The sequence below is a fragment of the Passer domesticus genome, chromosome 24 (assembly GCF_036417665.1).
Source record: "Passer domesticus isolate bPasDom1 chromosome 24, bPasDom1.hap1, whole genome shotgun sequence".
Taxonomy (NCBI): domain Eukaryota; kingdom Metazoa; phylum Chordata; class Aves; order Passeriformes; family Passeridae; genus Passer; species Passer domesticus.
In genome coordinates, this window is record NC_087497.1 from 3939715 (window position 1) to 4011654 (window position 71940).

General features: G+C 45.8%; 3 long non-coding RNA genes across 10 annotated transcripts; 1 reads left to right on the forward strand and 2 right to left on the reverse strand.

Moving 5' to 3' along the window:
• Window positions 1-240: 240 nt before the first annotated feature.
• On the reverse strand, window positions 241-36729 carry LOC135285778 (uncharacterized). 8 transcript variants are annotated; one of them, XR_010350476.1, is made up of 4 exons: window positions 18585-18686; window positions 16060-16138; window positions 1376-1504; window positions 241-377 (listed from the first exon to the last, which is right to left on the reverse strand). It is a non-coding gene; the product is annotated as an uncharacterized LOC135285778 (long non-coding RNA). The 8 variants fall into 8 exon arrangements; XR_010350477.1 differs by having other exon boundaries at window positions 16060-18028; XR_010350478.1 differs by lacking the exon at window positions 18585-18686 and adding an exon at window positions 9419-10479 and having other exon boundaries at window positions 16060-18566.
• LOC135285746 (uncharacterized) lies at window positions 23192-25662 on the forward strand. Its single transcript, XR_010350462.1, has 3 exons — window positions 23192-23508; window positions 23671-23906; window positions 23987-25662. It is a non-coding gene; the product is annotated as an uncharacterized LOC135285746 (long non-coding RNA).
• LOC135285745 (uncharacterized) lies at window positions 23798-30922 on the reverse strand. The gene is made up of 3 exons (XR_010350461.1): window positions 30890-30922; window positions 24981-25169; window positions 23798-24318 (listed from the first exon to the last, which is right to left on the reverse strand). It is a non-coding gene; the product is annotated as an uncharacterized LOC135285745 (long non-coding RNA).
• Window positions 36730-71940: the final 35211 nt, after the last annotated feature.

Genomic DNA, 71940 nt, shown 5'->3' on the forward strand with positions numbered 1-71940 from the left:
AGCAGTTAACCCATGGGCAGTGATCAAAGGCATTCGAGAACTAACTCAGATGATTGAAACCCCACGATGTAAATTTTAGTCATTGAAAAGTCAAGCTGAGCCATCAAACAAAAAATAGTGTCTCTATCCTAGCATATCAGGGAATAGACATTGTACTTTGCAGGTGATAAACTACTGGAGAGCACAAGCTTCCAAGCAGGAGGAACCTTCAGGCTTTATCCTACAGCCTGCATACATCAATGGGAAAGTTCAGACAAACTTTATTTTAGGGTGATCAGAGTTGAAGGTCACGCTGCATATCACCACGATGAAAAATTCTTATTTCTCCTGGAAAGTTCCCAAATCACATCTTGTGAGTGATGCTGCAATTGTCTACCCTGAAATAAAGACACAACACAGGGTGTGAAATGGCTGATATGAGCACCCATCTCTACCAGCAAGGACTAAGAACCTGTTGGACAGAAACCAATGGAAATGGCTCCATCAGCATCTTTCTTTCAAGCAAAAGATGATTTAAATGGTAGCATTAACAGAAATTCTCTTTGTAGGGATATTTCTTTTTTTTTTTTTTTTTTTCCCAAACTTCAGGCCATTTGCAGTTTCAGCAGCAGAGACAAGAGAGACAGAGCTGGGTGGCTCCTTGCAGGGCTCTCTGTATTATTTTTTTTCTGCTAAGGGAACAAGGGAACAAGATAACACTGCCTCATGGGAGTCTGTTTTCATTCCCTCTTCCTGCAGTAACCCCTTCATTTCCTGGCCTGTTTCTGCCACATCTAGCAGAGTGCAGATGTCAAATTCTTGTTGCAACCAGTTCCTTGAGTAAGAGCCAGGAGAGAAATGAGAGAGAGCAGCAATACTACAGCATGGAAGCATTTAGCTTGTGCTCTGAGCTTCCAGCAAACACCAGAGAACCTGCAGGGGACAGGAGGGATGGGGACAAGGTAAGGAGGGATGTGGGATGGAGAAAGGAGGGATGTGCGTGGCTCCTACTCCTCTGTTGTTGAAACTCTTTATGACCACTCTGAAATTTAAAGAAGCATTAGAGAAACAGAGAATACTGAGAGTTTTGAGTCCTTTCTTGGTTTGGTGCATATCACAAAAAGAAAAAGACAATTTGCAGCTGTTAAATTCCACTGCAATTTGCCACCTTTACTATTCATTATTTAATAAAGCTTTTTGCTTTATTAAGAAGGACCAGCTGATACCCCAGTGGTGGAACATGACCTACTGGACATGGGATTAGGTTCTACTTGAGTTAATTTTGGGTTAAAACTATTAAAACTATTCCATTTAAAACTATGTCTCTTAAGAAGCCCATGTTGCAGTTCTGGCATCAGTGTAAAAAACATTAATTTACATCAAACCCTCCTCATACCTCAGGGAAAGTCCAGATTTTTGGGGGGTCTGCACAGATTAGCAGGATGTGGAGTGCTAGGTTAGATCTTCCAGTTCTGACCAGTGGGAAAGTCTTCAAACTGGGAAGGCACAGCAGGCAATGACTGCTCTAGATAACAAGAAGGACAGACAGACAAATTAAAATCTTGCAGGATCAATAACTTTTCACAGATTAATTAATTAAAACACCCACATTAATTGATCTGGTTTCACACATGCACATGCTGTAACACAAAAAATCACTTCGAGAGCAAATAGTCAAATAAAAACCTTAAAAACCTCTTCCAGTATCTGTATTTTTCTTTGTTATAGTGACCTCCAGAGGTACCAGGTAACAACTGAACTTCCCAAGTCGGAAACGAGAGTTCACTCCCCCGATCTCATCACTGCAGCTCTGGGCTGTAGGAGGTAATGGATTTTATATGCGAAGTTCAAGATGGAAATTCCTTTGGGGAGTGGGCAGAGAGAACCATCTGCCTGCAATTCGTGCAATTCGTGCTGGTTTTAATCAATACCTGAGGGTTTTTCCCTGAGGGCTCACAGAGCATCACTCATCCTGCCCATGGCCAGTGACCCTGCTCCCCTCGCTGCATCAGTGCCCTGTGAGCCATTTCCTCTGCTCCTCACATAAATCTGGGTAATGCCACAATCCCAGTTCTGTCATTCCATTTTGGAAGCCTTCTCCACGGCCTCAGGTCAAATGTAGTGTTCTCTTGAGGGTCTGTGCCTGAAAACACTGAAAGTCTGGAATTCTCTGCATCCAGGGTTCCAACATCTGGGCTGTGTCATCACATTTCTCTCCAGCCTGGTTCTTGACCAGCTTCACAGGCAGGTTCTGAGCAGGCTGCCAGCCCAACCTCTGAGTGTGATGGACAGATTTGTACGAGACAGCAACAACAGAGTGGGCCCTATCTCCATGTCACCCTCCCAGCCAAGACCCTTTTCTGACAGCTCTGCACAAAACACTGCGGTGTTTTAGGACAAACTCCCAGACCCCACAAGGGATGAAGTTATCTGTGAGGCTTTCCTCCTGTCAAGGAGCTGACCCCATCAGTGCCTTCACCACTGTCGCTTCCAGCCAGGGGAGTGATGCTCCAGTGGATGCACAGACAGGATAACAACACGAGGGATCCTCACCCAGCTCCTCCCACAGCTCCTCACAGTTCCATCCATGTTAGCTGAATGGCATTAACAGCCTCCGTGGGCAGGAGAATATGGCACGCTGGATTTGGGTGCACTTACTAACCCAGTTTTATTTCCTAATCTAATTCCCCATCCAGGATGGTGTTTACGCAAAAACTCATTAAATCCTCCATAACTGCATTACTTTATTCCAGTTTAAATTGCAGACATAGCTTGGTTTTATGCAAACAAATACTTTCTGAGTTACTTTGAGCTCCCAAGTACACTAATTAAATCTGTCACATGCACAGTGGAACTTTAAATTATATTTGCTCGATCCTTTAGCAGTAAATGGTGCCTTGAACTGAGTATACAATGAATGAAATCACATTCCTTGGTCTGTTCAGGGGAAAGGAAGTGGGAATTCTGAATCATCTTCGATTCAATTCTCTGCTGGTTTTTTTTCTGAATCAAAGTCAACGTGCTGGATGAGCACTACCCAGGCTGAGTGTTTGCAGAGAATGTTCTACTTCATGTGGGCACTCCAGAGCATGTTGGGAACAGGTTGAGGCTGGGAAGGACAGAAATTGTGCAGGACATGCTTTGTCTTCTCCTGCTCAAGGCGGGCAAAGGGCTCAGCGATGCCACTTCTCCAAAATCCATGCAGTCCTGTTCCACATGCTTCAGCTGACTGAAAAGCTACATCGTGGTGGATTTTGTCTCAGAGACTACAAAATCACGGAATCAAAGAACCATTTAGGTTGGAAAAGACCTCTGAGATCATCTCGTCCAAATTTTGTTGGAATTTTATTGGACATGGACAAAAACAAGAGAAGTGGAACAGAGGCAGAGTGAGGTAATGCAGCCCCTGAGCTCACCCCACCAGGCTGTGACACCTGCCCCTGCAGCATCAGCACCTGGGACACTCACAGATCCTCCTCTGGGATTGATCCCACTCCCTGCCAGCCTGGCTGAGCATGGGAGACTCAGGGGACAGGGAGTTCCTTGGTTGTAGGGTTAATTCACTCTGTGAGTGTACCCTCAGGGGAGGAGCTCACCAGGGAACCCCACCAGGTACCTGCCCTGCCTCCAAACCCTGCAGCCCCAGGAAGAACCATCCCACAGCAGCCTTTCCTCTGCATGTAGAAGCTCTCACTCACTCTAAACACTTTATTAGTGTTTGGGGAATAGCAGTGCATTGGAGTTAAAGTGGTGGCTGAGTGGGAAAACACTGCCCATTTCTTAGCTTTAATAGTAAGAGTGGCTGGGAATGGTCTTTAGCTCTATTACAGTAACATGCATTGTGTTTACCATGGGCAGGCATATTCCTGATTACCCCGTGTTTCTGGGAGGCCAGCATGCATAATTCATGGGGGAGACTGACTCAGGACAGAAATATCCCTTCTGTTTTTCACTGAGCTGCAAAAGACTTTTCCCTCCTGGTGCTTGTTCTGCTCTTTAAACCAAACCCCTCACACGCTTCGCTGTGTGTTCTCTGCAAAGCACTTGGCACGGCTTGCTCAAAATAAATAATAAATACCAGTACTCATGTTGGACAGGACCTCCCTCCCTCCTCTTTTGTCTTCCCCACCGTTATCTCCTCCTGGCAGGGAGCAGCCGAGGCCACACTCAGACTTTCTCCCTTCCTCTGCCTCCTCCTTCCTAGCCTGAGCTCAAGGGCCATCCCCACCCTGGAGGTGGGCAAGCAGGAGAGATGTGAAACAGCAACACTGAGTTTGCTTCAAGGTCCTCAAAGAAGGTGCAAGAGGCACAACCAGGCCTTAACTTCTAATTTTTTGGTATTTCCTCCCTCAAAATCCCATTCCTGCACTCAGTGGAACCACAGCAAGGCAGAGCTGGGTCAGGTGTGAACTGCTTGGCTCTTCCTGCTCCAGCAGGGTCCAAGTGATGCCTTGAGAAGGCTGACTTAGAACAGAGACTAGGCAGAGTTAAAGAATAAAGCAGGGATTTATTAAAAGGATCTCCTTTTAATGGAAATGGATGCGCCTTGGGCAGCACAAGAGCCCAGCCAGGGCTGCACCCAAGATGAACCAAAATGGTCACAAAATGCACAACCGCTCATGGGGTCGCTCACTTTGATAAGTTCTGAGTTAATTGTCCAATTACAGCTTTAACCCATCCAGTCCCATCCTGCTTGTTTTTCTCTCTTCGCCCCACGTTCTTTCTGCTCCTGAGCCTGAGATTTGGATCATTTGTCCTTGGTCCCCAGCTGGAGCAGGAATTGTTTTGTCTCCCTGCTCTGTGCAGAGAGCTCACCATCCCCTGATATAAAGCTCAGACCCACACACTAAAGCAGCACAGAATGTGAAAAATGTAAAAGTTAAAACTTAAGGCATCACCAGGGCACCCACAGCTCCTGATTCTTCTCCAGATGAGCAGGGGGAATATTTATTTCCTTGCTGAGGAGCTGATCAATCTCTGCCAGGACTGGTTTCCTTTAATGCATTATCAAAGGTGCTGAAGGATCACAGAATCCCAGACAGGTTTGGGTTGAAAGGACCTTAAATCCATCCCATTCCACCCCTGCCACGGGCAGGGACACTTTCCACTATCCCAGGCTGCTCCAGCCCCATCCAACCTGGCCTGGAACATGTCCAGGGATCCAGGGGCTTCTCTGGGAACCTGAGCCTCCCCACCCTCCCAGGGAAGGATTTCTCCCCCAGCCCAGCTCTCCACACAGCCCTGGGCTCTCCCAGACCCCATTCCTGCTGGAGAGGGCACAGCCTCATCACACAGCAATCCCAAGGAACTGGTGATGCTCAAACACAGCTTTTCCCTCTGGGCCTTAGAACTCCGCAATCCCATATCCAAATAATCCTTTCAGCTCATAACATATTTTTAGACATCCCATTAATATTTAACGAGACAGCCCACAGCAAGTTAGATAGCACAGCAATTAATTTTTAAATGCTGACATTTATTACAGCATGTAAGCGCTACCTAACTTGCTGTGGGCTATCTGGATAAATGTCAGTTAAATATCTAATAATTCCTTACAATTTAATATGAACATTAAAAAAAAAAAAAAAGCCCTGTAATTATCCATTATTTTTAAAGTTTGATCGAGATTTTAATTTGGGTATTTAGGTTTCTCTCTCACCCATCCCTGCTTTAGCCTCTGAGGCGAAGTCCTTTTTGGTAATTAATTTATACATTGATTAATTTAGTTTCATCTAATGTTTAAATCCATGCTTGGAAGGCCGGAGATACAGCAGGGAAAAAACTGATTAATGTTGCAACAGGCTGGCAGGACACCCAGCAGCCTGAGAGATGGACCTGGCATTCCCAAAGGGAAGAGAAGAGAGGAGCAATTAAGAATATGCAGGAATTAGCTTTGGGAACCACCAGGGCGTGCACAGGCTGAGCCTGCCCCACATCCCACCAGCTGCCATTCCAGGTAAATTCCTCACACCTGGATAACAACAGAGGCACTGAGAATTCCTCAACAGCTTTGGCAAGCAAATGAATTCTGAACAAAAGATTTTTGCTTTGACAGAATAATTTAAAGTTATTTTAAATAGAAGGAAGAAAAATTTCAAATTTGTAACTCTGAAAACTTCCCTTCACAGTAGTTCAGGCAGCCTCTTCCCAACCCTGTACAAAGGGGTTTCCCTGTCACAATACAGGAGCAGAAAAGATCATTTCTGCCCAGAAACTCAGCTCAGAAGCAGCATCTTTTCCTCCCGAATAGTTCCCTGATTCCATGAGCACCATGTGCAGCCACTTGCCCCATCCCACTGCTCCCAGAGCCTGATCCTGCCCAGCACCTTGTCCCACCACAGCCCGGGCTGGAAGGAGCCACTGAGGCTCTGTGGGAAATACACTGCTCTAGAAACAGCTCTGCTTGTACCTCATACATTTTCCTGTCATCTTTATTCCCTGGGTATTTTATTACTGAGGGATATTTGCATGAAAATAGAATCTTTGTTTCATAAGAATTCATCTGCTTCAGTAATGCGGTCCTGGAGGAACTGACAATGAATGAACAAGCTGCATTTCTCATGTTCTCACATACACACAAAAAATTGCCAATTATTTAAATTATTGTATCTTTTGGAGGCTTAATTTTCCTCCATGAATTTCCTGTTCAATCAATGCCACAGTAATCCTGAGCTCTGAATGGGAGGAAAGTGCCAAGAGAGGCTGCATGAACCTGACAGGAGATTTTCTAGGAGGTTCTGGGGTTGGGAAATCTCTGTGTTCACATTCTGCACAGCAGCTGTGACAGGACAGGGGTGACAGGAACAGCAGCAGCTTCAATATGGGACATAAAGAAGAGAAATTCAAGGGGCTGAGTTTTCTCTCTGTATCAAAACCTCTGGAAACATCCTTCCCCCCTCCCAAGAGAGGTCTGTGTCCTCAGGGCAATGGGTGTAAATGAGCACATTCCAGTTTTTCATAAAAATAGATTACTTTGGGGAGGCTGCCCGTAACAACACACTTCTCACATGCTTCAGTTCGCAGGTTTTAATCAAAATTTTCTTTGAGATGCTTCCCAAAACCTTCACAGAAATATTGTGTTTTCCAAAGGCTGCAGGAAGAACACTTGTAATTGGAAAAAAAGCAATACCAGCTTAGGAAATGAACCTGGTAAAATTCCCAATTAAAATTTGTTTTAAAAACCAAACAAAACTTTATAGAGAAGAAACCAACTTTCACAGCAAAGGGGAAGGTTCAGATTCACTAAAAACAACTTATCAGAAGGAGTTTCCCTGTCACCTTGGTTTGCCATCCCTTCTCAAGGACATATGAGGGAGGATTTAACCAGCACCATGGGGCTTTACAGCCACAGGACCATTCCCATTAATTGTTCTTCCAGGAATCAGAATAAATAAGATGAAAAGCTCAGTCTGTGATGCTTCTGAACAGGCACTCTGTTCCCTTACCCTTATTTAACTGGAACAAATGTACCCATTTAGATCTACACATCTTCCAAATTTCCAGTGTCTCCTGCAATTCACACCAATCTTTTATCACCTGATAAACAATCAGGTTCTTTACCTGCCTAATCCTGCCTCACTTGCTCCCAGGCTCTCCAGCTCCTGAGCCATCCAGCTTGTGCACATGTTCATTAGCTCCATCCATTTCAGCTGTACCACCCAATGGAGCTGAAAAAGCTTCAGAGTGTTCCCTCCCAGGGCAGGCTGTGAGGAAGGAACCTGCAGAATTCCCTGCTACAGACACAGCTCACCAGGGACATGGGGTAGTGACATCTCATTTCCCTGGATGAGGCTGCAAATTCTGGGCTTTACTGTTCAGATTTCCCTTTCTTCTTGTGTTGGCTGGGAGGTTTCAGTTCTCCTGATTTGAAAGAAAACCAAGTAGATGGAAACAGGAGCAAAAAGAATTAATCCAAAAACACTGACTAAAACCAGTTTCGCAGTTGTGGTGTAATGCAGGCTTGAAGGCAGCAATAATGAAGATATTAAGTATACAATGCTGGAGTATAAAATTTCAGTAGCTAAATATCAGCTCCTGTTATCATTCCTTCCAGTTGCCCAAAATATGTCTGTGGCCTGTTTCACTTGCAAATGTACAATTATGCATATCCAGGAAGAATTTCTTCATGGAAAGGGTGGTGAGACAGTGGAACGGGCTGCTCAGGGTGGAGTCCCCACTCTTGGAGGTGTCCAAGGAAGGGCTGAATGTGACACTCAGTGCCCTGGGCTGGGGACAAGGTGGGAATCAGCCACAGATTGGACTCAATGACCTCGGAGACCTTTTTCAACCGCAACAATTCTGTTATTTTCTGCATTAAAAAAATAAATAAATAAACCATGCACAGCCACTGGCATGGACAGAGCATTTGGCTGTTGGTTACCAAGAGGGCAGAGCCAAAATCAGCAGCTCCATTGGAGCTGGGGGGGCTGCAGAAGTTCCTGCCACAATGACATTGCATCCCCTCACCAGGACACTGCTGAGGGGCTGAAATGCAGTAAGGACAATGGCAGGGCTCATCTGATCCCACTGGTGCCTTTTCTGGGGATACTTAAAACAGAGGCCAGACAAAATTAAGGGAAAAAAAAGCAGTTATATTTATTGAAGGGCCTGGGCAGACAAAGCCCCCCAGCGGCTGCGCCCAAAATGGACAACGGGTCATGTTTACATATTCTTATAAGTTTGGGCCATTTGCATACTGGGGGTTCATCTTCCAATACAGGTTCAGGTAATAAAGTCATTTACCACAGGTTTTCTCCCCCTAGCTCACTTTTGTTTCCATCTCTCAGGCCTGAGGCAGTGAGGCCAGGCCTAGATTCCCAGGCCTGGAGAGGAATTGTTGTGTCTGCCCAAAATGGGGAAGCAGCAGCTCACACTATGAATGGAGTTTGGAGTCATGCACTAAAGAATTCCGGGATAACACGTTTATGAATATAAAAGCTGAAATCTTGAGGCATCAGTCCGAATTCCACCCTGCAGGGCCCGGGCTGACTCCCGGCTGCCTCCCTGTGATCTCCCTGATTTCCCTCCGGCCCGCCCTGCTCGCAGGGCCGTGATGAACCAGCAGCAGGCTTAACCTTTTCCAAAGGGCATCCCCCTCATCATGCACCATTTCCAGCACTTCACAGAGCACGTCCCAGGGGGCTGGGAGACGAGGCTGTGCGAGCAATAACCTTTGAAAGCCTCTGAGTCTGTCGGGCCCACAAATTACTAAATTAATGGTCTGCCTTACCTTTGGAAAAGGCAAACAGAGGCAGCAAGGAATGTGAGCAGTCAGCTTAAAGGGAATGAGAGCCATTTCATGCATCTCTCCTGTCACTGGACTGTTTAATTTCAGCAAAGGATTCACTGAACTCTGATGAAGAGCAGCAGCTGCCCTGGGATTTGTAAAATGGATCTGACACAGGAAAACATGTTTCCTGCCGTAATCCAGATTAATCACCCTGTCCATGTCTCAGGTCCCCTCTGCCACTTGCTGACAGACTCCACAGCTCTGCAGCTGCTGCTGCCTCCTCCTGGGAGAGCCTCCCTCTTACTCCAGAGGGGACCAGTAACAATGGGGAGATGTTGGTATGCACTGAAAGCCTTAATAATGAAACTCCAGCCTAAGAGAAATTACTGCATGTGCTGCCACATCCTGCACATGCTCACCCACTGCCTTTGGGAAACAAGGAACATGCGGAGTAGGAAGAGGAAACAGTCTGGAGTGTCTGTGTCTTGCTTCAAGGTCCTCAAAGAGGGTGCAACAGGCACAACCAAGCCTTAACTTCTAATTTTTTGATATTTCCTCCCTCAGAATCCCATTCCTGCACTCAGTGGAACCACAGCAAGGCAGAACCGGGTCAGGTGTGAACTGATCCTTGGAGCAGGCAGAGCATGACCAGGAAAATCCTCCTTCCACCTCAGCCACCCAGAGAGGAAAACCCCAGGGGTTTTTCCTTATTTATCAAGGAATCCCAGGGGACAATCACCCCCAGCCAGTAATGCTTCAGCAGAGCATGGGCTGCAGGCACAGGAGGAAATGGCTCCAAGCTGTGCCAGGAGGGGTTTAGATGAGATATTAGACAACATTTTTTTTCACAGAAAGGGTCATAAAACATTGGCACAGGCTGCCCAGGGCATTGGTAGAGTCTCCATCTTGGGAAGTGTTCAAAAAACATGTGGCTATGTCACTTGAGGACATGGTTTCGTGGTAAATATGTGTTGATAGTTGGATTTGATGTCTCAAAGGTCTTTTCCAGGATTCTGTGATTCTACCTCTGCATGTTCACTGACAGACTCGTCTGCTGCCAGCCCAGTTTTGGGAACATGTTAAAAAGCTTCATGGTGGCACAGGGTAAGAGAATAAGCACAGTTCAAGGTATTTCTTCTTGTTTTCAAGTTGTTCTGTTATTTTCAGTGATTCTGAAGGCCGCCCACATCACCTGGTTCAAAGGAAACCTGTCCCTCTCCACTGCCTGTGATGGTAATTCATCAGCACATCCCTCCAAAGGAAACACAGCACTGTGGGAATGGATAAATACACGAACATCTGAAAAATGTATGTTGTAACTCACCAACAGATTCAAATCATCGCCGGGAGCCTCTTGGTTCCGACAGTGCTTCCCTAAGGCTGTTCAATTCTACAACCCTAAAATCCTGAGCTTGAGTCTCTGTGGGGCACAGGAAGGGGCCAGAGCTGCAATTTAAACACTGCACATGCACAGTGTGGCTCCAGGATGAATTCTGAAGGTGAGGACAGGACAGGAGCCGTGGCACTGATGGCAGAGCTACGTGGGAGGGACTGTCACATCACCTGGCACCGCAGTGACGGGTACAACCAGCTCCTCCAGGGCTCTCCAGAGCAGCTGCTGGCAACTGAGCCCCATGAAATATTCACTAGAGTCTTACAGTCAAAGAGCAGGCAGTGGAAAGCCGATATAAACAGCAAAGAGAGGAAAAGTATCTTTAAAGAATATATTTTTAGGAAGTATTTTGGGACTTGTGGAAGTTTTGGAGTTTTCTCAGGGGAAAGTGCAAACACGGGTACTTGTGAGCAGCTCATGTGAGTTGCTTGGCCGTTCCAGATTCCCTGAGTGATGGACCTGGTGCCATATTTGGGGGATTTTTTCCCAGATGCACTTTATCCTACCCTTGTCCCCAGTCTGGGGCACAACTGAGTGCCAAGGCTCTTCTCACACCAGACACAGGAAACTCTTTGGTTTTAAAGGAAACTTTCTCTGCCCAAATCCAATGCCAGTCCTTCCCTGCACCTGATTAATTGTGCTGATCACTTCACCTGGTGCTAATCAGAGCAGTGAAATGTTCCTCATTGTTAAACAGAGTGATTAATTACCAGGATTGCCAGGGAAGTCTGCCACCAGCAGCATAAATTCACAGAGCGTGTTTGGAAGCATTTGCCAGTGGCAGAGCCTGAGGAGTAAAATATTGCCTGGTTATTTGTCTTCCCCCACCACATGGCAAGAGCAGCAGCCACTGGAGAGGGAGCTCAGGCCTTTGTTGATTTAAATTCTTGTGAAACCAGCAGTATAACACAAGGATTTATTTTGATATATTTGATTCAATGAGAAGATGCCAAAAGCTGTCCCCGAGGCTGCTGTGACCTGTGGTGACTCCTCAGGCCCAGCACACTCAGGCTCCAGCACTCCCACTCAGAGCACCCAAATGTGCAATAAATTTGAAATTCAAGTAAGGCTCAAAGTGCAACTCAGAGGGCAACTACAAAACAATCCCCATAGAGGAAAACCACTGCAAAAGCTGATGTTTAAGCCTATTTTTTTCCCTGGTTTGGGAATCAAGTAAAGAAATTACTGAGGAAATTATTTTTCCAAATCTCAACGTAACAGAAACATTCCCTTAAATTTGAATTTTGTTATTTCACTTGAAGTGGCAGATTTGCCTTTGCTCATCCTTGGTTACTTTTTGCATATATATGCACACAACAGGGTAAAATGCTTGTTCCAAGAGCAGACACCCTAAGAGGAGGAGGAGGAGGTGTCTGCTGGCAGCTGTTAGAGCATCTGGTCCTTTTTAACCAACAAGTACCTTCTCATTCCATGAGATGGTGGAGGCAACAACACGTGTCTGGCTGCTGCTTCCGAACTTCTGCATAAAACCATCAAAGCAGTTTTCTCATCAACACCTGGATCAGGTGTGTGAGATCTTCCAGCCATGCTGCCATCCTGACCTGACCCACAGCATCCCCAGAGGTGACTTTGTCCTTCACAATCCCTCAGGCCTGAGCACAGACTGACAGACAGAATCCCTGAATGGTTTGGGTTGGAAGGGACCTTAAAGCCTACCCTGTTCCACCCCCTGCCATGGGCAGGGACACCTCCCACTAACTCAGGTTGCTCCAAGCCCCATCCAACCTGGCCTTGGACACTTCCAGGGATCCAGGGACAGCCACAGGTCTTTTGGGCACCCTGTGCCAGGGTCTCCCCACTCTCACAGTGAAGAATTTCTTCCTAATATTCAATTTGAATATTCAGTTTGAAATTCCTTCCTTTCCCTGGAGCTCAAAAGCCTGCCACCAGCAGTGCCCACCATGGCAGTCCTTGGGCACAGCAGTGCAGCTGAGCCCCCACAGTGACAGTCTCAGAAGCAGCAGGGAATCACTGGATGGTGTTTCCACAAGGACACTAAAAACCAGTGTCAGGAAAGACTAACCCTGCCTGTAAGAGCAGGCTCACAGCTCCCTAAGAAAAGCTCAATTCCAGCATTCTCCCTGGGGGAACAGTGTCCAGCAAACATGTTTCTGAGCCTGAGTGTGCTCTGAGCAAACAGTGCCCAGCTGTCTCTGCCTGCCGAGATGATGCACTGCTGCTTGCACACTTGAGGGAACACTGCTCATCCATCACCTGCCTGTCCCCACCAGAGTTGTGGCTGGCTAAAAAAAAAGCTAGCAGGCTCTGAGAGCCTTCTTGGGGGAATGACAGGCCCCACAGGCTGGGAGAAACCAGCCAAGGTTGTTTTGCTGCCTATGTCAGGAAAATTATGGAAGGCACTGCAGTGTGAGCAGCTGGAGCCCAGCAGAGCTGCCAAGCATCCAGCTAGGCAGCAGTAACGGGTTTATTAAAACCCAGGCAGAAAAGCTGAAGTCCAGAGACCCAGTAAAGATCTCCAGAAACTTCCTGGGACACTGCCAGAAAGGCATCTTCAGGAGCAGCTGGAAACAGAAGATGACATCTGGTGTGAGATGAGCCCTTTGGGAAGCCCTGCATGCCCCAGGATGCTGTGCCTGCTGTGCAGAGCTGGTGTGGCTGCTGGACAACTGCCCCAAGCACTTGGAGCCCTCCGAGGCAGATCAGCCTGGAACAGCTCAGGATCCAGCCCTGCATCTTGGGCAGGAAGGCAGCGGGCTGGGATTCACTGTGAAGCTTTAGGATTTCAAGAATTCACACATTAAACGGTTGTGACTACAAATGAACACAAAATATTGCTTTGTTCTGCAGTTAGATGGGAATTTGCTTGTACACCAGTGCCAGGAGACTGTGGTAATTAAGTGGTTGTTTGGGCTGGAGCTCACCCAAGCCATGAGCAGGGTTTTTGGAGAGAACCTGTACATTTTCCCAAAGCACCATCAGGATGTGAATAGGCCTTGATTACAGCCTGAGCCATAGAGGAAACCCCAGATTCTTCACAGGCTCCAGAGCTGCCCCATTGAGATGGGTCCAAGAGGCAGCAGGAACAGATGACACTGATGGCCTTGGTCACATCCCCACGTCACAGGAGGATCTGGATTATTCAAATGCAGGATGGCAGGACTCCTACTAGTGACAGAGTGAGAGCCATTTGACTGTTGCCATGCTTCAACAGTACAATGCACAGTTCAAGCCATCTAAGCATCTTCCAGAACATTCATTTCAATCTCATCTCAGAAAGCTGAGGAGCAGGGACATGCTACAGGGGCAGGCACAGCAGCAGGGACATCCCCAACCAGAGTTTGAATGGGAAAGCACATCCCTTCCTGCCAGCTCCTCCTGACTGTTCTTCAGAGGCTGAGCTCAACATTTGCACAACACAATTCATCGTTGGACTTTATGATCCTCAAGGTCTTTGGTTCCATGAGAACTTCAGGCTAGGCAGTCACAGTGGGGCTATGCCCTGAACAGTAAAAGAGGAGGGTGGTTTCATAGATTATGCAGCAACAGTTAATTCAGGTTTGTCAGGCTTGCCAAATCTCCTGGAGTCAGAAAAATCAGGATATGTTTTCTACATCTCTCTTCACCAGGAATGCTGCTCTGGTTGAGCCAAATGTGTTTCAGCAGACTGGGACACCCCTCATTCATCCCAGAATCCAGCAAGTCCCATGTAAGAAGGATCAAAGCTTTCAGAGGTGGTCAGTCCCTCCCATGGGACATGGCCTGATCTGACACAGATGGAACAAGTTTTAGACAACATTTGCATCTTTCTTTCTTTTGCTTGTGACAGCAAAAGGACTTCCTGCTGTCAAAAAGAATTTCAAGTCATTTAAATCCACAGAAGAATTGAGGATTAAAAGGTAGAAGTTGTCAGCCTGGTGTTTTAAGCTCATCCTGCCTCCCCCCTCCTGAACCTCCTGTGCAGTGCTGAAATGCCTCCAGTGATTATGTTTGTAAGCACGGAAGACACAGGGAAAAAAAATTGATTACACAGTGATAATAGGAATATGCTAGATGTTTAGGTGTCAAATGAAACATAATTCTGAAGAATATTTTTGCCTTTAGAATAATACATCATCTTCCCAAACCGCCACAAGCTCCCCTGTTATTAATACTCTTCTGAACGACTACAATTGAAATGATAATGCGTTTCTAAATTAATATTGCATCTTCCCATTTCAGTATCTGATGAGCTGTATCAAAACTTCATTAAATCACTCCCTGTTTTGCCAGCTCCAGCTCATACTTGGGCCTGTGAAACACATCTGCCTCCACACCAGCCCGTGCTCCGAGGCACGCGCCGCCAACGCCAACGTGTGATCAACTGCACTAATGGGACAAATAACAGAGCTAATGAGCTGGCTTGCAGGACGTGACAAAAACATTTTAGGCTGCTAAATAAATATCAGATGCAAAATTAGAAGGTGTATCAACAAATGACTTCATGATTAGCTAAGAGTTCTCTTTGGGAAGCTCCGTGGTGTTCCCCCAACAATTTCACGTCAGGAGTAATGGAATTGTTCTTGTAGCTTTGGCATTTGGGGTATAATCTTCCCTTTCTTTTAGGGGTGCAGTACATTTAAAAACATTTCCAATATTCCAATGCATTTATTTTTATGCTGACTCCCACTATCTCAGTCCCTCCACCCTGCCCCATCACAGAGACAGCCATTCCCAGATCCCACCCAGCCAAGGCTGCTCCCATCCCAGGCCTCCTGCCACCTCTCCCTGGGGGAAATGCCAACTCTTACACCCCTAAAACAGCACCAGGACAGGCTCCCCCCACAGCAGCGAGTTCTGCAGCCTCTCAGAATCAGCCAGCTTGGAAAAGACCTCCACGATCATCGAGTCCAACCTGTGCCCAAACCCCACCTCATCAACCAGACCAGAAGAAGCTCCCTCAGCTCTGCCCTGATGGCTCAGCTTTGAGTGGCAAATGAGAATTCAGCTGTGGATCAAGTGAACGTCCTTCACCAGGCAAACCATTAAGGTCAGGGTTAATTCATTACAGAGCAATTTTAATAGTTGTAAAAAAACTTCAAACCCCAGCACTGCCTCAGCCAGACTCCGCTCTCCCCTTGTTTTTGTTTGTTAGAAGTGGCTGCAGTTAAACTCTGTGTGCCAAGCCAGTACTATACCTGGAGTTTAAATTAAACCAGTGCCTGCCAAGAGATGCAGATAATTCATTTAAATTCTCATTTCAAGGAAGACATTTCATTTCAAGTTTGAAACATAATTACTTGGTCAAAGCCCAGGAGACCACATCACTTTCAAGTGAAGTGATTGTAATTTCCAACCTCCAGTTGAGGATTCTTGTCACCAAGATAACCACGAGGCATCAGGGATGTAACCAAACAAGCAACTAATCTGAACATTTTTACTCTAACACTTCAAGGAAAATATTGCAGAGTACTCAAACATGACCACCACAAATCTTTACCTTCTTTTTGCACATCTGGATATTTGGAAACTTTTCTCCATCCAAAGGGCTGCCCAGGGCAGTGGTGGAGTGCCCATCCCTGTGGGGAATTAAAATCCATGTGGATGTGGCACTTGGGAACATGGGTCAATGGTGGCCTTGGCTGTGCTGGGGGAACTCGATAGCCTTAGAGAGCTTTTCCAACCCCGTGATTCTGTAAGATTTTACACACCCTTTCAGAAAGAACTCTCAAGGCTAATTTTTCTTTTAGACACTCTTCCCCCATGTCAGTGTTCCCTTTCTACCCCACAGGGGCACGCAGGGGAACGTGCAGCCTGGTTGATCAGGGCTCGAGGTCCCAGCAGCTCCAAGCAGAAAAAGCCATAAATCAATTTCTAGTAAGGACTAAAAATTGATTTTTCTAAAGTTGCTGTGTAGTGCAAGTTCAAGTGATGGGACTGAGACTCTACAAAAATAGATCATCTAGTAATTTGCATTAATGAGGCTTAACAGTGTTTGTCAGAGAGTGATTAAGAAACTGTGCACCAGTCCCCACCTCCAGCAGCAGCACAGACGTGTTATTGGGGTGCTCAAAGGCAGCAGAGCACCCACACAGCAGCCACTCCCCCTCCAGCCTTTTGGGGAGCAGCACACACTAATTCCAGCCTGGTGTAATTGTGCCTTTCAAAATCCCACCCAAAGAGCCACAGCCATCAGTTTTCCATCCAAAATCCCTGCTGAAGATGCACGGCCTTCGATTTCCCATTCAAAATCTCTGGTCCCAAAGAGCCATGGCCACCACTTCCCCATGCAACAGTGCAAAGCTAAAGCCGTTCCTTTCAATAAACAGGCTGTGGCAACTTTCATAGGTTTGCTGGGGAATGCTGTGCTGAATGTTTTCCTTTTGACAGTTTTCTTATTGCTCAGCTTCTCAGAGCTGGCAACAAACACTGCTTTTTATTTTCTGCGGTGGAATTGCGCTGCTAAAACCCGAAACACCAGAATTTGCCTTCAAAAGAAATGAGACATTTCACTTGCCCCTTATTAAGTTGTTGAACTGTGATTTTCCCTTTTTTAAATTGAAAGTACAAAAAGAAGAATTATTAAAATCCGTGAAACCATCGAGCAAAATGCACAATGAGGAAATCTTCAGCAACGTGTGGCTGCAGCAATGTTACATAAAGAGGTTTAATGGGCTCTGTGGGAACAACATCAGAACGTCAGCAATTCCACTGTAGTGTATTTCAGCTCAGTTCCTCATTAAATGGGTTGCTCTGGGACTTTAACTTATTTTGGAAGTTATTATGAATTGCAGCCCTACATTCTCTGGGTTTTTTTCTCTCCATTTCATACACAGTCCATGACTGCAGGGTCAGGGTTCGTGGTGGGTGATGAGACCTATCAGTGCAGAGTCAGACAGTGTCAGAGCATCATCCCAAGAAGTTCCAGGGTGGTTGGTCTTTAAGCATTTTTAAGTGTTGATCACATTTTGGCTGAAGCACCCCAGAGAGCTCCAGAATTTTTTACACTGAGCAATCTAATCTTCAGCAACTCATACCAGTTCAGAACCACTGAGTTCTCTGGAGAGTGGAGATAAACAACTTGGAAAACAACTGGAAAGATATTAAGCAGAAGTATATTTTTAAAAAACATTAATTTTTAAACGCCACTGAAATTAAAAGGAAAAATGCAGTACTATCAAAATATACACACTTCTGAAATGAGAAATCTTGCTATAAAAATACCAAAATTACTCGTTAAAAATAATTTGTCAAACAACACAAAAGAGTTCAAACTTTAAGGCAGTCCATACTTTTGAGGTCAACTTTTAGCCAAATTCAACTTGGTTTTGCTTTTGCCTGGAAAGTTAGCCTGATATTAACTGAAGACAAAGCGTATTGCTGGCTCTGAACAGAGATTAAAAGATCCATTTTCCTCTTCTCTCCTCCGAGTAACAGCGATTTTAATGCTTTGGAGCACATAACATCTGCTGAGATGACAAAGTTTTCACTTGGATAAAAATCTAAATTTAATCCTCGCCCTGAGCATTTCCTTTCAGCTCTGTGGGTCACGTGTGGGGGAAGCAGAACCAACACAGCTCCTGGCACCAGCAGTGCCAGCCTGTCCTGGAGCACAGCTCCACAGTTCTTTGCTCACACAGACCTGCTGCAAGTGAGCAAAGGAATTCTGAGCACAGATATCACAATAAAACCATTCCAGGGCTGTCAGGAGCACCATCAAGGACAAGGGACAGAGGAACATGAAGACAGAAAATGCATAACTCCCCTGAGGTCCAGCAGCCCCACTGAGGCTGGGATTTGAGGACAAGTGGGTGGCAGTTTTCCCCCCTGAGGTATTATAGTTTTATATTATAGTTTTTATACATCCAGAATAACCCTCCCCAGCTGCACAGAGCCTGGTCAGGGGGCTAGCCTGCATTTGCATGGAGCTGTGCCTGGGTTGAGGGGCTGCTGAGCTCTGCAGAGCTCAGCACTGCCCAGCTCTTCTCCTGCTCGTGCCAGGGCTGCTCCTCAGGACCCCCTCACCTGCCTGCCCAGGGATACCATGCTTTAGAGGCAGGGGAGGAGCAGGGACCCTGCAGCAGGGGCTGCCTGCCCTCCTTGTCCATCCTGTGGCACTTCTGAGCACCCAAAAGATTCATGGTGAAGTTCCATGCAGGGCCACGCCTGTGACACCAGAGCTGGGCTGTGGGCAGGAATTCCAAATTCAGTTCATGAGCAGTAGAACTACAGGAATCTTAAAAGATCACAAGAATGGCTATACTGACAAAGAGTAAAATATTCTGAAAACTTGGGCAGAGCTCGAGGGGCTCAGCCTGGAGAAAAGGAGGCTCAGGGGAGACCTTGTGGCTCTGCACAACTCCTGACAGGAGGGCACAGCTGAGGGATGTTGGGCTCTGCTGGCAGGGGAAAAGGGAGAGGATATGAGCAAATGGCCTCAAGCTGCACCATCAGAAGTTCAGGTTGGATACTGGGGACAATTTCTTCACCTAAAGGATTGTTAAGCCCTGGCACAGATTGCCCAGGACAGTGGTGGAGCCCCATCCCTTGAGGCATTTAGGACCTGTGGATGTGGCAATAGGGGATGTGTGTTAGTGGTGTTAGTGGTAGCCTTGGCAGTGCAGGGGGAATGGTTGGACTCAATCTTGGTTGGTCTTTCCAACCAAACAACCTTCTAGCTGATCTGCATGGCAGAGAGGAGCAGCCTGAGCCAGAGCTGCTCCTCTAAGCTTTCCTGGGCAGCCAGCTGGAAGATGCTGCTCTGTCAGCCACAAGCAATGGCCCAAAAATCCGGAATCCCAGTTTTTCCCTGGAATCAGAGCTCCAGCAGAGTCCCACCCTGAGCTGCAGAGCTCTCCCCCAGGAGCACTGGCCAGGATTGCTGCAGCAGGCAGCCGAGGCCTGTGGAGCTGCACAGCCAGGCTTTGTTCAGTGATTCATTATTCCAAAGTGCTGAATAATTCAGCGCTCAGGATTAAGGACATATGCCACTGAAACATTCCATATGGAGCCCGAATCCCTCAGGAGCTGCTCTCTCCAAAGGCACCAGCACATCTCCCCATGCACTGTGCTGAGAGCAGGGGCTCCTTGGCAGTGTCACAGCCCAGACACCCTGGGCTCTCTGGGCTCCTTTGCCACCCCAGGGTGTGGTGGAATCCAAAATGCAGGGAACTCTCAGAACTTTGGGGCTGTAAGCCAAAGCTTAGAATTAAACCCAGGATTTGATCTGAGACCTTGGAAAAGGCTTCCAAACTGAGGTGCTAGAAGCGAGAATGTGGATTTGTAGTTTAAAGTAGAGACATGTTAAGCTTAGTAAAGTTTAGAGTTTTAGAGTTTAAGATGTAGAAAAAATAAAACTAGAATTAGAATTAGAATTAGAATTAGAATTAGAATTAGAATTAGAATTAGAATGCAGTACCGTATGTTTGTGTTTCATAACATGATTGGCTAAGAAAGCTTACACTGTAGCATGGGTCCATAAGACTGAATATTTAAGGATTGAGTAAAAAGCATAACTATCCTTGTTAGCAGTGGTTTATTGGTCAATAAATCCTTAAAAGGTCCTGTAACCAAGGGTCTTGTGACATTCTGAACTGTGATGTAACAATGTGAGCCGAGCTCACCCTTCCTGCTTATGTAGAAGATAAGAAAATAAACTGCATCATCAAAACCAATTCAGAGCTCCCCTCTTTAATTCCTTCCAAAATTTCCCACAAGTGAATTATCACAGGGTGGAGTGACAGGGCAGGCTGTAGAAACATGGGAATGCAAAGAGATGGAGGAAAAGAAGTTTCCTCTCCCACCCCTCCTGCCCAAAACACCAGAGGGACACGTGTCAGCCAGCAAAGCTCCAGCCTCACCACCCTGGAACTCTGGCCAGGACAGCACAGCCTTGCACAAGACCCACTCAGACAAATTCATCTCCTCATGACTTAAGTTTCCTGCAGCCTTTTTGTGGAGGCGACTTTATTCTCTTCACTCCCTTCTGCAGACAGATTCCTGCCCACCAGCCAGGAAACGTCTTTGAGCAGAGGCAGCTCTGGCCAGGCTGTTCTCACAGCTGTCCAAAGGCAGCCCCACATCAGTGACACACTCACGAAGCACAGCCCAAAAACGTCTGCGTGGGCAGCTCCTGGGAGAATCTGAACATTGCATCAGCCCTTCCTTGTCCTGGAGGGATTTTTTGAGAGAAAAAGACAGCCCCTGCTCCTAGGCATGCTGAGCAGCCAGGGCTGCAGTGACCTATCAACTCAGACAGAACCAGTCCTGGCATCCTCCCATATTTCAATCAATAACAGAACAGAAGGTGATACCCAATCCAGAAGATAAAAATCTCACTAAATTAAATTAACTTGTACAGTGTAATCAACATTCATTAAGCCAATTTAGTCAAGCAATGACCTCAGCAGCTTTCACTTAATCATATCCTTAAATGTCAAATCCACATGCAGATCTTGTAGAAGTCCTTTCCAATTACATCTTATTAAAAAGCTGGAATAAATGAATGTGGCTGGAGTGGTCTGTGTGCAGTGAGCACAAATACAGCAGTGAGGGGCAGTGCCACACCCCCACCTGCACAGGGTAATTACAGGTACCCATGTACCCAGCTCACAGACACACATCAAGACTCATTTCTCCCTCTGGAATCACACAGAAGTGGTTGCAAGGATTCTCCATGACCTGCTGCCTGGTTGCCTCCATAACTTTTCTGTGGTCACATTCCTGCCAGCTCTCTCCAGTGACATTTGTCACTGTGGTCAATATTGCACCATCCTGTTTCCTTCTGCATTTACTGCCACCCCACCTGTGAATCCCACCCAAAGGACTGTGAAAACCCCTCAGAGAAGTAGAATTTGTTATTGTCTGTGTAAGAAACATGCTTTTCAGCTGCATGAAGCCCCGTGCAGCTGGGGATTCCTGCCAGGTTCCCTCTGCACGGAGAATTCCACACCAAAGCTCTGCCGGTGTTACTGCAGTGCCTCAGGACAGCCACCCTCCTGCAGGGCTCATGTCAGCACAAAGAGCACAAAACAGCCACTTTATTCTTCCTGACCCTTTATTTTAGGTGCTTGCAGGGCCAAACAGGCTGACAGGTAAACACTGGAGCTGTCTCCATGGTGTCACACCGGAGATCAGCAGCACCACAGCTGAGATGGGCTTGGCCTGACCCCGGCTGTTGGACACTGAACCCCCCTGACCCCAGCTGTGCCACACCTGGAGAAACCTGGCAAAGGGCACAAGGGCCCAGGAAGGCTAAGAGAGGGAGAAAAACAATAATAAAGAAGAAAATTTGTAATAACAGCAAGGGAAAGAAGAAAACCAAAATGGTGGAAATCCAAAAAGCCCAGTGGTTTTTGGGAAGATGAGCAGAAATTCACTGATGTCACGAGCCCTTTGCACTCTCTGCTGCCCCACTGGGCCACTCCTGGTGCCAAGTGTATCTGGCTGTGAGGCCTCAGGATTTTAGCTTTTATATTCTTTATCTATTTGTAATCCTGCAGTTCTTTAGTGTATAACTCCAAACTCCACACACAGTGGGAGCTGCTGCTTCTCCATTTTGGGCAGACACAACAATTCCTCTCCAGGCCTGGCAATCAAGGACACCTCACTGCCTCAGACCCAGAGAGATGGAAACAAAAGTGAGTTGGGGGGAGCAAACTTGGGGTCAGTGACTTCATTAGCTGAAGCTGGAATTGGAAGATGAACCCCCAATATGCAAATGGCCCAAACTTATAAAAGTGTGAAAATCCCTGACCCATTGTCCATTTTGGGTGCAGCCCCTGGGGGACTTTGTCTGCCCAAAATGTACCTGAAGTTCCTTCAATAAATAGAACTGCTTTTTATTCCCTTGCTTTTGTCTGGCCTCTGTTTTCATGTAAAAAAGGCATCAGCTGTCCCCACAGGAGCAGCAGGACAGGGCTGGCAGTGGGGACACACCCACACAGGGGCTGGCACTGCACCAGGACACCCAGGGCAGCATCAGGGCAAGGTCACACCTGCTCCTTGCACCACAGCTCACAGTCCTGGCACACCTGGCACCTTTCCTGCCTCCTGGGAAGCCGGGGCAGGGCTGTGGAAGCTCCAGGGATCCAGAATGAATTGCTCTACCAGTGCCAAGCAGCCTCAGCAGATGTTCCTGGTGTCAGCAGGATGCTCCAGACCCCCATTTTTATCCCTGGAATGAACACTGGGAACACATCCTTGCAGTTTCACCTTCTTACAACCTCACACATCTCCAAGAATAAATTTCCCGGCCTTGCCACTGCAGAAAAGTATCAGTAATGTTATGGCTAATTTTATTTGTGGAGCACTCCCTCAAACACAGCCAGCAGATGAAAAAGCCAACTCCCTCAAACACAGCCAGCAGATGAAAAAGCCAAACGAGGGTAGTGGGTCAGCAGGCGAGCTGTGCTCTGTACCAGAAATCTCTGTGCTTAATTTATCAGATTTCTCATAAAAAATCTCCCTCACCTGGGGAGTAAATCTGCTTTAATGTATCACACCTACTGCTAGCTCACAGAACTGAAAATCTCATTTCATGGGCCCCAGGTTTACCCGATTACAATTCCACTGTGGAGAGTTTCTTAAAGCAATACAAGCTGATAATGAAATACTTGCTGGTAGAGCAGCATTCCTGTACCTGCCCCTGGCCCTGGGAATGGCACAACCCCCACGGGTCTGCCTGGCTGGCACTGCAGAGCCCAGGGAAGGGGCAGACACAGCCACCCTCCTGCAGCTCAGGCTGGGGAGATTTCCACTGGCGTGCTTATCTACAGGGAAAAGCATTTCCTTCAACGATAGCTCTGAATTTATGATCAAGTCGAGATGTCAAGATTGCTGAGACACCCTTTTAAGGCAGCTGTAAATTGTTTAGACAATAAGAAATGACAGCTTCTGCTGGAGCTTACAGGGGGAATACAGGCTGGAGTGCAGATTTATGACTTTGCAGGTAGGAGACCACTGAATGCATATTCTTCACGGGGAAGTGAGCATCTCCAAAGCCACACATTTGGTTGTTCTTTGTACTCATACTTCAATTTGCTTAAAAGCAGGAATTTAGGTCTCTTCAGTAGCAGAAATTTAAGTCTTTTCTATATTGCTCTTGCTTCAGGGCTGCTCAGAGGCACTGATGGCCAAGTTCCTGTTGGAGAGGGACGTGGCACAATCCATGGAATTCACAGCCCCTCCCTCAGGCTCACCCCTCTGCCTGCACCCACCTGCTCCCAGTGCTCTCCTTCACTGCACGAGGCTTGTGCAGCATGAGGCACCTCTGGGCGTTGGCACAAGGCAGAAATTCTGCCCAGAAGTAGCTCTGATTCCTCCCTGTGGGACTGAACAGGGGCTCAGGTGTGTTTTATGTGTGTGGGTGTTGTCTAGAGCAGGGATGTTTTACCCACTTGGAAATAACAGGATCTGACTTTTCACAGGTAAATTCACCCAAGCTGAGCTGAAAGAAGTGGAGCAAACACAATCACAGAATAGTTGGGGTCGGAAGGAACCCCTGGAGATCATCCAATCCAATCCCCTGCCAAGACACAACCACAGGAACCCAGAGCAGGTGTCCAGGTGGGGTTGGAATATCTCTGGAAAGGGACACTCCATGTCTTCCCAGGACACCTGCTCCGGTGCTCAGCCACACTCCATGGAAAGAAGCTCTTCCTCATGTTGAGATGAAACGTTGTGGTTTTGTTTATGGCCATTGCTCCTCATCCTGTCACTGGCACCACTGAAAAGAGTCTGGCACCATCCTCTTGGCACCCTGCGGAGATATTTGTATGGATTGATGGGATTCCCTCTCTCCAGCATCAGCTCAGCATTTCTGAAAACACAACCCTGAGTGCCCTTTCTGAAATCCAACTGGGTTGTCTGAAAGCCTCCCTGTGGAATGTTGCTCACAGCCCAATTTTTCAATTTCTGCTCACACACAAAACCTGAAACTTCTGGCTTGCCTGTAACAAAACTCACTTTATTTAGAGCCAGGCAACCAAAACAGAATCAAGTTTATCAACCAAATCTCATCATATGGAGAGTGATAAAGCCTCAATTGCAATTGACTGAATTTTGAATTAAGCAATCAACTGATTAATTACTTGACTTTTGTCTAATAAAGCAAAATGTAAATGACACTGGCACAGGAGTTACATTCCATCCCTGTAGCTCCTGCTTTCCTTTGTTGCATGATATGGGAATCCACTGGAATTACAGATGACTGAAGAGATGTGTGGCTTTGTCAGAAAATGCCCAGTTATGCCAGACTGCCATTAGTTTTTCTTGCCATGCAACGTGTTTCAAAAGAGGGAAGGGATGTTTATGTATACAGGCAAGTATTCTGCATCCCTGTGCAATAAATAGCAAGTGCCAGGTTATTCTGTCAGTTCTGGCATCCTCTATCAACAGTTAAGTAGATACAATCCATTGTACCTTTCAGATTGATTTCACACTGATGAATGTGAGATTGTCAGGTTGATCAGTCCTCCCAAATACATTAATCCACTCTGAGGTCATCCTGAGCTCATTTAAAATATTCTTTCTCTGTCCTGTGATTCTTCTGATAAATGGCCAGTGGAAGACAGAGTCTCCTCTGCAGGATGTCAGGGCCAAACGTGAAGGCTGTCAAAAAATCAGCATTAAAACCTGCTCAATGTGCTGTTTTCCAAAAATCCTTTAAATGGCACAGTGTGTTTGCTGACATTAATCACGGGTGACATTCTAGGGAGGGCTGAGTGTGCATGTCAAGAGAAACTTCTCCAGATCCCAAAGACATGAATCACCTGGAAAGCAACTGTTTTTATCTCTAGCTGCTAAAAACCCATCACTTCTGTGCCTTTTACTGCCTCAAAGCCCTTCAATCCTTCACTTCCCTGCAGTGACCTGGGAGGTGAGCACCAGCAGCACATTTCCAAGGATCCAGGAATTCCCACTGCCAGGAAATGCCCCAAGAGCAGCCCCTCAGCTACAGCCAGAGGGGAAACACATCCCAACAATCCCATAAGAAAAAGGAGTTCTAATTTTAGAAATCAGAAAAATAAATGGCTGCAGGCCTCTATAATCTCCACATCAGCACAACAAGATGCTTAGTCAATAAAATAGTTCAGCTAAGTGATCTCAGCATGTAATTCCATACGGATTTTTTTTCATGGGGAAATGCTATCATTTTCCATTTCAGTTTAATGAATCATGTGAATTATAGTAACATTACAAATGGTTCTCTCTGCAGCCTATTAGTTTGTTTCTGTATGGTTCTAATGGAAGACATGCTTCATTTCCATCCTAGCTTGCCCTCAAGCCATTACGAATAAATTGTATTATCATAAGCAGTTACCTTTTAAAATGATCTTATCAAAAGAAAGTCTTTTGCATTGTTGAGGAGTGTTTATTACCATTTTGGGCAAAGAGCTGCAGGCACTTCACTCTTTTTATAAATATAAATAATTGTAGCAAAGAGACCAAGAGGCTGGAACTGCCTGGGCACCCTCCAGGCACAGGGATGAACATCTCCAGAGCACTGGTGCTCCCATCAGCAGCAGACTGAATCCACCTCAGGTTCACAGAGTTTAGGGCCATGAGCCAGTTCAATTATTTACTCTGAACTCCTGCACACCCCAGGCTGCTGCAGTTCACCCTCCTGTCCCTCCAGTGAAACCAGCCAGCAGTGCCCCAGAGGGGCTCCCTGAGGCTCAGCCACACCAGAAGTGGGACTGACCCTTCCAGATGGTGCTCACCCAAGTCAGGGATCACACTCGTGGCTTTCCAGACTTTTTTCTTGACGCAGTCCTGAAGCATCACAAGTTTTTTCTATTTTTACTGACTCCTGTCACAATTTCACAGGAGGACAGACATTTTGGCTATAAATAACTATACACAGCTATACATATCTCCATGCAGGAAAGAGTAACTACCCTCACAGGGAAGAATTTCAAGCAAATCTCTGCTCAACTTTCTTAAAGAGCCCCCAGTATCAGGCACCCTGTTCTCCCCAGCCATGACAAGGCCACGCTTCACTTGGTTCATCAGTGGAAAGCTTTTGCAGAAGATTAATTAAACCTCCATTCCTTGCTGTTTAATACCATTTCTTCTAGCCCAGTCTAGAACACACAAGAGAATTTCCTCCCTCTGTAGTTTGAGGAGTTTTTTAGGTTTGTTTGGGGGTTTTTTTACACATTTGAAGAACATTCCAGTCAGTCTTTTCTAGATTGAGCAACAGCAATATCCTTGAACTTTATATATAAATCAGCATTAGGAGGGGAGTCAGAGGGCATCAGATACCTTCGTAACTTTTAATGTAATCTAAATCTAAAAAGGAAGAGTAAAATCCCTGAGTTTTCTGAAGCCTACCAGGACTCTTAGCTGGAGAATACCAGAAAAACACCAGAATCTTGATGGTTTTCAATACAGCACCTTTGATTTCAATAAACCACATCAAACACAGCCTAAACACTGCTCCAAATCAGCAAATAATGGTCTGGGCAAGAATGTCAACAACAGAAGAACCACATCTAGGTGAAAATGAATGCCTTGATGGAGTGTTCCACTTCAGAACATTTCATTTTGCCCTCTGCTCTCCAGGTCACTAACTGCAGGAAGCCTCCATCTATTCAGCATCCTGTACCAAAAGTTTGTCATATGAATAAATGATACATATTCATAGTCCAGCTGCTACTTGGATGGTCAGAGCCTGCCTAGATGAGCAGCACTGACAAAACCACCATGTAGCTCAGTCACCGTGCTTCTCAGTAATAAAAATGCAAATAAAATAGGAAGTAAGGATTCTTGCTACCACCATGAAAAATTAAAGTGCTGTCAATTTAATGCAGTTTTGCTTTTCCAGTAAAATAGCATCTGTTCTCCCACACTGAACAGTAATAACAGCCTGCAAGGCACAAGGTCTAAAGCTTCTAATGACACGTTATAAGCCCACTTTCGCTGTGCCCACCTTGGGAACGACATTCTTTTATAAAAAGGGAAAGAAAAGAAATACACCTGGGAAAGAAATACATTAATTACAGAGCTCTCTCTCATAAGCTCTGACACTGGATAGGGATGACAGAATTTATACTGTTATTTCTCTCCAAGGTGCAGAAAATCACAGAATCATTAAGGCTGGAAAAGCCCTCCAAGAGCATCGAGTCCAAGCTGTGCCTGATCTCCAGCCCAGAGCTCTGAGTGCCACGTCCAGATGTTCCTGGGGCACCTCCAGGGCTGGGGACTCCAAATCTCCAATGTCTGACCACCCTTTCCATGGGGAAATTCCTGCTGATCCCAGCCTGACCCTGCCCTGGCACAGCTTGAGGCCATTCCCTCTCCTCCTGTTCCCTGGTGATTCCTTTTTGGGGTTACCAAAAACAGAGGCCAGACAAAATCAAGGTAATAAAAAGCAGTTCTATTTATTGAAGGAACTTCAGGTACATTTTGGGCAAAGCCCCCAGGGGCTGCACCCAAAATGAACAATGGGTCACAGGTTTCACACTTTTATAAGTTTGGGCCATTTGCATATTGGGGGTTCATCTTCCAATTCCAGCTTCAGCTAATGAAGTCATTGACCCCAAGTTTGCTGCCCCCAACTCACTTTTGTTTCCATCTCTCAGGCCTGAGGCAGTGAGGTGTCCTTGATTGCCAGGCCTGGAGAGGAATTGTTGTGTCTGCCCAAAATGGGAAAGCAGCAGCTCCCACTGTGTGTGGAGTTTGGAGTTATACACTAAAGAACTGCAGGATTACAAATATATAAAAAATATAAAAGCCAAAATCTTAAGGCATCAATGAGAGCAGAGCCCCTCAGCTGTCCCCTCCTGTCAGGGAATTGTGCAGAACGAGAAGGTCCCACCTGAGCCCCCTTTTCTCCAGGCTGAGCCCCTTCCCCACTCCCTCAGCCGCTCCCCACAGCACAGACTTTTGATATTGATGATGTATAAATGTGTCCCTGATCAGACACTAACTGTAATTATTTGCAGCTTAAAGGTTTAACAATTGTGTCAACCTGAAGTTGTCAGAGGGTGGGAACAGACACTGGGGCGCTGCAAATTAAACCATGCTGGCAACCACTTAAAAGTGCTCCTAATAGGTTTGGCTGTAGGAGCTTATTAACTGACAGGAGACGTCCTGCCATGGGGAAAGGAGCTTCCTTTTATGAGCTACAGAAAATAAATTAGATTTTTCTTTCCTCTACTCTATGTAGGTAGAAAAGGCTCTTTGATATCCAGAAACATGAAACAATAAATTGTTATAACAGCCAGACAATAATTTAATTTTGAAAATGGAACCTGTTCTGCTATTTCAAGTTTCTGGCTCCCATCAGCAAGGTGAGGTCAAATATACGTACATGTGTGTGTGTGTACATATATATATATATATAAAGAGAGAGAGAGAGAGAGATAATGACAAGTTGTTCCCTGTGAAGGTGGTGAGGACCTTTCACAAGGTGCCCAGGGAAGCTCTGGCTGCTCCATCCCTGAAAGTGTCCAAGGCTGGATGGGGCTTGGAGCAACCTGGGATAGTGGAAGATGTCCCTGCCTGTGGCAGGGGGTGGAACAGGGTAGGCTTTAATGTCCCTTCCAACACAAACCATTCTGGGATTCTATATACACAAATATTTTGGGGCGTTTGGATTTTTGGGGTGGTTGGTTTTTTGGTTTGGTTGGTTTGAGTTTTTTTGGTTTTTTTGTTTTTTTTTTTGTTTGTTTGTTTGTTTTTGTTTGTTTGTTTTTTTGTTGGGTTTTTTTTGTTTGTTTGTTTGTTTTTTTTTTTGTGGTGCTGTTCAAGCTTTGCTTCTTTTAAACAACAGTTGGAGAGAGACAAGAACTCCAGGTGCCCCATTCAGGCTCTCACAGCCTGACTCTCCTCCCTGCCCTGCAAGGCCAAAGGTCCAGATTTCAGCCTTTGGGCTGGGGTTCTGCTGGGCCAGTGCACACCTGGGGCTGCTCCTGCACCTCAGGGGAGCAGCTCACCCTCCTTGGGCTCTTAAGGGAAAGACTTTTCAGATTTGGGCTGTAATTCCTCTGCAGATAAATGCCAAGATTAACCAGCCTTGCCCTCTGCAGAGCACACCTGGTCAGAGAGGCAGCTCTGCCAAGGACTGACCTTAGTCCTCACTCCCTCCCTCAGCCAAAAGCCACTCCAGGATGTGCAAAACAGACAACAAGATAAATTAAATGATACTCAATAAACAAACAGCATCTCCAAGTTTGCATTCAGACCACAATCAAGGAAAAAAATATTCCTGTGCTTATCTCTGCACACAGCTCCCACCCACTAATGCCAGAGGCACAAGTCTTTCCAGGACCAAACCATGATCAGTTCATAATTGCAAAAATCTCCCAAGAACCAGGCTTTTAATTGTTTCTCTAAGATTTGCCTAAGAGCGATTTTAATTCCAAGCAGCTGTCTTAAAGAACAACAAGAAAACAACTTAATATGTAGGGCTTGACTGGGATAGCTCATTATTGATTGAGTGGAGAAGAAATAATTAAGTTCCTGAAAAATACATTTTGAGACTACTTTGAGGAGAGTTTCAGAGACAAAATGAAGGACTCAGGGGGGAGTTTGTGTATTTTGGCACATCAAGAGAATTGTACAAGCCCTGCGAGACCTGCAGGAGCTTAGGTTGGTTCTGTGGTGGTCCGTGGTACTGGGTGGTGTCTGTGCAGACCATGGGACAGACTTGCTGCTCCTGTTTGTTCTTTACCCTTTTCAGCTGTGTCCAGCCCTCCACCACCCTGGAGAGGAACCTTCCCCATGGGCACAGCCAGCCTCAGTGCCCACCTGGCCTGTGGGGCTGGCTTGGTGTGGTCAGTGCCTCCCTGGACCAGCTCTGACTACCAGGGCTACACAGATATCTGCTGCCCTTAAAAAAAATTAAGATAAATAAAAAAAAAAAACAAAAACATTTCTCCCCCTCCCTGTAAGTTATGTAGAACCTCTCCTACTTAGAGGCACTTTTCATCAATTATCTCAGCCCATCTGGCTTTGTCTCCAAGTGGCATTGATTATGAGCATCCTGTGCCCTAGAGATAAACACACCAGCCCCATTTCCCCCCTGTGCCTTCTCCATATTGGCTCCTAACGTGATCAGCCTGGTGATGATCAGCCTGCTGGGAAATCAATAAGAGCACAGACATGTCACAGCCCCAAGATTAATGGAACTGACTTGGCACAGAAAACTTCCCTGCATTCACACAGCCAGCCCACGGTGCTTGTCAGTTCAAGTTTCCTTAACCACAGGCATGGATCCAACTTCGTGGCCATCCCCAGAGCTGGAGCTCACCCACTGCCACAGCACCACTGAAACAGCCCACACCAAATCCATCAGGAGACAATGCAAAGACTCAAAAAAGTACCTCTATCCCAAGTAGTCATGAGCAGAATAAAACCCAGCCTAACAAAAAGCCCCAAACCCTGTTTATACAGATTGGTTCTGGCAGGTTAGCAGCTGCATTTTGTTAATGATAATCATTCTGGGGAAGGCCAATTAACTTTTCTATTAATCCATCAAATCAGCCCCTTGTCTTGCTTTGGTTTTACATTTAATATAGCTCAGAATCACTCCTCTCCAGTGTGACTGCTGCAAATGCCATGCAGGAGTGGCTGCTGGATCACCTTTTCCACACGCCTCAGTTTGCACAGCCCTGGCACAGGGGTCTCCCCCTGCAGAAATCCCTCTGCAATCTCTAATGGAAACGTGGGAATGGACTTCCCCATGGTGCTGGTGGGTGAACCCATGAGCAGGTGCTGTAGAGATCAAGAAAAGAAGCAGGAAGGAAGAGACAAGAGGGTACTGCACATCTTACAACTTATAGAATCTATAATATGCACCCAAGAGGTGGATAATTTAAAGTGCTTTGATGAGCTATTAGCAGTAAGTAATAGCTGCCATTAACTCCAGCAGAGCAAGGTCATGCAAGCTCCCAGAATCTGTTCTGCTGAGGATTTTCAGCTCAGCATTTTCTCTGCACATGCCATGAAGAAGTGCAGGCTGAGATTGCATTCCCATTTCCTTACAGCCAAGTCAAACCCACCACACATCGATTCCCCAGAGCTGGATCCCTCACCCACAGCTCAGGAAAGGACCTCTGGAGACATTTCAGGACAAACAGCCCTTTGCAGGCAGAGCTTCACTCTTAATGCTACCAATTACAAAGCACAAGAATTAAGTAATTTAATTTTCAACCTGGATCTATAGGGCTGAGGATGAAAGGATACAAAGCTGTGCCATTGTTTGCAAACTAACAGCAGCTCTAAGAGCCAGCCTGGATCCTGGAACAGAGGGAGAGAGAGGGAAATGAAAGAGCATGTGTGTAAAATATAGATAAGAAAGCAAATCCCAGCTGTCGTCCCTATCAGCCCTTCCTATTTCTCTGGCAAGAACATGTAATTTTGTGCCGTAATAGCAAAGGTTGGAGTGACTGCTGTCACATTTGAATGATACTGCTATAGCTCCCCTCTTTATATGTATCTGAAATGGGAATCTTGGAATCTGGTCGCTGGGTACTGGTGGTTTTTTCCAACACTTGTCTCAGTCCCTCCTTTTCTATATAAAATGCCCCGTTCTGAAGCACAGATCAGAGATAAACAACAATATGTGCCTTGCATGTTCAGAGACTTTCTGAAACATCCTACCATTCCTCCTTTCACAGAGCTGTAATTTGTGCTCCCACAAACCTACGAAAAATCAAATTTACCCATGCCCAAAGCAAATCCCTTTTGAAATGAATGTTTAATTCCTGCCTTGAGGACAGGACCAAAGAATAAGCTCCCTTAGAACAAAGGGAGCAGCCCAATTTTAGTACATCAATGGAAGAAGCACAAATGACTTCAAGAAGCAGCTCCAGGTGTAAATGGGTGGGTGAGTGGGAGTAGGAACATTCAGGGAGGCACCAGATTCTGGGGACGCTGCCTAAAACACGAGCTGGGAGCCAGCACCTCACGTATGCAGCCTGTCACAGCTCCAGCCCACAAGTTTCCTCTCAAAACTTTGAGAAGAATCTGTTCAACACTTCCAGCCTCAAAACACACACTTCATTCCCATTCAGCTCAAGAGTTTTACTTCTGTGATCATAAGTGTTAGCACTATACATAGAATGCATTACACATGGTCAAATTCACATGAACAAGAAACACGAGTTTCTAGATAATCAACAATTTTGCAATGGAACTGTAAGCAAGAGTTGAATTAATCTTATATTTAAAACCTTAAATCTTTGCTTAATGTGTACCTAAGGACAGAGCTTAAGTTCTGCATGTGCACACTTGTCAGGTTTTTTGCTAACTTAATGTGGTAAATAGCTGTAGAAAAAAAGATTAGGTGAAATAAATTCAGAGAATCATGAAATTAGAGGTGCTTGGTTGTTACCTCCCCAGAATTATGGAATGAAACTATAGTTTCCCATTCCAAGCCCCTGGAGCAGACTTTAAAATTCAGATCCACTTCCCTTGTTCTGCGGGGAGAAACATTACAAGGGAGAAACATTACAGACTTTTTTTTTTTTTTTTTTAATGCACTGATATTTCATTAGAAGTGGACCCAAGCCACGGGCCCTTCTCACCTGCCCTGGCAGCGCTGCCTCCTCTCTGCACGCTCCATTTCCCACCTGAAAAACACCCCCAGCCCCCCTTCTCAAGCACTGCCACTTCTGACTGATAGCACAAAATTGAACTGCACTAAGCACACACCCGAAAATCTGATAAATATTGTTTGGAAATATAATTGAGGTTTAACTGGAGCATGAATTTTTCACTTTGAAGCAAAGATTTCTGCACTTATTTATGAGGAAGATTTAGTGTTGCAAATAGCGATGACAGCTGAGATAAATGTTAACCCGAGCTGTGCTTTCCCCGTAACCTGCAGAGCTCTCTCGGCAGTGCTGCGTGTCAGCAGGACACACATCACCGGGCAGAGCTGCAGAAAGCCCCAGACACCCCCAGCCCTGCTCTTCCCAGGCTCAAAAAGAGATCAGCAGCATCCAACACATTTGGGGTGCAAAATCCGAGCTAAACATCGAGGCTGAGCCTTGGCTTACCCTCGGATCAGGTTTTGTGTCAAAACGGCTCTTGGCACATCGGTTGATGGCTTGGTCATGAATATTTAAGAGCAAAGTGCTCCCCAAAGTTGTTTTACAACACCAGAACTCATCTCGCACTGCAGTTATCCTGCTTTCAGTCCCCACAGTGGAATCTGTACCAATTTGTACCCGATAGTTTGGCCATTACCGAGGCACTTGGAGATAACAGGAAGGGGCTATCAGGCTTTAATCTAAAGCTCTGTGTTTTAATATCCTAGGAAATCTCTTAGCCCGGTGCTGAGAACTGCAGGAGCTGTTGTTTGTCAGAGCCACATCCTGCACGTTGTGCAAACACCCAAAACAAACCTTACACCCCCAAAACCTTACAAGGCTGCTGCGTTAAACAGAACGCCTTCTGATAGAAGGTGCAAAAGCTAATTCCATTTTAATATTATCAGAGTAGTTGATATTAAACTATATGCCTCCACTTTCATCTGTGTTTTCATAGGTTTATCTCTGAATTTGAATGCAGCAAGTGCTCAAACCGCCGGAACGTGCTGCTCTAATCAGTGCTGCACTAACAAGGAGCCACTGGTATCAAACAATGTTATATTAAATTAAGGATGAGCATTTAAAATTCCTGCATAGCACCAGGTCACAGCCGGTGCTGGACTCGAATTTTAAAGCTCCATCCTCCCATTAACACTGGTTTTCCACTGTGCAAACAAGATAGTAACAACACTCCAAACGCAGCAAACGCTAAATTCAGATCCCGGCTCCGTGCCTCATAAATTTTCATCCTGGCATCACTTCTTGTTCTTTTTACAGCATTTTAAAAATGTAGGTTAGCCTTTGCATTTTAAGCAGCCACGATTGTATCAAATGCCTGGATTTTACAGCAGCCAAGATGTTCCCAAGTTTGATGAACTGATCTCAAGTGAGATAAATTATGTCAGTTGTCGGCTTTGTCAGTAAATCACGAGTTGACATTTCCCTGATTTGTAAAGGTATAATGTAGCAGTGGAAAGAAGCGAGCTCTTGAAAACCTGCACGGAAGGTGAAATTAATAAGCAGTTCAAAGAAAATGTCCCAATGTAATGGGCTTGGAACATCCACACTCAATTCCAGTTCATTTGCTATTTCTCAGGTTTTCTCTTTTAGGAATTCAAAAAATGCTGTATAAAACATTTTATGGAATATTCCATCTATGTGCTTCTTTGTTTTACAATAATTGACAACATTTACATATATTTCCATGTTATATTATGCCATAAATTTGCATAGATCCAGGTAAAACTGTTCAGCTTTAGACCTGCTGCTTCAATGAATTTCAGGAGCTGAATCACAGCCCCAATCTGAATTACATTGCTCCCAGAATTCCCCCTCCTGTGCAGCACTGGAGAATATATCCCTGCTTAGTAACCCTGGCGGTGTCTGTGCCGTGGAGCTGCGCTGCTGTCTGTCTGTCTGTCTGTCTGTCTGTCCCACACCAGGGCAGCTCCTGGGGGTGACACTGCTAAGGTGAAGCCACACAGCGTGGCTCAGTCCCACCTGCCTTTCCCCTCCCTCCGTGCCCACCTGAAGGCAGCAGGGTTTGGGTGACCCAGCCCCGCACAAGGTGGCAACACATTTCTCTTTCAGGCACCACTGAAGAGAGGAATTCTACCAGTTTTTATATTGAAGCTAATTTAACCCGATTTAGCCCACTTTGTGTGTTCACTCTGCTTTCTGGAGTTATTTTTATTGCACTGGAGCTGTGCTTGCAGGCACAGATGGTTCCCGAAATGAACAAAAGCAAACCCCACTCCAGCCGGCCTGGGAGCAGTTATATTAAAGTGTTACAATTTGGTTTAGAAGTAATTTGGGGCTGTGTTTTGATTTACACTAACTAAAACGTACTGGTTCACCACAGAGATGCCATGAATTTCTGTGTGGCATTTGGCACACGTAGCAACCATCTGGCCCCTGTAAAGAGCACACAGGGCATCACAGCCTCGGGGGCAATGTCTGAGCTGTGCTTTGATCACCATCAGGATATTTTTTTATAGGACCAGTCCATCAGCAAATCTCATTGAGCAGAGGCTTTTGCATTGGTGGATAAAGCATAAAGTGAAAAACACGGGTAGTAAAGCAACGGGAGGTTACACATGCTATTGCTAATAGCCACTTGAACACAGCCAAGAGGCTGATGAACCATAACTTGCATGTTTTAGACAAGATATTCTTTCCATATATGCACTTTTTGACCTCATTTAGTTGCTGCTTTAAAGGTAGAATCCTTCTGAAAGCAAAACTTCACAGTGGGGAGAAAGAGGATGGAAATAATTACATGAATAGAAGGAGTCAAAGATTAAAAGCAAGAATTTAAGGGTGCTAAAGGCCAACCCCTCACAGTAATACTGCATAAAAAAAGAAATAGAGAAATAGTGACAGGGTATCACAGCCCTGCAGGATTATCTGGTGGAAACAAAATGCATCCGAGCTTGCCAGCTGGTGCCAGCAGCTCTTTACCTTCTCGTTCCCTCGTGTTATTGGGATTTGCATCACAATAGCGCTGAGACCTCACAGCAGCCAGCCCGGCTCAGCATCCAGCCAGCAGCAGAGACAGGATTCCTGCCCTGAAACCTGGGAGTTCACACTCACAGAGAGAGGGGAGATAATTAACTGTTCGCTGGAGAAACGCTGCAGTGTGTTTGGGGAGGGAACAGGGACCCGCAGCACCCAGCTCAGTGCTGGCACCAGCTTTCCTCTCCAGGCTGGGGGTTCTCCCCAGGCTCCTCAGCTGGACCAAAGTTTGGGCTCTCTGCATCCCTGTGGAAGGCAGGGCTGGCCCCAAACCCGGCTCACTGTCAGCAGTGTGGCTGCAAACTTTTAATTCCATTTCAAGAACCCAAAGCGCATTTCATCCCAGGGCCTCGCTGGCTGCCAAGGGCCAGGGCCAAGCAGCAGCAGGACACTGTCCCCTCCAGCCCAGGGGCTGTCCCAAAGCCCACCTTGCTCCAGGGAGCAGCCAGCACTCACCTGCCACTTTTACTCACCCTCCCAGAACCAAGAGTGTCGCCCTGTTCTTCTAAGTTCTGATGTTTACATTCTTGTAACGAACTTTCTCACGAATTTTATGTAAATAATTAATTGTTTTACATTCTTTCCTGGAGGAGGAGATACTTGATGGACTGTTGGTTTGTCCAGTGTCATTGGAGAGGTGGCACTGTCACCCTCCAATCCACTGTCACTTTTGGAAATCTATAAATGTTGGAGTCAGAAATTAAACTCCCCTTCTTTTTACCCTTGGAGATTCCAATGTACATGTCGTTTTATTTTATTTTTATGTCATTTTCTTTTGTGTCCTAGAGTGACACAAGACCCCCCTGCAGAGCAGCAAAGCTGCCACCAAACCCCCCCAGCTCAGGGATGAGGCCAAGAGGAGCCTTGAGAAGGCTGAGCTAGAACAGAGGCTGGACAGAGCTAAAGAATAAAGCAGGGATTTATTAAAAGGATCTCCTCAATGGATGCACCTTGGGCAGCACAAGAGCCCAGCCAGGGCTGCACCCAGGATGAACCAAAATGTCACAAAAATGGACACCTGGTCATGGGGTCTCTCACTTTTATAAGTTCTTCTCCATTTGCATATTGGAGTTCATTGTCCAATTAAAGCTTTAGGTTATGAAGTTCCATCCTGCTTGTTTTCCTCTCCTCAATTCACCATTTATTTATTATATTATTTATGATATGTTTATACTTTTTGGGCCTGGAGGTGCAATTTTTGCCCTTGGTCAAGCTGGAAAAGGATTATTTTTGTCTATCTACCCTGTGAAGAGAATTTGCTAACACTGAATGTGAGGCTCAGAGTTACACACTAAAGCAGCACAGAATCTGAAAAATATAAAAACTAAAACTTAAGGCATCACCTTGGGCACCGAAGAGAGCAGTGAGAGGCTGGAGGGGTGGGTGACACCAAAGACCCAACGTGTCAGCACCCAGGACAGGCAGCTTCATTTAACAGCTCTTGGATCCCTGTGCATCCCATTTCCTGCCAGGAGGACCAGGAACAGAGCCAGGGAATGAGGGAGTGGGGATCCCTTTTGGATCAGCTGCTTCCAAAGTAACGGGAATGTCACTGCTTGTCTTTTGGACTGGATTGGAGACCAAGCTGAACTCTGCTGGCTTAATTAGCTAACCATAAATAAACATCATTTACAAGACCTAAACATTTTAAAACACCCTGTTAAGCATCTGAAACATAAATGCTTTAATTATAGACTAGCTCAAGACTGAAGTAACACTGGGATAAATGCTATAGAGCAGCTGTCTATGAATATTTTACAATGAGATTGCTCTTCATTCTCCAGGTCCACAGGGACTATCGGGTTGGAAAGAACACATTCGTTCTCTAAAATGCCTGTTCTCCTTTCCCTGGCGGTGCCACTGCCCCCCAGTCACCCCCAGCTCTGCCAGTTTGCCAAAAGCTTTGTCCTGAGTTAAGTGCCCACAGTGAGCCCAGACGTTTGGGGGTTCTCTGCTGCTGTGCCAGTTTTTGTTCTTCTGTGGCTCTATTCACTGCCCAGCTCAGTCACATGAAGGACTCCCTAGACTGCAGCATGCTCTGGACCAGACCCCAAAATCCACATGGTCATCTTTAAAATCTACAGAGAAATTCTGGTTTTCATTTTCTCTCTAAAACCCAGTTTCATTAAGAGTGTATAAAAGAATCAACACCCTTGAAAATAAGGCCGCAAATGCCCAAGGGAGACAAGTTACAAAAGACAACCCACCAGTCCCTGGTGTAAATAATTTATCCATGTGCCCCAGCTCCAGCCCAGTATCCCTCTGGTCACTCAATTTCACTCCAGCAGGGACCATTTCTGCTGAGCAAATGCAGCCCCAAGGTAGGGGAGGATCAGCAGTTTCCTGGTTTTGTCCAAACCTGGATTCTTATGAGCTGTGTCCTGATGTAAGAGCAGCTCAGGAAAGCTCAGACAGGAGCAGCTCATGCTGTACAAAGGCAATATAAAAAATATATCTTACTCCAAAGAGATGCAACAGAGCAGCCATTGGTGCTTTGTCCATCTCCTGGGCTCCAACCTGCTGCTGGATGTCAGGCTTTGATATCGAGAAAATGGCAAAAGAGATTTACATATTCCTTCTGCTGACATTCCTATTTCATCAGGAAAATTCCAAATGTCTCTTAATTTGAGCCAGTATAATTTACTCTAAAGATAAAAGCACTCAAAGGCTTTTGTTCTAAGTATTAATATGATGGTCGCAGGTCTCTAATTTACTGTAAAATATGAGCAAACAGACAAACTGAATCAGCCCCCAGAGAGCAGAAGGCAGGCAGCCAATTCCAGCTTCAGACAAGGAGCGCTCCATCCCCGGGATCTGTCGAACACCTGCAATACATTGATTGCACTTAAGCAGCCACCATTAGAATGTTAATGCCATCCCTGCCTCCAAAACGCAGGATTTTTCACACACAAAGCACGAGCTCTTCGGCGTTCTGGGGTTGGGATTTTTTGCTATATGAAGTAAATGGAGCAAGTGATTTTTTCTTTAACTACAGGCTGGAAACTCTGTTCCTGTTACACTGACAGCAACCTATTAGTTAAGGAAATCAAGTTTTTACTCACTACAGGAGGGGAAAGAGATCCTTAAAGCTTTTATGTCAGTTCATTCTCTATTAATGATAAACATTGGAAGCCTGGCTAGGATAGATCATCCTGCACTTATTGCTGTGAGTATATTAAGAATTAACAGCAGCAGAGCAGTAATTAAAGACCAAATGCCTGTGCCCACTCTGCACACCTGGGCTGGAGGAGCAGGGGCCAGAGGGGGACCCAGTGCCCCCAGAAGATGCCAACAGTCAGTCTGGGAACCCCTCAGCCTCCCTGATCCTGGTGGGAAGATCACCAGCACCCCAGGGGATCAGCCTCCATGGAAAACTCTGCTTTTAGTGCTGGAATTCAACTTTAACTTTTCCATTCTGCCATTATCACATGGTTTTTCCAACTGGTTTCTTTCAGTTATTGCCTCTAATTCAGGCTCCAACATACCAAGCATTTATTTATGTTGCCACAATAAATGTAAAGTGCATTATGTTAGCATCATGTTTTCATTTTCCTCCCTTATTCAATGCTTCCAGATTTATTTAATACAAGTGCCCTAAAGCATACCAGGCTTGTTATGACTTTGGAAGACCTCAGGACTTATTTGGTTTATTAACCATCTTCAATCAAAGCAGCTAATTTATATTAGTGTAAATAAAATACACAGATTGCCTTAATGAAATCCTAATTTGATTTTGTGTAATACATCATCTGAGAACACCTAAGTTCAGCCTGGATTTTCTACTCAGGTTCAACCATGCCCATGAATTCCCTTATCATCAAAAATATTTAGAAGACCACAAAGAATTTTTTAAAATAAAATGCATATTTCCATTCTGTCTTTTAAGATTACTCTTCCTCCCAAAAGAGCTTTTCTAAGTGACTTTCCACAGCTTAAAGTTCTGTTCAGTTTAAATAAGTGTCCACACATTCTGATGATTATCTGAAGTTCCTCCAAAGTGCTGTGGGGAAAAAAAATAAATCAGATTGAGCCCAGTGTGCATTGTGTCTCTTAAAAGATCCAGCTCCCAGGCCTGGGAGAAAAGCTTAAAAAGAGATTTTCAAAATTCCAATTCTTTTGCCAAAACACAGCCAACACACTGGGCTTTGATCCCTGTTAGTACCCAGCACCCTCCTCTGGAGCTCCAGCCTGACTGCTCACATCACACCAAAACCTCCAGAATCCAGCCAAAAATTCTGCTCAGTCTGATGCCAAAGCCAGTTTAGAATTTTATTATGTCACACATTCAGTCAGGAGGACTTAAATGCCTTTTTTCTGCTTTGCTTACAGAAACCAGCCGTTTCCAGAAGATATTTGTTTGGGAGCCTCTCCAGAGGCTGGGCCCTCCCAGAGAGGTGACAGCAGCACCTGGGGGAAGGTGCCACGTGCTGACACCCCGAGAAAACAGGGCTGGAAACCTCTGTGACAAAAGACAAGGCTCTGGCAGGGAGCACGTTCATGCTTTGTTTGGTCCCTTTTTCTTTGAGCAAAGATGATGTGGGTTTTTTCTAAGTGAACGCCAAGAATTCCAGCTCTGCTGGGGGCACCCTGCAGGAGACACCCCAGTAACCAGCCCTGGGAGGAGCAGCACTGTGCTGTGTGTGAGGGTCCCCAGGAGGAGGGAAGAGATTAATCTGACTCCATGTTCTCAGAAGGCTGATATATTTATATATTATATATTATATATTATATATTATATATTATATATTATATATTATATATTATATATTATATATTATATATTATATTATATATTATATTATATATTATATATTATATATTATATATTATATATTATATCATATTCTGTCATATTATATCATATTGTATTATATTAATTCTATATATTATATAATATATTATTGTATCACATTATATTACATAATATCATATTATATGATATTAATTATATTATATATATTCTATATTATTATAACCTATTATATTCTAGCCTATAATTGATATTATATGGTATTATATTATATTATATTATATTATATTATATTATATTATATTATATTATATTATATTATATTATATTATACTAAAAGAATACAGAAAGGATACACCAGAAGGCTTAACAAGAATGAATAATAAAAACTTGTGACCGACTCCGCAGAGTCTGACACAGGCTGTGCTTGGTCATTAGGAAAAAGCAATTCACATGTTTGGTGAACAATCTCCATATTGCATTCCAAAGCAGCAAAATACACTCTGAGGCTTCTCAGGAGAAAAATCCTGGGCAAAGAGGATTTTTCCAGAAAATATGACAGTGACACAGCATCTGCCAAATTATGGTCATTTCAAAAAGCAACCAGTCCTAAGAAAAGATAATCACGTTATTGATGCTCTTGCAGGACTCCAGCCTGCAGCAGTTTCACCTGTCTCCTATGAGATCTGGATTCAGAGCATGTCTGGGGGTGAACAGAAGCAGAGGAATGTTCATCTGGTTCCCACTCTCAGGCAGGTATTCTTGAAAGCTCCAGCCTAATCTTCACATTATTTGCTTTATGAAACGCTCTGAAAGAAATCAACTTTGGAAGGAGTTCTATCAAATGTACATATTAGCAGTTTTCCTCGTGACCTATTTCTCAGGCATTCTCATGTCAGAGTATTTATAGCAGTTCTGCAGAAAGAACTGAAATTAGAAAAACTCCCTGAATAGAGCAGCAGGCACATTGTGGTTCGTTTTATTATTTAAATGCGTTCCTTTCACTCCAAACAGCAAAATTAAATAAGGAGGGAAAAGAAATATTCTATCAGTCAGAACATTCCGAGGGACTTGCATTCCTATCAATGTCCACATCTCTATATTCATGCACAGAGGCAATGGCAATGCAGCAATTCTATCTGGCAAACCCAGTTAACTCTCATCCATAAAATGTGCCATTTAAATTCCAGAAGGGCTAATGAACAGCACAGGAGAAGAGACCACAAGATAAAAAAAAAAAAAAACAACAACACAATAAGCAATTGGAAGCAGCTTTCAATGACTACAATGTACTTCTTTTCCCAAAGCTGCTCTGTGGGTTTTCATTTGCTGGAGGTGTGGACACCTGCCAGTTTGCTGGAGCAGGTAAGCCAGTGGAACCCATCAGCCATCTGTTCCCATCCCACACACAGCCCAAAAAACATCATAAATATGCAGAGAACCACAGACCCCTGAGGGAGCGGCTGGATAACAATAGCTTTAATTTTTCATTTGTTTATTTGATTTGCTGTAATGAAGGAGCTGCTGGAGCAACATCTGAAACAAGGGAAATGCAGCAAATGAAACTTTAGGGCAAAATACGTCTCCTGGAAGCAAATCTGCTTCTGTTTGATTTGGTGCTGGTTTGGGTTGTTTGAGTTCACCCTCTTTGCTCAGGCATCAGCACCACAGTCATGGACAGGGTTTGTTTAACTCCTGGATTTGAGGGACTCCATCTGCAAGGAGACATTTCCATGGCTCTGTCACTCACCATCAAAACATCTGATTTAATGCTCAGAGCGAGCTGGAGGAGCCACTGCCCCAGCCCAAATGAGTGATGCATCACATTTTGTTATCAAAGATGTTGAAAGCTTTTTCCCCAGATCTTTGCAATTCAATGGCATCAAAAAGCATAATTACAGCTGGAGGGCAGGGATGGATGGATTGATGCAAAATCACTCCAACAAAACCATCATAATTATTATAAATGACAGGAAGCCCGGGGTAGCCAGCACTGCCACGGAGAAGAGAAGCAACCACAGAAAAAGGGCTTCAGAACAACCTCAAAAACTCAATTTTTTCATAGAAACAAGGGACAGAAAAGAGCTTCCAGACCCCTCTCACACCCTCAGGAGCTCCTCACTGTTACAACCAACCAGCAAACATTTACTACAGGTATTTGCTCAGAAATGACCCTCAAGGTGATCTTCTTGGACAATTGCTGCAGGACACTGAAGCTGATGGGACTATTTTAATGTTGCCTGGATTCTGCCGGAATAAAAACTGTGCAGCTTTTGGGGAAGCTGCCTTTGAGGAGCAGAGCAGTGGCAGGATCCCCCTGCTGGGAGGGGGCTCTGAGCAGTAAGACAAAAACTCCCTCTGAGCTCCACCTCCTCCCAGCACTCCCAATGCTTCCAAGGGAGCTTTAATGCATCTTACTTCAAGCAGCAATTCTGAAGAGGAAATAGCAATCTTCATTAAGGATTAGGCAAACAATTAACTTATTATGTTCAATCTTTTTAATGTGTGTCTGGGTACACAGGAACAAAAACAAACACAGTTTAAGCACACTACAAGGGGAAAACCTATTTTTGTTTCCTCTTTCCAAATGAGCTCCTAGTTTTGCCTTTGTCTCCAACTTAAAACTCTGAAATCAACTCAGCTGAACCAGGCTGATTAATTGGGAAATTATAGAAGAAATAAGTCTTCCCAGTAAGTTTAAGGGGGCCAGGATTTAGTCCTGCATCACTATCCTCTGGTCTACACCTGCTCAGAGCACTCAGCACCCTCGCCCTGAGGCCAGATGGGCCTGGCCAGGCTGCAACAGCTGTTTTAATTGTGCTTAGGTCATTAACATGTTTATCTAGTCATATATCTGGTTTCCAAGGAGCAGGTACCACACTGCAGTGCTGATTATGAGGCATCAACTTGAGCATAAAATACAGGAGCCACCTTCAATCACGCCCCTCCTCCTCATTCCTTGCTTCTCTGTGTAAAAAAAGGCACTAAAGCAGCAGCAAATGCCTGATGTTTTCAACAAAACTTTGTCACATTCTAAGATTCTGCTCTAAGCTTTTTTTTCTGTTTTATTTTATGGCACTTTTAATGAGAGGTTTCAACAACCCCATCATTAAATGAAAAGGAAAGAAATAGGAAAAAGAAAAAGAATAATTAAATTTTTTAAGATTCTTTCTGAAGGAAAATGGCACTATATCATTTTAAATGTTTAAAATCCAGCTGACTCCAGCATTTCTGCTGATGACTTCAGCAACTCACAGAGCAATTTAAAGAAATTAAGGCAGCTGGGAAATACAGTCTATAGTAAAACTACATAGATTATCCCATTTCAGGGGAGAAACAGCACAACAGATGTTTTTAACTACTGAGGATCATCCATAAGTCACACATTTGTATGGAGTTTGACACCAATCCCCACCATTGTGGGTCCCACAGGACAGAGACACCAACACCTGGGACTCGTTCACCTGTGGAAACCAGGCACAAAGAGGGGGAAGTGTTGAGGTCTCTGTGGTCAAGATGACCCTGAGGTGTTAGAAAATCTCTTTTTTCTCAGCCCAGTGACTGAAGAAGGAGTAGAGATTCCTTGGCTCTGGTTTTCAAGGTTGTTTATTTTCTCTTATCTATTACATTCTTTCCCTGACCAGCTGAGGTCTGTCCAGCAGGTCAGTTCGTGGCACACTGCTCACCCTTGGGGTGGTGTTAACATTTTATACTAAGAAGTACGTGTACTTTATTTACAATAATTTTCTAATACCTCTCACCTATATCAGACAGTCTGTCTCTACTCTAAACAATCCAAAAGTGCCACCATCACAGCAGAAGATGGAGGCCAAGAAGAGGGAGAAGAAGGACAGGACACGCCCAGATTCCTCCATCTTGCCTCCTGAACCCCCCATTCTAAAACCCCCAAATTCCACCTTTTCAGCCTGTGACAAATTCACTATCATTCTACTTAAACTTTCTTGGCTTGTAACTCTTCACATAAAGCTGGTAATTTTCTCCATGGGCTAAAATCAAAGCCACAGGTGGTTTTGACTCGGTGCCAAGGTCTCTGAGCCCCCTGCCAGGGGCTCGAGTCCTCCAGGGCAGCCAGAGGAGTATCCTGGGTTCTGACAGGGAAGGAGTCTCACTGCAGCAAATGCATCCAAGGAAGCTGCAGCTCTATTGAAAAGTACAGCTGCTGTAAACACCAAAACCCCTTGCTGCCAGACCCACAGAACAACTCCCCTCTCCAGGTGCTGTTCCTGTGAGCCGGGACAGAGAGGATGCCCTCAGCCACTGCAAATACACATTTATGAGGCCTGGGGGCTCTGCTGTCACCTGTCCCTCTCTGGAGAGCATGGGAAGCACCAGCCCCACGTGAACTCAGCCATGGATCCCTGCCCTGACTCCAAGTGCAGGACACAGCCTTAAGCTGCACCAAGGGAAGTTTAGGTGAGATGTTAGAAAGAAATTATTCACTGACAGAGTGGTTGGGAAATGGAATTGTCCCAGGGAGGGGTGGAGTCACTATCCCTGGAGGTGTTTAATCACACACTGGAGGTGGCACTGAGTGCCAGGGTTTAGCTGTGAGGAGGTGCCAGGGCATGGCTTGGGCTGGGTGATATTAAAGGTCTTTTCCAGCCTAGTTCACTCTGTGATTCTGTGTTGTAAATGCAGAGCAAGCTCCGTGGCAGGAATGGTGAATGTGACTCCATGTTGTCAGAAGGCTAATTTATTACTTTATGAAACTATATTATATTAAAGAATACTATACTGAACTATACTAAAGAATACAGAAAGGATACTTACAGAAGGCTAAAAAGATAATAATAAAAACTCGTGACTCTCTCCAGAGTCCCGACACAGCTTGGCACTGATTGGCCAAAGAGTCAAAACAACTCAGAGCAGAATCCAATGAAACAATCACCTGTGGATAAACAATCTCCAACAACATTCCACATGAGCACAACACAGGAGAAGCAAATGAGATAAGAATTGTTTTCCTTTTCTCTGAGGCTTCTCAGCTTCCCAGGAGAAAAATCCTGGGCGATGGAATCATCTTCAGAGAAGGTGAATGCCACAAGTCTCTGTAACAGGGGCTGCACCTGGGACCCCAGAACAACCAGTTCACAGCTCCCAAGCTTATCTGGTGCCAGTCCTTTGTGGCTTTTTAAAATCCCCAGCCTGAAGTTGTCCAAGACTGGAGAGGAGCCCCAGGACCAAGAAAATGATGCAGCAGACCTGTTTTAGCAGCTAACAACACTGGGTGTGGCTGCCAAACAAAACTGGCATGCTAAACTGAGCTCCTGGAAAGTGCTGAAGTACATCACTGCCTGTGCTCCCTATCCATTGTACCCCTCCATTCTGGAAGGATTTTCTGCAGAAAGATATCTGCAAAGTTGTCCAAGTTAAGAGTAAATTATGAATGCGATGCTTTACCAAGGAAGGTGATAAAAACTTCTGGTTTTATCCCAAAGGGGATTCTGGGAAGAGACCCCAGGGTTGAAGGGATCCAGCCACTCACTCATGCTCCAGAGTGAGTTTATTTAAATCCCACTGAAGATCCCAGTAGTGCTGTTTTCCAAGGAGGAAAGCCCTGTAAGAACTTTTTGTAGGATTTTGGGGCAGGTGCTCAGCTGTGGACAGGGTGAGCTCACCTGAACTGCTGCTGCTCCCTGAGAGCTTTGTCCAATTCTCCCACTAGAACTGAGATTTGTTACCTGTAAGTGCAATGCAGCTTTGGAACTCACTGTAGGAGGTGGGAGGAAGCTCCCAGACCCCAAATCCCATGGAAGCTGCAGTCAGGATCAAGTGCAGATGGTGGGATTGTATCTTTTGGGTTTACCCCACCTGGCTGGGTTGGAGGGTGCCCTGATGGGACTCTGCTGGCATTTATTCCCCTTAACCCCGCAGAAATGTTGTGGAAAGTTCTGGCAAACTTTAATAACACAAAGCCCTTCTCCCTTTTCTTCCCTCTGAGCTCTTTAGGCACTCATCCACACTTTATTTATGGTTCTGAGGCTAATAAAGCAGAAACATTGCCAGTTGCTGGCGATGGAAATGGAGATCCTCACACAACAGGATTCCCTGGTGTTTTGAGCAAACATGAAACACAAGTGAAGGGCCTGATGATAAAGCTGAGTGTTGGCACAGGGCAGCCCTGGCTCCACCTGCCAGGAGAGAGGGGAGGGGGAAGAGGGGCAGCTTGCTTAGCAGAGGAGATTAAGCAATTAAATCATGCTAGGCTGAAGCTATGAGAGCTGAAGCAAGGTGCTCAGCCTTGATGCTTTTTGGGCTTTGATGCTTTTAAGTCAAGAAAGAAGTCTGGGCTGGGGGAGAGAGGAGGGAGGAGCAGGGAGAAGGGAAAATAAAAGAAATGTGGAAGCTAATCCCAAGCACTGTGAAAAGGTCATGTGCTTCGATATGAGTAATTAATTTTCTTAGAGCAATGTTGAAAAGGTTAACCTGATTTATGGAATGCAATTTAATTTAAAATGTGTTGTGTACCTTGTTAAAAGGGTCCAATTATGGCTGCTAATTCTGTGGACTGACACAAGTGACGTGGTCTGATAACACCCTGGTGTGAGGGGAACATGTGTCAGTCAATAATTAGACATGGCCTATCGAAATTTGAGGGGGAAGGAAAACTGCTAGAAATGCTGAGAGAACAATTGTTCTCTATGCCGAGGGCCCACAGTGTCCCCTTGCAATTTCCTGCTCTGTGGAGCACCTGGTGATTCATTTTGAGCCAGGTTTGTGCTCAGAGTGGTTTATCATGGTGATTGGAGACAGGAGTAAAAATGCCAGATTTGTACAGGTCAGCCCACGCTGCTCCTTGACCTTCATTCTGGTAATTCTTCTCAAAAAACCAAACTAAACACCACCCTCCTTCCTTGGTGACTTGCTACAGCAAGAGGCTGAAAAAACTCCCAGTGGTGCTTGTACACAGAATTTAGTCATAATCCAAATATCACAGGCTGCAGGGACCCTCAGTGAGAAGGGATTATGGTCAAAATTTCCAGCCTGAAAACTTTTGTCCCAATCCACTCCTTGCTCAGCTGCTCATCCTCCCTGGGCTTTGTGGTGTCCCTGTTCCTGCCAGTCCTGGGGACTGTGTGCCCAGCGTCCCCTCCACAGCAGGAAAGCTTCCCGTGGATTTGAAGCCCTGAAGCCACTGTCTGCCCAGGCTGCAGTGAAATATTTCATTTAATTTTCACTTTCACTCAGTCTCCAAGGCCAGCAGCCTGAGTTACTCCCCACATGTTTTGTAGCCATTCCTTTAGTGAGCAATTAATGGTGTGTGAATGCAGTCAGTAACAGCTGTGGGGATATTCCTCAGTGCCATATTCCCCAAAATGTGTGTGCAAAGCTCCCCCAGTGTTCCTTCCCCTGCTCAGTTTGGTACACTGTAGATTAGCAGAGGAACTATTGCAATCCTAAAACTTCTTGACAGGATAAATATTCCTAGAACAAGCAGAATAAATTGATGCAGCTCCAAGGTGCCTCTGGCTCCCAAATTGGGTTGGTAAATGCCAAAATTGTGTGGCTACAAAGAGTGGCTTTGGTGGCTCCAGCTGCATGGGAGCAGGACCTGTGTTGTTGGGAGGGCTCACCTGGCCCAGGTGAGCAGGAGATCTGCTCCTGAAACGTGGTTGTGTTTCCAGCAAGGAGTCAGAAACACTCCCTGTGCTCGGTGTGGAGTTTGCCATCAACACCAGGAGTGTCCAACACAGTGAGCTGGGTGCAGCTGGATTTCCAGGTTATTGCAAATTGTCAGTGCTCAGCAACTGCTGCATGACAGGCTCTGTGCCTGCATCCTTCCAGGACCTCCCTTGCATCACTGTGCCTGCACCCTTCCAGGACCTCTCGTGCATCCTTTGCAGAGCTGGAGGACAATCAGCTGAGCTGTACCTCAGAGGGGTTTTTGGATGATGAGCAGTGTTCAGCCCTGGGCTAGTGGAAGGTGTCCCTGCCCATGGAAGGGGGTTGGAATGAGCTGAGCTTTAAGGTCCCTTCCAACCCAAGCTATCCTGTGATTTTTGTCGTTTTGGTGTCACTTCTGCTGAGGAAAAGAAGATGTGTGTATTGGGCTTTTCTGCAAGACCTTATGGAAGTTCCTGGAGAAAAGGAACAAGCTTTTGTTTAACACATTGATGGCAGAGGCAAGAGCAGCTTGCAGTTACATTGATCTTTCATGTTCCTATTGCTGTGACATTGAGTACTAAAACTTTCCTGGCATTTTATAAAAAAATCTTGTCTGAAGGGGAGAGGAGGATGGAATAAACTCCTGCCTGCCCTCTATAACCCCAACTATTCTCGTGTTCCCTTCTGCAAACAAAGCTCTCCCCCACCTTTACCCAGAGCTGGTTTATATTGCCATCACCAAATTAGCTCAGGAAGCTGCATCTTGTGATAACTTCATTATGTTCTATTGACTTCTCAGGGAGCTGAAAGGAATATAATGGCAATTTCCCATAATGGATAACTGGCCAGGGAAATGGCCATTCCCTCCTCTACCCTTATGCAGTCAGATCACTGACAGACATTTCATTTTCTGATGTGCATGTTGGCCTCTTATCAAGCTTTTTTCACCCAAAGAGGATTCCTCCTCAGAGGAACATGAGGATTAGCATCAGATGGGGAAAATGCAGTTAGAATTACCAGAATATTAAAGGGGCAATTGTAATTTCTCAGATGCAAGGGACACTTCAAGCAAATTACCTCAATTAAGGGAATAAGAATCAGGGAACTGCTTTAAATTGAAAAAACATTCAGATAGGATGTGTGTGTCTGTTTGTCATCAGGGGCTTAATATTTACTTCTGCTGATGAGACTTTGTCATGCTCTATTACAATTCATAGACTCGTGTTCCCAAATTATATGCACCAAAATGCTTTGATTTATAGGATATAAGTCCCTTTTCTCTGTGAATTCCTTTAATATTGTCATAAATGTGGTCAGTGATGCTTATCTCACAGTATTAATGTGCCCCATTTAATTATATTGTCTTGCTCAAAAAGTGCACTTGGTTTGAAGGAAAGTACAAATTGTTAACTTTTGGTAAATGCACATTTCTCACTAGAGGATGGTGAGTACTGGTGCCTTCTGCAGGCAGCAGTGGGATGGGTCAGAAATACACAGAAGGCTCTTGGGCCAGTAATAACTCAGGTCCTTTCAGCCTCTGCTTCTTGTGGGAGCCCAGTTTGTGGTCTGGCCATCAATTCTGTGCTTTGTCCCACATTGCCTGCTCTGAGGCTGCTCCTGAGCTCTCGTTCCCCTATTTGAGACTCAGGAAGGTGTGATTCTCTATTGATTACTTGATCTGTGTAATTACAATCAAAACCACGGGGATTTCAAGCCTGATTGACTGCAAAATAGAAATCTATTGGCTTGGCTGGACTCCTAATGACCAGGATTAGGAGAGAACATGGTTTGGGGCTGCTCTTTCTCTGCAGGATTGGTTTTGGGTAACTGGAGATTGACAAGGTTTGTGAAGGAAGGCACTGATCCCAGCAGAGCAGGCTGGGGGGGTTATCTCCTTCATCCCTGCCTGTGGCTGTGCTTGTGGCATCCTGATTTTGTGACCCTGCTGCCTACAGGAGTCAGGGACAGAGCCTGGGGGTAACCGCAGGGCAAGCCAAGGAGCTGCAGCAGGGAGAAATCCAGCTGAAAGCCCCTCTCCCAGATGTTCTTGGCATCCTTCTCCCACTGGATATCCCCTTGGCCAGCATCCTAAAATAAGTCTAGGCCCTGGAGTTTTGTCTGTCCCCACCCCCAGAAGATGAAGGAAGGAGCACCAGCAGGCAGGGAAAGGACCTTTTTCTTTTTTTTAAATAGGTTTTCATTTAGAAGATGCCAGAGCCAGCAGATTAGTGTCTTGACTATATAGGTTTCCTACAGATAAGGCAGAGAAATTGATTTCAATTACCAAAGTGGATAGACAGGCTGCTCTGCTCTCCTGAGGACTGTTAACCCTCGAGAGGCAAGAAGTGAAAACCAGGAGGGGGTTTGGAACCTCAAGCCATTTCCTCAGGAGCAGCTGTGCCTCTCGCAGCATAAATCCTCACAAAGGGAGAGAGCTAAAGAAAGGAGGTTTATTTAAGGATGTACAATGATCCTTGTGATACTCTGGGATTTCAGCAAGCTTTCAGATCCTTCAGCGAGGCTCTGGAGGCCAAGGGTTAAAGTGGCTGCAGGGATTAAAGGATTCGGTGCCTTTCAAGCACCAGCTTCACCTTTTCCAAGAGCAGCCTGGCTGCTGGGAAGTTTTCCTGGGAGGTTCCAGGGCTGGGGTAGGGCAAAGCTCTGCAGTGCATCCAGGAGGAATTTCTGCATGGAAAGGGTGGTCAGGCATCAGAACTGCTCTGAGGTTTGGGGTCTCATCCCTGGAGGTGTCCAAGAAGGCCTGGATGAGACACTCAGTGTTCTGGGCTGGGGACAAGGTGGGGATTGGGCACAGCTTGGGGTCTGTGACCTGGGAGGGCTTTTCCAACCTCACCGATCCCGGGATTTTGGGTGTTTACACCTTACTGGGCAGGTAATGACACTGCTGGGAACTCACACACCAACAAAAGGAGTGCAGGGGTGTTTCTGCAGCCTGTTCTACCTCCTGCACCCTGTTCCATCTCCTGCACCCTGCTCCATTTCCTGCACCCTGTTCCACCTCCTGCAACCCTCTGCAGACCTTTACCCCCAAACACACGCCAGGGGTTGATTTCCCAGCAGATTTCTGCAGTCAGCAACGGGGCAGGATTTGATTTTTTTAATTACTCCCTATTCCCACACCTCCCTGGCAGCCACAGTGACAAGATCCTCTTCCAGTGGAAGTCACAGCACCACATCTCCATCCTGGATCCCAGCAGAATCCCAGAGTGCTGGTGGGGTCCTGCCCTGCTGCTGGGCACCTCCTGTGCTTGGGATACAGCCCCAGGTGACCTTGGGCAGCACTGGGGAGCAGAGGGGATGGAGCTGCCAGGGTGTGTCTGGTATTTGCTGGGTCTCCAGGACGAAGGAGGAAATGATGAATCTGACTTCATGTTCTTAGAAGGCAAATATATTATATTATATTATATTATATTATATTATATTATATTATATTATATTATATTATATTATATTATATTATATTATATTATATTATATTATATTATATTATATTATATTATATTATATTATATTATATTATATTATATTATATTGCATTATATTGCATTATATTGCATTATATATTATGCTATACTAAAACTACACTAAAGAATAGAGGAAGGACACAGACAGAAAGCTACAAAAAATGATAATGAAAACCTGTGACTCCTTCCAGAGTCCCAACACAGCCTGACTTTGATTGGTCATTAAGTTAAAACAATTCACATGAAACCAATCAAACAATGGCCAGTTGGTAAACAATGTCCAAACCACATTCCAAAGCAGCAAAACACAGGAGAAGCAATCAGATAATTATTGTTTTCATTTTTCTCTGAGGCTTCAGATCTTCCCAGGAGAAGAATCCTGGGCAAAGAGGATTTTTCAGAGAATGTCATGGTGACAGGTGTGGACAGAGGCAAAGGGAGGAGCTGCTGGGCCTGGGCAGTGTGGAGGGACAGCAGCAGGAGCTGGGCATTTCCTTGGCACGTGTGGGGAGAGGGCTTCCAGTGCCTGCTCAGACCTGTCCCGTCTGCTGCTCCTGCATTTCCACACCCTGCAATTCCTGAGCTGGCTCTGTAATTGTGTCCACAGGGTGCCTGCTTCCCTTTCCTCCTCAAATCCAATTTGCTACTTTTTGCAGCTTGGCTGCTGCCTGATAATGGGCACCTTGTGATAGATTTTTCTGCTATTCACTCGCTGAGTCTCTTTTGTCCTACCACAGGGAAGTTTGCCCCTGTGGGTCTCACAGTTGGCTTCTCAGCTGGGTTTCACACAGGCTTTTATTGCCAGCAGCATCTGCTCTCCCCTCCAATTACTCCAGCACATTTCTTTGGTTCTCTGCTTTGCTGGGTTCACCCGCAGCTCCTGCCCTGGCTGAACTCCCCAGCAGACTCCCCCACTGCCTCCAGGTATTTGGGGGGTCTGGCTGGGGTTAGAAATCAGATGTTGCACATTGTCACATCAGAACAGAAGGAATTCAGTGGCCTTGCATGGCAGCAAGACCAGTGTGATAAGCACATTTAAGCAATCACAGGAAAACACAGCATATAAATAAGATTTTGTTTCAGGCCACGGAATACATTTGTTGCTGGAAGCAGCTCAGCAACTGCAGCTTTTGTGTCCTTTCAAACACAATTACATATTTCAGAGAAACACCCCGTGGTTTGTACTTTGCATTTGTGTTAATGTGGACAGCACTGTCCTCATCTTCTCCCCTTCCCTTTTGCTTTTCCCAGGGCCTGGCATGCTCCCAGGCTGGGGATGCTCCTGCCGTGCCCCTGTGGCACAGCTGCACCCAGGTGTGGCCTCAGGCAGGCTCCCAGGGAGGCTGCAGCACAGCAAACAACATTTCTGGAGATGGCTGGGTAGGTTTTTTCTCCCCCCTAATGAAAAATGATTTCTGACATACTGGAAATGTGAATACACATCTAGATAGAGAAATGTTTAGTTTATATCATGTCTTAAGCTCAAAATAAATGTTTTCCATTCCCAGCAGTGTTTTCTGCAAGGAAAACCCAATCATTCCCTTCACAGCAGCTCAGTTATTTTCCATCTCACTCTGTGGACAGCTCCTGGATTTCAGATAAGGATCTCCTGCTTGAATGCTGAGGGAGGAGGTGGCAAAGGATATGTCAGTGGCAAATACCCTCAGCTTCCTCCCCTGCTCTTTGGAGGGGAACATGATGGGACCTCAATGATACTCAATGAACTTTCTGGAAGAGCCAGAGGTAAATTTTCCTGAGGTCAAGGTCCTTTGAGAGGGCAATTGATTAAAACTGGGTTTCATGCACAACCCAGTTGTACACTTGCAGATTTTTTCCCCCTTTCCTCTTGGCTGCTGGCATCATTAATGCCAGGATTTAAGATGACAGAACTTTAATTGTACAGGACAAAGGCGTCTGGTTCCCTGCTTCACTGATCAATTCCAGTTCATAAATCGTAGCAGGAACAAAACTCTTTAGCAATGCTGACAATTAAGTAACATCCTGATAAACATCCCCTTTTGTTTTATTTAAATGAAAATGCCTTTATTTCCACAGAGTGGTATCTTGTAACAATAAGATTCACTGTCCCTGAAGCTTGGTTAATTAAACACAGTATTTGCAATCTACCAAAACAAGCTGTTTTATGCAAGCTGATAACAGGGTTTCCGTTTCATAATGTGAACAATTGGGTTATGCAAATGCCAGGATTTTAAACCCCTGTGATCTGTTTTTGTTGCCTTATTATCTGTTTCTGTCTACAAACACCAAATATAGACATCCCAATTAAAGCAGCTAAATGCCATTAAGTCCAACTAAAGATGTTTTTATCAGTTAAAAACTTCTCCCAATTTAATTAAAAATAAGGTTTGAAATTGGCCTTTCTTAACCTAAACTCCACTCCCACACTTCCATCTATTTGATTAATTCTCTCCCTGACTCCCCTGTGGGTTTTATTCCTTGGTGAACCCCTCAGAGACCTGGTGGGAGGCAGTTCCTGAGCCCAGGTGCTGCTCACCTGCTGACTCCTGCAGCAGGTCTGCTGGGCTCTGCTGGGTGGTGGTGAAGGAGCAGGAGCTGGATGTGAACACTAAACCTGCCCAGCTGGGAGCTCGTCCTGCAGGGCTGCTCTGATGCATTTCACATCCTGCTGTGTGCAGCCCATCCCACAGCCCTGGGTAGGAAGCAGGAAGGGAATTTCGCCATGGAATAGAAGGGAATAAACAGAGCAGAGCCATCCTGGTGAGCCCTCAGCGTGTGTTCAGACCCTGGCTCTCTCAGAGTTTGCACATCCTGCAGCTCACAGGGGAGGTTCACATCCCTGGGAGCTCACTGGGAACATTCACATCCCTGGGAGCTCAGCTGGGCTGTGCTCTGCCCACCAGGGCCAGGTGTGCATGTTTTGAAAGATGGAAGTTTGACAAGAAAGTTTCACAGATATTTATGCTTGGCAGAAAGATCTCTGAATGTAAAACCTGAGAGCGGAATAAGGATGGAAGCAAGTTTTGATATAAAAGAAAACAGATGTCTAAATTGACAATTGCTGAGCCAGTCATTACTGGACAACTAAGAAAGCAAATGTTAAGTCAAATTGGAAGGGGGTTTTTTGACTTGAGCAACGGATATGTTGACCACAAACAAAAAAGATGTTTTTACCAAGCAGAAATAGGTCTTAGGAAAAGCAGAAAGATACCACAGGCACACAAACATGCCAATGTGGCAAGCAGAAAAAAGGTCTAAGAATTTTCCACTGCAAGAAAACTGAAAAACAACTTTAAACTTAAACTGTACCATACTAACTCATGTGATTGGATAGTAATGACCACAATATGGCAATGATAGGTAGGTCTATAGGTAATAGTAAAGGTATTGATGGGTTGTTATGTATTAAGATGCTCAGCAAAGAAAAATAAATAATGCAATGTAACCAGAACTAAAGAGTCTTCAGGCTTGCCTACAGCTGTAGGTGTGGCTGTGTTACCAAAGACCTGAGGCTGCTGTAACATCCTCCACACAATAAACAGCATTCTGAAGAGCTGCCTGGAGTCCCACATCTCCGGGGAGTGGTTTTGTTCCTCCAGGGGCCAGCTGCTGCTAACAGAGACCTCCCTTCCCCTGTTGGTGCTGTGCAGCCCCCCAGCAGGGCTGGAGGAGCCCCCCACTCCCTGCCCTGCCCTGGGGATGCTCAGCCCCGGGGATGGGATGAGATGAGATAAGATGAGATGTCTCTGGCTTGAGACAGGTGTGTGCAAGGCTTTTTTTGTGATGGCACTGGGGGAAGGCTCTCAGCTTTCCCCAGGAGGATGTAACAGATCCCCCAGCAGCGCTCAGAGCTTTGTGCTGCTTCCAAAGTGCAGTAATTTAACTTTATATCAGCCATGTTTGCAGCAGCTGTCAGTCACCATGACAACAATATTAACACTCGTGATGGCTTTGTTGTGAGCACCAGAGAATGTAATATTCTGGAGGGAAGAAGCAGCAATTGCTTGAGCAGTTGCTCACAGCCCAAGTGACTCTATTGAACTGGGAGAGGTTCAAACTGGATTTTAAACATACAAGGAAAGGCTTGCTTTTGGAGTATAAAATGACTTGAATTAACTTCAGTCTGACAAGAGGAAGCAAAGGGAATCACTGGAATAAATATGTGTGGGACTGGAAGATTAGAAAGACACATTCCAAAATCTCACAGAAATGCAAACTCCCTCTTTTTGAAGGCACTGCCTCTGGAATGGCAATTTACATTTCTTTAAACTTGGGGAGGGGGAAGGAGGGTGATCTAAAGGGGGTTTGCCAGCCTTGTGGTTCTTGTCTTATACATTAAACAGTTACTCATAGAATACCAAGGGTAGCTCTTAGTCTGTATCTTCTCTAAGAACTAAAACAGGGAAAAAGTGTCCTGGGTTTCAAACACTGGAGTTTGTCTCTTAATCAATTTTCTTTTATGGGGAAAAGCAAATCATTCTCTGTCTCAATATTTAGTATCTTTACTGTTTCCAACCTCCCTCCTTCCCCTCCAGAGATACCCAGCATTAAGATAAGGCATTGATTGTCTACACTGGGGAACGTATTCTAGTTAATTAGTTCATTATTCCTTTTTTAACATAAGATTGATGACTTATTAAGCTGTGGTTAATTACAGAGTTTATTACTTTGAAAATAAGGACAACTCCACAGCTTCAGCTGACTCTGCTCTTGGCTGATCTGGATTTCTGGCACTGCTGTGTCCGGGAGATGTGTGGTTTCCTTTTTGCACCCTGTTCACAGAAACCAAATTTTGGGGTCTGCAGCTCACATCTCTGGGGCCTGGTTGAGAAAACATGCCAGTGACCTTGCAGCTGCTGGTTTTCCCTGCAGGTCCAGAGCTAGGATCCCCAAAACTTCAGCAGTGTGTTTCAGAAGCCTCTGTAGCTGCAGGGCCCCAGGGAGGACCAGAGCTGGAGCATCACCACAGGCCAGCAGCACTGGGAGGCTCCACGAGGAGCCCCAGCCTGATCCATCAGACAAAGGAGAGAGCACCAAGCACTGGCTAAGTCAGGGAAGGAGTTTTGTGTGTCCTCAGTGCATGCCCTGCCTCCAGCTCCCAAAAATGTGCCCTGCCAGCAAAGTGTCCTGGTGCCAGCCACAGCAGAGATGGGCGATGGAGACTCAGAGAGTGCCCACAGGCTCATTCAGCAGGCAAAAGCTGACATTGCCAGGGGCAGAAATACCCTAAATTTTGTCTAATAATCCAGCCAGACTAGCAGGGAGTGCAGGGCTGAGGTGCCCATGGCTTCAGAGGAGCTGTGAGACCAGCCTGGCAGTACAGCACACACAGGGATGCTGCTGCCTCCTGCCGAGGCAGGGCACAGCAACAATTGGTAACCACGTTATCAGCTGTGTTTTCAGCTCTAAAACAGGAGCTTTTCAATCTAAAATTAACACCAGGCAGGCTGAAATGCAGAGAAGTGCAACGTGGATCTGGTGAGTCTGGGTTGTGGGGGCATGGGCAGCGTTATTGCTGCTGGGCTTTCAGCTCACACACTCCTGCTGCTCTGTGGGGTTCTGTGTGAGAGCAGCGCCAGCTGAACAGAAAATGGAAATATAATCGAGCACCTGTAACACAAAGTGTAGCATGGGAGAGCCTGCAGAGCAGCAGGGCTGCCATCAGAGGAGAGGGGCACAGGGACAAGCTGGGAGTGAGGATGGATTTCTCTCCCGGCACATTTCTGGAGCAGTGGTGCTCCCTCCAGGCTGTGTGCTGGCTCAGACAAGGGACAGGCTGCAAAGCCGTCGCTTTCTGGGCTGTGTGAGAAAGAAGCCAGGAGGACAAAGTTGTAGTGAGCCTGTATTTTCTCACTGTCAGTACTCCAGGTGGTGGAGGAGCTGTGAAGGAGATGCTGCAGCCTCCAGATCTCTCCTTTGGATCCTCTGCTGTTTCACTACCAGGACCACAATTAGCCATGAACCCCACTCCTGCCTTGTGAAAATGTCAGCTTCCCAACATCCCTGAGAGAACAGGTTTTCAAGAAAAACACAGATGTTAAATCAATTCCTCCATCTTTCCACCCTCCCATTTTTTCAGGCTGCTAACACTGTCCTTTTGGGAATGTACTCATGAACCATAAACATCTGTTGGTTTGCTGCAAACAATTCCCAGCCTTTAGCTGAACAGGCTCCTCTCTCTCTTTACTCACTCCCAGCAGCCAGGCTGGCCACACTGGGATGGTGTGAGATGAGGGACAGGCAGAGGCTGACTGACATTTTGCCTTTAGACATGAAAGAAGTGCTTGTGGTTTGTTTTCCCCCTCCAGAGGCAGCAGTTTAGAGAAAAAGAAATGAAAGGTGCAGAAATAGCTCCAATGGCAGCTCATGAGAGTGGATTACAGGATGCAGAAGTTATGGAAATGTCACTAAGTGAGCAATGGGGTGACAGTTTCAGTGTCCCCTGCCTGTGTCCTGCTCAGCACAGAGGGGTTGTGGCCATTGCCACCACATGTCCCATGTCACTGCAAGAGAAGATTCCACCCCTGGTCTGTGCCAGCCACCAGCAGAGAGGCAGAGAAGTGACACCACTAAAACAGACACAGGTTTTGTGGTGCCAGCCGAGCTGAGTGGGCACCATGCTCCAGTAACCTCCTGGACACCTTGGAACACCCCAGCGACCTTCAATCTTCAGCTTAAATAAACAGAGCTTGAAATTTCCACCCCCAAGCTCTAAAACCGATTTAAATTTTCATCTTTTGGGACCAGGAACCACCGTTTCTACATCTCAGATCTTGGTGCATCCTTCAGGCAGGCAGCAGGAAGAGCAGGGAGAGAGCTCCCCTCCAGCCTGGGAATTCAAAGGCGTGTGTTCAAGCAGGGGGTATCAGGTCTTGGTTTCCAGCTGTAAAACCAAAAGCCTCTGGAGGTTTCTGGATGTTTTCCAGCTGCCACCTGCTTTCCTCTATTGTGTGTCCTTTGTCCGTGCTGAAAAATAACTCAGCTGTGTGGCTTTTCTTGGTTTTATGAGGAGTATTGTTGTTGGTTTATTTTCTCTTATTTTCCAGAAACATTCACGTTCGAGGATAAACTGCCATTCACGTAGGAAGATTTAGTCCCTCTTCATAAAGTTATATATTACAAGTGAAAGGGAAACAAGCATGGGCTGGCAGCAGAAAATTGAATTAGCTCAGCAGTACACTACACAAAATAAGACAAATTTTGTACAGAAATATAATTGAAGCTGCATTATTTATCCTCCCTTTTTGGGTTATTTGTCAAAGTGAGACTCGAGTTGCAAATTAAAAGAGCTATTGATTTGAAAGTTTTTTTTTTAAAGTATTTTCTGCATTCAGATCCTTGGAAACAATTATCTCAAAGTGGTGCCAAACAGCCAAATCCTTATTGGTGTTGGGTTCAGAGAGATAATGTCCCAGCTTCTCTCCATCATTTGTGGGCATTCAAATGAGTCTTTTTGGTAGAATCGTAGAAAAATAAATCCTTAAAGTTAGAAAAGACTTCTAAGAGCATCGAGTCCCAGCTGTGCCCAATCCCCACCTTGTCACTGAATGCCACCTCCAGGAATTCCTTGGACACCTCCAGGGGTGGGGACTCCAAACCTCCCTGGGCAGTTCCAAGGCCTGAGCACCCGTTCCATGGAGAAACTCCTGCTGGTGTCCAACCTGAGCTCCCCTGGTGCCATTTGAAGCCATTTCCTCTCCTCCTGTCCCCTGGGAGCAGAGCCCAGCCTGGGGCTGTCCCCTCCTGGCAGGAGCTGTGCAGAGCCACAAGGTCCCCCCTGAGCCCCCTTTGCTCCAGGCTGAACAACAGAGATTTCTTTTCCTGGGAAGAAATGGGTGGAAGGTGGGATCAGAAGGGTTTGTGCAGGTGTGTTGTTGAGCACAGCAGCAGCACCTGCAGCAAGAGCTCTGGCTGTCCTGGAATGTCACCCAGAGACAGCATCTGCTCCTGCCACGGCACCAACCAGCACAGCCCTGGCACAGCCCATCCCAGGGTCAAGGTTTTACCACTTTTACATTCCTGTTAAACTTTTCCTGCTGCATTGAGAGGGCAAATGTCCCACCAAATAACATCAATCATTCTTTTCACAAATCCCTGCTGAGGACGAGCACCAGGAAAGGTTGTTTTCCCATCCCAGTCTGGATGGATGACAAGGTGCTGGCACACCTTTCCTGCCTTACCTGTGCTTGTGGCACAAGAGACTGGGGGACAGTTTGGGGAGGGGGTATTGCTTTTGTTTAGCAAAATAAACAGAAAACAGCCCCTGTGACTACAAAAGAAAAAAACAAAAAGCATTAAAAAATCCATCCCAAGCAGCATTTGAGCCATTCTCCATAGGCCCTAGGAGCCTCTTACTGTTTGAGTTAAGGCTCCTTATATAAAGTTTATGGGTCCCAGCGGGGTGTTTTGAGTAGATTACATTCACACCAGCTCATGCAACGCGGGCGTGAGCAGTCAGTAAATCAGCCAGCTTAGCCTGGGAGCTGCTGCTCGTGCTGGCAATGGGCTCAGGGCTGGGATAACACCTCCTGTTATTAGCTGACAGCTGGTAAACAAAGATCCTGCTCTGGTACACATTGTCAGGGCTTTTACAGCCTCACACACGCACAGAGCTGGGGAAAATGCTGCTTCCAGAAGGACATGTGTCCATGAAATGGGCTGAGTGTGCCTGATGCTGGGAAAGCTGGGCTGGTTTCACTGGTTTAACCCTAATCCTAACCCAGACACCAGGATCCTTCTCCCCCTGAGGTTCAGAGAGGTCAGACTGGCAGGAGAGCTCAGATCTACTGCAGTTCTTGCAACCACGTGGCAGAGATCCTGGTCAGTGGAACTGATGCTCCCAGATTCAGATTTTTAGTGCTGTGTATTGCCCAGCCTAGAGCCCCTGGTTCAGAGGGATGGCAGGCTGGTGTGGACCCCAGAACTCCAGACTGGGACAGCTGATGTGTGCCACAGGGCCCTGAGGAGCATCTGGTCCTGCTGGCCAGAAATCAGCCCAGGCTTCACTTCCTGGGGTTCATTCTGCAGACCTCTCTCTCTGCCAGTCACTTAGACACCAATATCTTGCTTTCAAACCAATGCCCCCGCTCTGAATTTGGGTATTTATGGCTCTCAGGTTTGGACACCTCTGAGCATCTCCTGTCTTACACCTCCCTCCAACACTGTTCCTGTCCTGTCCAGCAGCAGGAAAGGATGGGAGCCTGCCAGCTGCAAGAAATGCCTTTAATATGAAGACACAAAAACAATTTCTTTGATATGTGGCAGCAGTAGGGATGTGATTGGCCAGGGAAGTCATCAGCAAGCAATTCTTCCAGTTGCAGATTGTTTAAGTCAACTGCACACTGATTTATTTGCTGTGTTCTAATTACTGAGGGAAAATGAGGGGAAGTCTGGTATTAGCAAAATCCCTCAGCTTATAATTACCCCATTCACGGGGTTTGGGTTTCACCACAACACAATCCCACCACTACACATGAGCACTTCAGCATTTAATTAAGGGCAGATAAAACTGGAGTCATTGCCTTTTCCATTCCAGCTCTTGCACAAAGCAGCTTAGGAGAGGCAGGAGAGGCTGAACGCTGAGTGTCTCCTCTGAAAAGCCAAGGAAACCTAACACAAAGCAGTTCTCTATCTATTTCACCCACTTTCTATGGCCAGAACTGTATTGGCTTGTGTGAAAAATGTGCATTTTATGATTGGCTTTTCGCAAATATTAAAATAAATATTATATGTGTTACGTTACAAAGTGATGCTTATTAATTTTTTAAGTAGTGTGTTAAATATAGTTTTATGTTATAATATAATGTTAAAATAGAAACTATGCTATGCAAGATATATTTTTAAAGAAAGGACTCGCACCAAGATATCAGCCACAGGACACCTCAGTCTTTCAGAAAAAAAGATAATTTATTGCTCCCTTATAAGAAGAAACAAACTTCCTGCCTTGCTCAGCCCTGAAGATGCTGTCAGGATTCAGAGGAAGAAGCTGACACTGACCAGACAGAATCCTTTGTTTGAACGGAATTTATGCATCATGGATGAGATGTATGAATATGCAGCAGGTTGTTGTTTTTAAGGGTTAATCTTCTGTTAACAGGTGTCCTTTTTCGGGCTTATTTTGCCCAGAAAGAGATACCTGGACTGTCCCAAACTCTTTGTTTTTATTGCCTTGTATTGTCCTAAATCCTAATTGTCCAAATTTTTATTACTCTAATTATATTACTGTTTTTATAACCATTTTATTACTATTGAACTTTTAAAATTTTAAAAACAAGTGATTGGTGTTTTTCACAGCTTGGTAAATCTGGTGTGTCAGATGAAGACAGCAGCTCTCAGAGGCAGCAGCAGGAGCATCCCTGGGCCAGGGGTACCCACGGGGCTCCTGCCCTGCAGCACCCTGAGGAAAACAAAATATCCTTTGCTGTTCTGGAGCCTGAAACATCTTTCCTTTTTTAAAAAGTCAGAAATTTGAAAGATGCAGCCTGGGCCTCCGGAACAGAAAAAAAAAACAAACTGAATATTTCTACATTTAAAAATGGTTTTGAAGTTCTGAATTTTTAGAAGCAAAGCTCTGAAATGCTCAGTGAAAAGCCTTTTCTGTGGGGAAAATCTGCCAAAACAGGCAGTTCTGAGCAACCCTGTAATTGCCGTGAAATAAATAAACAGGTCTTGCTTATCAGGATCTGAAATAAATTTTGAGAGAAATAACATTTTAAGATACAGAAGCATATCTCTGGTTTGATAAACACCTCGACAAGTGGCACATTCCTCCTCCCTCAGGGTCTGTCCTTCCCCACTCGTTGTGCTCTGCATTCATCACCTGGGAGTGAATCTCCTCATAATTTAGATCCTGCAGCCGATAGTTTATGTGCAGCAAATGGAAGCTCCACTTTGATTTCCATTATGCATTACCTTGTCTGACTCCCTTTTATTGTACAGTGGAGTAAATGACCTCCCAGATATTCAGGTTCAGATGTGGATGTGATGGCAAATTTAAGTCCTGAAATTTCCATCCACTGATAAAATTGTATAATAAAAAAAATCACTTTCTTCTGCTAATATCTGCTTTTGGCTGTCACATCAGCGTTATGGCTAGATTGTATTTTGTCATATATCAGCATGGAATCCAATTGTTGTGTGCTGGTTTCTCTTTTGAAAATAATACAGCACAGGCTGAAAAATCAGTATATGAGTCGTCCTGCTTTTATTTCTATCAGCTTTACATGAACTTGACAGATGATTGTTGGTATCACATTTGCAGAGTATAACACTTAATTAAATATCTTTCCTCTTAGTACCGAGCACCACCTTGAATAAAATCACCCATTTCGGATTCAGGCTTGGGAAGGTGTTTTGGGAAAGGATGTGCAGCCACACATCCCTGGAGCTGTCCCAGGAGCAGCTGGATGTGGCACTCAGTGCTCTGGGCTGGCTGATTGCAGGTTGGACTCGAGTTCTTTTCCAGCCTAATTGATTCTGGGATTCTGATCCAGCCCCACTGGAGCCAGGGCTGCTCCTGCTCCCGCTCCAAACCCGAGCAGTGCCCTGAGCCCTCTGTCAGTGTTGTCACTCACAGTGTTTGTCAGAGCACACACACACCTATGCAGCATCTCTCTGTGGCTTTAGATGTGGGAATCCACAAAATCAGAGGGTTTTGGGAAAGCTGCAAAAGGCAGGCCTCAGAGACAGCAGAACTGTGATTAGAGCTAAGCAGTAGCCATGAGATTGATCAGCAGAAAAATTATGTAAGAAGTAGAAAAGTAAAGACAAATAGAACAAGTGTGTGTATTAATGCTTGTCTAGAATAACTCCCTAAGCTTCCTAAAATTATATCTAGCAAGATATTAGGAATTTCTAAGCTTAATAATGCAGCTCTGTGCATTGTGTTTTAATTTGCCAGCAATATTAGAGGGTTAATTAGTGAATGGCCCTGGTTGCTGAGCTTTGTATTTGTGTATGAACAGTGTGGGGCTGCCCAGGAGCCCTGGATGCTGCATTAAAGAGCCCAGAGCTCTGTTATTACAGGATAAATGTTATCATGTTCATCTCGTGTAGAAATTTATCCAGTTTACGCTGCAACCAAGAAACATTAGTCCTGTAAACTCAAGTAATCTTTCTTCAGAGAACAACTACCCAATTACTAACATTACTTATTGAATTGGTTGCTTTCTCTATTAAATGGGACACGGTGCCAATCAAATCAGATAATTCAGCCACAAAATCAATGGCACCACATTTACTCAATCAAATACATTGCTCAGTATCTTATATCCATATGAAATTAAAGAGATGGATGTGCCAGCTGCACACTAGAATTGGGCTTCAGGACTTTGGCACATGCAGGTTAAAAATAAGGAAATCGATGAGCAAGAGAGAATGTATTTGACATCAGTCACTGCTTTTAATACATTAATTTCTTCACTAGATTAATCACCTATTGATCATCCTTCAGCTTTCCGAGAAGCCAAGCATGTGATCTCTGCTGAGCAATCCCTGTCCAAAACCTCTGGACACAGGGATGGAGCATCCTGCCCAGGGTGCTGTGGGTTACAGATGTGGCTCTGGAGCAGCACAGTTAAACCCCAGCTGTCCCTGTCCTCAGCTGGGTCTGCCTTGAGCCTGGTTTATTGGACCAGGAGGTTTTTTGGGCCCTGCAGTGGCCCTGGCAGAGCTCTCTGAAGCTGAGTGTGGTGGGTCCTGCTGGGTTTGCCATCTCTGGGTTTGGCCACCACCCACCTGGAGACTTTTGGTGGCCAGCACTGGGTGGCTGGGCCAGGTTTGCTGCTTCAGTCCTGCTTTAGTGATGGCACCAAGGCAGGGTTTGTGTGTGTGCTGCGCCTGCACTGAGAGCAGAAGTGGGCTCTGGCCTTCTGCAGACGAGTGGAGACTTGATCCTTGCCTTTCCCACTCCAAAATGAAGAGCTCAGAAAGCATCTGAATGGGAAATCAAAGTGCCTGCACATACGGGGAGGGCAAGAAATCATCACTTATTTGTAGGCAAGCGACGATTTTTAATCTCAGCTTTGTGAAGGATCTGATTTACACCAGAACTGCTTATCTCCGTGCCCTTGCTGCCCTTCTGCTTCCCTTTCTCAGCACTGTGCCAACAACACAGCTGCTGTTTGTCTCTGAGAAAAGAAAAGAGACGGGAGGGGAAGGAAAAAGACATTATAAAAATACATTGTAAGTTACCAGAATAGAAACAGTCCAAGCACTGTGTCCTACTTTAGAACATGCTGATGCAAAAAACAGGGAGCAAGTGCTTGGGGTTTGTAACTGGAGTGGCTTTGGTAAGACACAAATATCCCTCCTTTGCCCTGGAATCAATTCTACAAGGCTGAGGATTGCCTGGGTTTGAGATCAAATTAATTAGCAAAGCAAGAGGCAGAGCTGGAGCTGGTTTGACTGGCCCAGTGTGTTTCACATCAACAGCAGCTTCAGCAGCCCCAGGGGTCCCGGGGGGTTACCAAAGGGGATGTGACAGCCACAACTGCTGCCATGTGGAGACTGCACCACAGAGCCAGGCAGGTTGTTGAAGCTGTGATTTTGCTGGGAACACCTGCTGCCAGCCAAGGGAATTAGGAAATGCCAGGCTTTGGTCACACCCTGGACTTGTACTGAGACCCCAGGTGAGTTAGAGCAGCCTCCTTGCTCTCTCCCCTGGCTCCTCATCCATCCTGGAGCAAAAAATTGTGCCCAGGAAGAAGTTACCCACACCAAGACAGCCTGAAACCAGTTCAGGGGAGTCCCTGGAAAAGGAATAGTCCCTGAACTTCCTACAGACCTCACCATGATCTCACCCCTGCTGTACAGCCCTGCTCTGCCTGTAGGACACCAGCAGGCAAAGAGTTTCCTTCCCTGGCCTTTGCAAAGGTTTGGGCTCGGTGGGGACTCTGCAGGTGCTGGGGCCCTGCCTGTTCATCAGTGTCAGAGCTCTGAGCCAGCCCTGATCGATCTCTGAGCCCTCATCGACAGCAGCTCCAGCACACCAGGCCCTGTGAGGAGAGCAGCAAAATGAACACAGACAGGTCTCTAATCATCACAGCTCCTCTCGGAGGAAACAAGCAACAAAGCCTTTATTTTCTTTTTTTTTTCCTTTTTTTTTTCCCAAAGCAGAGGCAATAAACCCCAAGAATGGCTTCCCTGATTTCAGTTTTCCTATAGATGGGTTTGACTGGGAGAAAAGGTTCCCTTGCAGAGCTCCAGGATGAGGAGGTTCTGACTAAGTGAGCCCTTTTCTTGGACCTCCAGCTGGGATTCTGGGAGGTGAGGTGACTCTGTAAACTAATATTTCAGGATGAAAAAGTGAGGTTGCAATTCCACACTGGAGACAAACTGAGATACAAATCTAATGGGAGCTTCTCTACAAAATATAATCCTGACTTGACTGGGTAAATCACCTTTTGTTCTCTCTGTGTGTGTAAATATCAGCAGAAATACTCGGATGGGAGGTCAGAGCACAGAGCTGGGACAGACCCGGCTTTGGGAGCAGGAGGGGCTGGGCACGGGGATGAGCATGGACACCCCCACTCATCCAATCTCATTTGTAAATAGGAATGGAGTTTAAGGATTGTAATTCTGCAGGGAGAGCTTCTCTGCTAATTGCCACAGTTTTGTTCAATTGACTGTTTGGCAAAGTGCCCTGTGCTTATCAAAACAATTAAATCCCAAATATCCGCTGCTGATATGTGGATTTTTTACAGGAATTGGGGTAACAATGTCACCAGGAATCTCTGGTGGCTTTCACTGAGTGTCTCCCCCCTATTCTCCCTGCACTGGAGCCTAAAGCAGGGCTCTAAAAAAACCTGTGGAGCAACTTACAACATCATTGCTGGAAATCTGGGGAAAAACCAACACGCTCTATGGAATGTCCCTGTAGGGACACAGACACAGGTGGCTGAGCAGTTTAACCCTCCCTGCTGCCAACGTGTAAGTTCTGCTTTGGGTACCACTTCCTAAATTATTCAAGTTCAATTATTTAAAATAAAACTTCTTCCTGCAATTTCAGTGACTCAGTAGAAGTGTCTCGGTTTCCAGAGCTGAGGATCACACCAGCTCCCAAGAGAATTGAGCTGTTTGAGTTACATCAGTTAAGCAAGGACCCATCTCTGGATGCAAACTCTGTCCCTCAGGCAGTGCTTACTGATTTATCTTTTGGTCAAATTTAACTACTCACTAGAAATTGCAAGTACTGGCAGAAGACAAGAGGAAGAGCGTCAGGACAGATCCAGGATTGCTGGAAGGGATAAGAGCTTCTTACATGCAGAACAGAGACTGTTCCCTTAAATTGCAGCTCCAATCTCATGCTGTTATTGGGCTGCTATTACACAGGATTTGGTAAAAAACAGCTATTTCTCTTCTGCTGTTTTTATTTGTGCTGTGCAGAGCACATTGCTTCCTTCTGCTTCTCTGGTTATCCAAGTGTCAGGCTTTAAAATAAGGAATGTGCAAGTGATGCCTTAGGATTTCAGCTTTTCTATTTTTTGTATATTTGTAATCCTGTAGTTCTTTAGTGTATAACTCCAAACTCCACACACAGTGGGAGCTGCTGCTTCCCCATTTTGGGCAGACACAACAATTCCTCTCCAGGCCTGGCAATCAAGGACAACTCACTGCCTCAGGCCCTGAGAGATGGAAACAAAAGTGAGTTGGGGGCAGCAAACTTGGGGTCAATGACTTCATTAGCTGAAGCTGGAATTGGAAGATGAACCCCCAACATGCAAATGGCCCAAACTTATAAAATGGACCAAACTGTGACCCATTTTGGGTGTAGCCCCCGGGGGCTTTGTCTGCCCTAAATGTACCTGAAGACCCTTCAATAAATAGAACTGGTTTTTATTCCCTTAATTTCATCTGGCCTCTGTTTTTGAGTGGCCAGAAAAGGCAGCACAAGGAGCAGTGACCACTGTGACTCTGCAGAGGAGCTGCAGCCCTGATCCCACACCCACTGGTGGCCCTTGGTGGCCAGGCCAGGTGCCACTGCAGGTGCCACCCGTGGATTTGGTGCTGTCACCCCTTGTTCAGGGCTCTGCTGAGCCCCCAGGAGGCTCCTGCTGTGCAGAGCCATGGCAGCAGCAGCAATAAGGGTGATAGATAACCTCCAAGGTGCTTCCCGACAGCTTTTGCAATGCTTAATGAGGTAAACTAATTGTAAATTGTGGCAAAATGGGAGACTTAACGACACTTCAGCTCTGGCAAGGAGTTTAAATACTGAGGAATTGGCTAATACTTGTAGGGGTTGGGAAGTAGTGGGGAAGCCCTGGAATTCACCCAGACAGGACCCCAGTCTCCTGTGAGCCCCACATCTCATCACCTCACACTGATTTGCCTCCTGCTGCAAAGCAGATGCAAAAATATTTGCTTTTCATTTTGGGGATTCCAAAATCTCTGTGGCTCCAGAGCAATCTCTGTGGCAAGTGAAGAGGTGCCTGTGGCAGAGCCAGCAGCACCTGCCCAGCCCTGCCTGCAGCCCCTCCTGCCTGGAGGGTTTGGAATCTCCCTGTCCTGGCACAGGGTCCTGACCTGGGACCAGGAGTGCCACCAAAAAGGGAAACGTGTTCTTCTCTGACTGATCCCAGGGAATAGGAGCCTTTTCTCACTTTTTCTCTTCTGTTGAAATTTAACTGGCTGCCTGTCAAATCACTGAATGAGAATAAAATCACAGCTAAGGATCCTGAAATCTGGAGCAAATTCATGTCATATGTTCCTGCTGAAGCAGTGCTACCCCTCGGTTACACATCACCACCCGGCCCCATCTGGGAGACATGAGCAAACTTTTGATATTGTGTGATATGAAATATTCACACTGGCTTTGCAGCAGATGTCAGTGGCTGCAGCAGCTCCTCTGCTCTGGGTTCATTCTTCTGCTTCGGTGAAATTTGCTTCTTTTCCCACAAAATCTGTGAAAGCTGCAGCTGCTGTGATCCTGAAAACAAGGAATAACATTCCCTGGCAATTGCAATTCAGGGTTGGGTTTCCTTTCCAGCTTTGCTTTCCATAGCTGCAGTTTGGGAGAGGAAGTTCTGAGATGTCACCTGCCCAGTACAGGTGCTCAGCACAGGCAAAATGTCCCCAGCCTGCACATGTCAGCATTCAGGAACACAGAATCACAGAATAATTACATGCAGGTGCTTTTATTGAAGAGCTCTGGGTGTCAGGGGCACACAGACCCAAATCTGACTCCACCATGGGTTCAGGATGAATATATTTTTATACCCTTATCATTATATAACTACTTATTAATTATTAAACTTATATTGTTCTATTGCATACAATATATAATCTATGTGTTTATTGATCTCATCCAAGCATGGACTCTTGTAATTTCCATCAAACCCCCCAAATATCGTTTCTCATTACTCCTGTTACAATTAAACAATAATTATATCCAATTACCAAACAATCATGGCATTTAACAAGCATATCATCTATCATATAACAATCATATCATTTATTATTGTCATTAAATGACAATACAGGTGCAGTTTTGCATGATCCAGTAAAGCCTAACATTTTCCCAGGCCCAACCTTTCTTTCCAACTCCCCTGCACATCCCATTATTTTAGGAACATTTTATCCCTCTGCTATCAGACAGAGTGGGAATGCTCCTCCCTGCCCACTGGGAATGTCCTGGCTCTGCAGCAGCCCCTGGTAGGAGCTTGCCCTGTAAAGCCACAGGCTCTGAGAGAAGGAACCTCGGGGGTTTTGGACACCCTGGGGTGTTACAGACTCTGTTCCTTCTGTCCTGTTCTGTGTCCAGACCTCGTTGTGCCAGCAGAGAAAGGAATTCATGGAGCTGCTGGTGCACAGCTGACCAGCCAGCACCACTGGAGCCACGCAGGGTTTTTCCAGCTGCTGTCCTACTTGGGTGGAAATTTAGGCTGATTTTCAGCGAGCTGATGCAGAATCTCTCCCCGTGCTCCGATAGACTTAGTAAGTTTTGCACATTCAAATATTGACCTTTCATAAATCCTCCTCAGCCTCCCACTGGGGCTGCTGTGAGGGGAAGCAGGAGCTGGCAGGGCCTGAGCAAGCTGAATATCATTCTCCTTAAACAGCTCGGAGGTGTTCAGGGGCATAAAACCTTTAAGAGCTGCAAATGGCATTTTTCAACACGCTGCCTCCTTCTGGAAAGGTCAGGTGGGAGTTAAACCTGAGGCTCCTCTTCTCTCCATCTTAATCAGCCATCGCAGGCGCTTATCAAATTTCCCTCCTGTCTCCCGATTGTGATGGAATTGATAACCTGATGTGAATTCTCCCAGAGCCTGGCTGGTGGAAGCTCAGCTGTGACAGAGCACAGCAGTGCCACTCACTGCAAGAGCCACGTGAAATTTGGATCAGCACCCAGCAGTTTCTGCTTTTGTTTTCCTTCCTGTGCCTGCTGTGGTCCTGTCCCATTCCAGCTTTTCTGTCACAGTGACCCCAGTGCCCTTCCCTGAGCTGTCACAGGCGCTGGGGACAGGGCACAGAGGTGACCAGGCAAGTCCATGAACTGCCTCTGCCCCTGCCGTGCTGAGAGCTTCATTAACACCCTGCTAATGAGTCACTTCCCAAGCTTCGTCCTTGTCCTTGCCTCCCTCCTCCTTTCCCCTCATTACTCACAGACGGCATCGCCAGTGACAATGATGAACCAGATATTTAAATCATCTTTCCAGGAGGGACTTTTGCTGCCACCACTTCCCTGAGTGAACTGGAAAAAGGCTATTCTAGAGGTGGTAAATTGACTGAAATTTTGGGTTTTGTTTCTTTACGTTATCATTGGGAAGGAAAAGGTTGTAGGGGGAGGAGAAGTGTCCTGAAGGTTTTGTTCTGATTCCCGTTACTCTTTCTTTTAGTTGCTTTAATAAATTTTTCTTTATACCCTTTTAAAGTTTTGAGCCTGCTTTGCCTTTCTCCTAACCCTATATCACAACAGAAAATGAGTGAGTACATTCTAGTGAGCGCACTGGTAATTAGCCAGCACTGAACCCACCACCCTCACTGGCCGAAAAATCTCAAATTGGCTGAGAAATCTCAAATTGGCAAACCAAAACCACGGCCCTGCCTGACTCAAAAACACAAATGAGTGTGAGGGGAGACACCAGCAGCCCCTGGCAGCTCCGCGTGATGGGCACAGACTCCTGCAGGTACCCAGAGGGGACCCTTGGCAGCTCCTGGAGCTCCAGGTACCCAGAGGGGTTCCTTGGCAGCTCCTGGAGCTCCAGGGCCGGGCACAGGCTCCTGCAGGTGCCCAGCAGGCAGCCTGGGGGTGCAGCCACCCCGTTCTGCCCCAGCTGGGATCCCAGAGCCTCCCCAGGGAGGAGCATCCATTCCCTGAGCAGCACTTGCAGCTTTTCACTGCTGTTGGTCCCACAGGAAGGGTGAGCCCCAGGCTGCCTAAAGGCATCCCCAGGGATGTCTTAGAGGCATCCCCAGGGAAATCCTTGGGGATGTCCCAGAGGAGGCCTCCTGAGGCTCGTAGGAGGAAGGAGGCAGTGAGAACACTGATGTGGATCTTCCCTCTGTGCTGTATGGAAGAAGCTGACTTGAGGGAAAAACAGATTTTTCCCAAGAAGAGAACCACTGCCTTTGTCTCTACTGGGCTTTCATGGGGTTGAACTCATGTGTCCCATGGCAGATCCACATCACCAGGGCCACAAACCCTCCCTGGCTCCTGTCCCTGCCGCCAGGACAGTCCTGGCACTGCCAGTGGAGACTGAAACCCCCCAAAACCAGGTCACACCCACCAGCTCTGCTGTCCCCATCCTTGCAGATGGAGATGCCAAGGCTCAGAAGCTTTGGGCAAAGCTGGGGCAGGCTTCTGAGAAATCCTGATTTTTAAAGGAATTTTAAAAACTATCCCATTTGAGGTCAAAATCTGACAAAGACATTTCATGTAACTGGTCCACCAGCCACAAATATCCTGAACTACAGAACTTGTTTCATAGCAGCAAGCATTTGCTGGGAAAGTGTCTGTTAAACCAAGCAACTAATATTCCAGCAAGGCA